Source organism: Emydura macquarii, unplaced genomic scaffold, assembly GCF_026122565.2.
Source record: "Emydura macquarii macquarii isolate MOO-44397 ecotype Brisbane River unplaced genomic scaffold, CSIRO-AGI_Emac_v2 contig_1348, whole genome shotgun sequence".
Lineage (NCBI taxonomy): Eukaryota > Metazoa > Chordata > Testudines > Chelidae > Emydura > Emydura macquarii.
The window spans coordinates 11,481,661-11,542,164 of NW_027131485.1; the positions used below are offsets into that span (position 1 = coordinate 11,481,661).

Genomic DNA, 60,504 nt, shown 5'->3' on the forward strand with positions numbered 1-60,504 from the left:
ATAGCTGCGTATAAGGGCAGCGGCCTGGCGGAAAGGCTCTTGGATTATATTAGCGAAAGAGGCTGTTTCCAGCATGAGGTGCAAACTCCTACTGCAGTTAGTTTTCGCAGCGAAATGAGCGTGAATGGAACATGCCTTCAACAGTTAATTCTTCACAGCAGAGCCCAAGGACGGCCGAGGGGGAAGGAGGCCCTGTTAAGGCAGCCCAGGCCTCCAGGCTAGGCTTGTGAAGTGCTCTTTAAAATGTCAGTGGTAGCTGTGTTTGGTCAATTTCACCAGCTCCAGACGCAGTGCGCCTGGGCTGTAGATGGTCAAACTTACCCCTGCCAGGGCGCTGGGCTTTATGAGTAACTCAAGGAACTAGAACAGAGCAGAAACCTCAGCCTAAGCTTTCTCCCCAGGCCTGGCAGTTCCTAGGGCTCCCTGCAGGACCTCCCTGTCTCTGTCCCGAGTTCCCTTTCACTAGCTGGCCACCCCACCACTCTGAGCGTCTGGTGAAGTTCAAAACCGGCACATGCTGTTGTGAAGCAGCAATTCATGCAGGGCTCTGACCCCTGCCAACAGGGTGGGTCAAGAGAAGGGCCCTAGCCCCTGCCATCCGGCTATAGTCCCCTGTGGTGCCACACACCCAGACCAAACGGCCGTGCGTGACTGAATGAGAGCTAGACAGTTAAACTGGAGAGAAGCAGCAACGGTGCCTTTTCCCTGGCCCAAGCGATTCCTTGGCCGTTGCCCCAAACAGCTGCAATAAGCTACCTGCCCCAGTATGACAGGTACCCACTCCATCCGGTGTGGCCGCAGGAAGCCATGGGAGTGTGTCGGGCGGGGAGTGTGAAGGCTCTGTGTGCGCGGGCGGTTTAGATCAGGGGCCACCACAATAACGTGTGTGTGGTTCTGAAGCTGGCTAGAGCGGTGCTGCGTGGCTGCTGTCTCCCTCGTGAACACAAGGCCTGTCTGTCAAGCGGTTGGGATCCAGCAACATTTCAAATAAAGAAGGAAACTCTCAAATGGGTCTGTGTGTAAAGAGCAACCTGCCCAAGGAAACACAGCAAACATGGGGGGCAAGCAGGTGAGATTTTTAAGATTATTGCAGCTGGAAAGGGACAGCACCAGCTTGACATGATGTTGGAAGCCTTTCAGGTCCGGCCCCTGCTACCTGAGGGCATTTTACAGCCACATATTTTCCATTTGAAAAGAAAATTGTTTTCTCCTCTTGCTGGATGAAAATCTCCCCCAGGCAGTTCAGGAAACTGACTGTGTGTAACTGTGAAATTGACGGTGTAAATAGACTGGAGAAACAGAGAAACACCTCATTTCCGGCTAATCTCTTTCCATTACGATAACGTTAGGTGCCCCTTCTAGCAAGTAGATAAAACATTCAAGAGAAAAGTGATGTTTTTAAGTGGCACGTGTCCCTTTAATCATCTAAGGCAGGGGTAGTCAATAGGCAGACCTCAGGCTAAATCCGGACCACCAGGTGCTTTTGAAGGGACCCCAAAACCTTTTTATTTACTTATTATTATCATTATTGTTTTGTTTTTCTTATTGTTTTGTCTGGAGTGGACCTTGACTATACTTTGACCAAGAAATTTGGACCTTGACAAAAAATAATTGACCGTCCCTGAAAAGTGTGGTTAATAACATACACAAGGAGCGTGATCTATTTTTACATTGACCAGGTCCCTTTAAATCATGTTTACAAGCTTGAGAGGTATTTCATCCCTAAAATCAAAGAGCCAGACAGAGACACATTCCAACCCCAAGTACTCATGGCCAAAAGCTCCGTCCTGCAAGGTGCTGGGTGCCTTTAACTGCCAGGGATGTCAGTGGGACGTGAAGGCAGCTGGCACCTCTAGGAATTGCTCAGCACCTTGCAGAATCAAACCCTATGTCCTGTCACTGGCGGGTGCTTATCAGGTGCCCCGAGTGGCCCATCAGTGACATGATTCATTGATGTGTCAGAAACAGGGGAAGATCATCCGGATGGAAACAACAGTGACTGGGAATGAACCAAAAGACTCGGGGCCGTTAGTCATTCTCACTCCTGCTTTGCCGCTGCTTTTCTCCCCTTTATTGCTCTTCTCTCCTCAGTGGTACTAGCTGGGCTCCCGGAACAGTTATTCTGCTCTGCTGCCCACATGCTGCTGTGACCTGGAAGCTGCCTGTACCCCTTCTCCGACACTTGTATTAAACAATCTGCTTTCTCCGTTCCCCCCCATTGAATTGGTATTGCTGCTGAAAGGCAGGGCGTGGCAGTGCGGTGGGCTGTGGCCCCTGGGAGTCTCCCGTCTATTTCTCTCACCTCGCCAGCCTCTGCCCAGTTCAGGGCCTCCTGCGTGTTTAAATGCAGCGCTGAGTTACACTGATGATCTGAACGACTCGCTGGCGCCGCAGCCAGTGTTTATCACTGTGGGAAAGTGACCCCTCCTCAGGCGCTGTTACCGGCACGGCGTCCGTGCGACCATGCCCAGAACTGCTCTGTGGATTTGCCAGCCTGCCACATCCTAGTTGTCTTCACGTGGCGAATCTGTGGCTCTGCTTTTCCTGGCCATGGTGGACAAGATCAGGCCGCCCTGAGTAAGGTTGGCCACTGTCATGGATCTGTGTCTGGAGGAGATGAGGCAAAGGTCTTCTCTGGACGGGCTGGGCCCTTTGCGCTCGCCGAGGGTTTAGGGCTGTCTGGGAACTTTGGGCTGCAACCTTCTTCTCCTGGCTTGTAAAAGCAAGCGGGGAAGTGTTGTGCCCGCTGCGGGCTGGACTGGTAATGCCTTCCTGTGGGAGGGGAAAGGTGGCCATTTTCTGCACAGCTCAGTGTCCTCTGGGTAGAGAGGGGAAACACATGGGAACATTCTGTATAGCAGATCCGGGGGTGTGAGGGCCCACCAGGCTGGCTAGCTCAGACTGCTCTTCCCATAACGCCCCAGTGACCCCTGTGATGAGGCATCATTGGTTTATAGGCACGAGTGAGGCTTTGGCTTCTCTGACACCGGTACAAACAGTAGAACACGCCAGGGAAAGCCAGTGCTAAGGTCTGAATCCACAGAGCATCTTGGCACCAGCACTATAGAGGGCGGTGGAGGGCATCCGAAAGGAGGGGAGACAGATACACGGGTTCTTCACAGCAACTAGAACCGGTGGGGGGAAAATTAGTTAAAATATTGGAAAACACTGGTTCAATTAACCCAAATGTCTTGTGAAATTGTTGCATTTTAGCTACATTTTGTTTTTAAAAAACGGGGAGAGGGGGGAGGGGGAGTTCCTGTTTCAACCTTTTGGGGTACGAAAAGCTTCAGTTTTTCATGTCGAAATGACTTTTTGTTTCAAAAGGGATACATAAAAATGTTAAAAGGGGTCAACATCGAGACAAAACCGATGTATCCAAGTGCAACGTTGTGACTGAGCTGAAAGGCATCGTGTCTGGAATTTCATTTTGTGAACAATTTTGACATTTTTGGATTGTCTCCCAAAGTTGGGGTTAAGTTATTTCCCCAAAATCTCAACATTTTTCGCTGGCTGGGAAAATCCACCTTCTGACCAGCTCCCTGGGTCTTGCTGAAAAACGCACTGCTGTCTGGTGGGTGAACACCCAGCTGCCTTCAGTCCCAGTCTGGATTTGAGGCTTGCTGCACAGAATCCGCACCTGATGGGGAGCTGGTGGGTGACGGGCAGGGCTCTTTGCACACACACCTCCGGGTGGACCATGGGGTACTGGATCTTTTTAACTAGAGCACTGGTATCCATCGCTTCAGATTGCCTAAAGGCAGGGGGTGGCAGGGAGGGTTTTACCCTTTGGGGTGTTTGAGCGGGGGGTGGGCACTCAGCATTAGCAGGCTCAGGTGTTTCAGCCACAGTCAGATTTCATGCCTGACCATGCTGGGACTGAGCCCAGCCTCCCTGCCACTTGGAGCAGAGCAGCTGCACCAGGGGCCAAGCTTTTGTAGTGGTGAAAAGGCTAAAGCCAGAACAGCTTATTTCAGGCAAGAGGAGCATTCCCAAACACTGCTGCGTCCCCTCCGTGTGAGCTGAGCTAGGGGCACTTGGAACGTGCCTCACTATCAAGGCGTTGTACCCCAGACCTCCCATGGAAAGTCTGACTCCATTTTTGACTGAATCTCCCTCCTCCTCCCATGTGTACAGATTGGCCTGTCCCCCAACTCAGTGCTGCCTGCTCATGTCTGTCTGTCTCTGTCTGGTGCTTTGCCCCCTCTCTTTGTGACCGTTGCGGGTCCTGCCCCAAACCCCAGCTCTCCAGACCCCCAAAAGGTGCAGAATGCTGCTGCTGCTTGGATCTGCCATCCAGAAGGGGATAACCCCATCCCCATTCGCTGCGGGATCCAATTCAAAATATTCCTGTTGGTTTTAAAAGCCCTCTGGACTGGAGACTTGCTCCAGCCAGCCTCACAGCTCTTCATTCTCCGTTGCCCACTGAATTCCCTTCCCTCCTCGATAACTCTCCTCCTCTCCCTTGCTCCTGCCACAGGGACTGGCCACTCAGGGCACAGAAGTCTGTGTAATACACTTGGTCCAGGACACATGCTCATGTCTCCTGCTAAGGGCTGGCCCCAGTGGCTGTACCAGCTGACTTCTAAGTGGCAGCTCCAGTTCTCCTTCAGTTCAAGTGCCAGGGGCCTGACCTCTTGGCGATCAAGTCCAGGGTTCGGTCTCTGCCGACGATCTCCGATGGTGGGTTGTTACTGAGCAGAGCTGGCTGGATCTTGTGGCTTTTGGGATTTGGCTTCATTCCACATTAGAACAAAACCAGATTTGTGGAAATTTCTCGGCAAATTGAGGATTTCATTTTGGAAATAGGGAAGCAGGGTGTTTCGGAAACAAAATATGCGAAACCCACACTCTTGTCAATTTCACAGCTGTTACTCACTGAATGTCAGCTTAGCTGAGCTGTTGCCAAGGTTTCCCAGGGCAGCCCTGCCATGTGGAATAGCCCAGGGCTGGAGACCTCTGGGCTTCCAGACTCCTGGCTCCAGCCTTGGGGGCAGCTGACCTGGGAGTCTGAACTCCTGGGTCTTCAGCACCACATGGTGGAGATGGCCTGGAGCCACGAACCCTGTAAGCTGATCCCAGGACTTCCAGGCTCCCAGCTCCTGGCTAGACTCGGGACTTCCAAGTTCCCTGTTCCACTTCAGGGAGCCTGCAGAGCTAGGAGCCTTACCAGCCCTGAGAGCCCTGGCTCCAACTGGGGGTCCCAGGGATGGCTTGGACCCTGCCATGGAGAAAGGAGCCCAACCAGGGCTGATAGCCCCAGGGTGCCCAGCCCTAGGGCAGTCTTTGCAGCAGGGCTGCCCCGGCTGGAGCTGTGGACTCTGGCCCCAGAGTGAAAGCAGCTTACCAGGAAACCCTCTGGAAACCTGCCTGTGTTTCAGTGAAAGATTTGTTGAGCCTATGGTGAGTTTGACAGAACTCTTTGCCCCTCAGACTGGCATTTTCTGACAAAACTATGTTTCTTCTGAAAACTTCCAGTCAGCTCTATTACCAAGTGCTAGAGGTCTTTTTGGAGCTAGAGATCCTGGTTTCTGTCTCTGCTGATCACTGAGATGTCTGGGGCCGGGTCTGTTGCAGTGTTTCTTCTGTAGCTCCTGCCATTTAGAAAATCCCCCATCTGCCTTCCTGCCTGCCCCTCTCAGTTTCTCTCCCATGGCTGTTATTTTGGTTCCTGGAACAGCGAATTATCTAACCCTGCCAAGTGTTTGGGGTCAGTGAAGATACCATGAAAAATACAGTTGTGTTAAATCATATTGCACAGATTGTGCAGAAGAAAACTGTTGGGATCATTTAAAACATTGCTGCCCATAAGAGACCTGACTTGTGCAGGAAGGCAAAGCAAAAGAGAATGCCCCAAACTCCCCTACTCCTTTCAACTCTTCCAGCCAAGATCATTTTCTTTAGTCCTAATTTTGTGTGTTCTGCAGGGCACCTGACATGTCCTGACAATTTCTTTCAGCTGGATTCACTGAAGGCCTGTTCTTGGATTGCCACTCTGTATGAAGGGATCACGCACAACCCGGGGGTGTACTGCTGTTGAAGCACCGTAGTCTTGGTTCTGGTCAGTTAAACCAGTATAAATCTGGATTAACTCCACTGAAGTCAATGAAATCACTCCAGATTTACTCTCTGCCCCCTGCCATTGGTGTTACTTTGGATTTACACCAGTGTAACTGAGATCAGAATCAGGCCCCTCCCCTTAGGATTTTCTGAAAGGTCTTGAAACTTGTTGACATACTTTCAGAAACTGAAATGGGGTTGGCTTTATTCCTGGTGCACCATAACTAACTTCACTGAAATTACATCAGGAATGAATTTGGTCCATGATTATTTTAAATAATTATAGCAGGTACACACTCAACACAAGCCACACATGAAGGGCCAAGTTCTGTGGTCCTAGGTAGGGTGGCCATATGTCCCAATTTGGCCGGGATGGTCCCTTTTTTAAGCCCTGTCCTGGCAATCCTGACTTTTTTGGCAAAACTGGCGTTTGACTTGTTTGCTCTTGTCAGCTGATCCCAGTCCCCTGCCTGGCTTGCGGGGGCCGGGAACACGGCCTATGGGCTGCAGCCGCCGGAGCCCCGGCAAAGGGAAGAACTCCAGGCGCAGGACTTTCTTTTAGACTCTCATGATTGCTACGCCGCGCTCGCGATCTCTGGCGGGGGGGGGGGAGGGAGCCGCCGGACTACAACTCCCGTGATGCAACGCGCGTGAGTTCGGCGGCCGCCGCCGTCCCTTTGTCACGTGACCGGCCGCCTGCTGCCGGGAGGGTCACATGACGTGCGCGCCCGAAAGCGAAGCAAACAGCGGGACGCGGAGCACCAAGCGGCAGCAGCTGCTCGCGCCCCGGCCGCATGGCCAACGTCGCCAAGAAGGTGTCCTGGTCCGGCCGGGACCGCGACGAGGAGGACGAGCCCTCGGCTGCCGGGGAGGCCACCCCGCTGCTGAACGGCGCGGCGGGCAGGACCCCGCCCTCCCGGCCGGTGAGCGAGCGGGGGCCGGGATCAGCGGGGACCAGGCGAGCCCAGGCCCGGAGCGGGCTCCGCTCTAGCCGGTGCCCTGCATCCAACCGGGCTGGCCTGGGCAGGGCATGTCCCGTGTCTCTGCTATTTCCAACCCTGCCTGTCCCCGCCACAGCCGGGCTCTGCTTCTGAACCTCCGGGGTCTCGTCTGACCCTGCGTGCGGCCCCAGCCCCGCTTTTTGCAGCTGCCTCGCCCCCATCCTGGGAGACCTGTGCCTCGCCCAGCCTGTCAGGCGGAGCTCTGGCCGCTTGCCGCTGGAGTTCATCCAGGGGCTGCCCCAGTCCCTGGTGTGACTGACTGGCAACTCCTGTAAATGGATGAAATTTGGCAGGGTCCTGAGAGGAACCCCGGGCTGCAGAAAGGATGGAGTATTGCAGAGAAAATGTGGATGGTGAAGTGACAAGGTGCCGGGGTGAAATAAATTATCCCGGTGGCTCATTTTGAGAACAAATGTTTGATGCAGGATCCATGCAGTCCAGAGGGTTGGCGGAGATTTACAGTATGTCCCTACTATGGGTGATTTTGTGCTGAGTTAGTTTAGGATTCAGATAATTCATATGGAGGAGGAGGAAGGGTGGGTGATTGGGTTCTGCCTAGTTTAGTTTTGTTGTTGGCTTTCACCCCTGGCTGTGTCTCTGGTCAGCTCCTTGAAACTTTCTTTGATTATTGGACACGTGTCTCCACAGTCGTCAGTGGAACTAGAGAGACTGGGAAGCAATTGGAACAAGCAGTGAGCGACCAACTGGACAGCAGCGCTCTCTGCTCTGTGACCAGAGGGAAAGTGTTATCTGTGCACAGTGGATAGGTGCCCAAGTGATTTGATAGGTAGCTGAGCGGAGGGGACTGGCTTACTGGTGGCATGCAAGGTGCCTCATTTGGGGTTTCCAGGAATCCTGTGAATGGAAGGGGATCTGAGTATTGCTTCCCAAAGGGGCTTTGGGAACAACAAAATGGCAGATGAAATTCAGTGTTGATAAATGCAAAGTAATGCATGTGGGAAAACATCATACCAACTATAAATACAAAATGATGGGGTCTAAATTAGTGGTTAGCATTCAAGAAAGATCTTGGAGTCATGGTGGGTAGTTCTCTGAAAACATCCACTCAATGTACAGCACCAGTCAAAAAAAGCCAACAGAATGTTGGGAATCATTAGGAAAGAAATAGATAATAGGGCAATACAATATTTTCTGCCTCTTTATAAATCCATGGTATGCCCACATCTTGAATACTGTGTGCAGATCTGGTCACCCCATCTTGAAAAAGATATATTGAAATGGGAAAAAGTACAGAAAAGTACCCCTAAAATGATTAGGGGTATGGAAAAGCTTCCATATGAGGAAAGATTCATCACTGGGACTTTTCAGCTTGGAAAAGAGATGATGAAGGGGGGATATGATGGAGGTCTATAAAATCAAGACTGGTGTGGAGAAAGTAAAAAAGGAAGTGTTTTTTACTCATAACACAAGAGCTAGGGGTCACCAAATGAAATGAATAGGCAGCCGGTTTAAAATGAACAAAAGGAAGTATTTCTTCACACAACACGCAGTCAGCATGGGGAGTTCCTTGCCAGAGGATGTTGTGAAGGCCAAGGCTATAATGGGGTTCAAAAAAGAACTGGATAAATTCATGGAGGATAGGTCCGTCAATGGCTATTAGCCTGGATAGGCAGGGATTGCTGTTTGCCAGAGTCTGGGAATGGATCACTTGATGATCACCTTTATTGTTAATTTCCTCTGAAGCATCTGGTAATGGCCACTGTTGGAAGACGGGACCCTGGGCTAGATGGACCATTGGTCTGACCTAGTATGGCTGTTCTTATATTCTTTGTTCCTGCCCTTGTTCTAGGGTCACTTGCTGTCGTCTTTGGGAGACTGTATTAGGCTAATTATGTAAGAGGGTGGAGAATTCCTTGCTGCCTAGGATTTTGATCCATGCTCTCGTTAGGGGTGCTCAGCCAGTGACTCCCTTTAGGCAGGGTGTGGAAATCAAGCAGAAATTGTGGAAATATCATGTTAGGAGAATAGCAACTCTGCGCACACTTCCTTAGGGAAGAGAAACTTTGTGGCTTTAGTTACAACACAGGCCTGAGTGCCTATCGCTATTCACTGATCAGTCTTGGACAGGTCAGTTTTTCTTGTGCGTGAATCGGAAAAGTGGATTAAAAAGCAGAAATTTACTGGTCACCAGATAGTGAGCTGAGATTTCCTGTTTCAGAGGAATTCCAAAACAGCTATGGTCAGGCTCAGATGAACAGCATGGCAAAACACAGCATGTGGATCTGATTCATACACCATGTTTCCTAACTGTGACAAGTGTCTAGCTGATCTCTCTACCTGGTGAACACAGCTGATGAGACAAGCTACTGACCCCGCAGGAAGAGTGTTGCTATAGCATGGCCATAAGACAAATAGAGCAGGTGTAAGAGGAATACTTGCAGGTGCTACTAACCCTTTCCTAGTGTTGATCCTTATTAAATATAATGGACAAAGGAAATCTTCATTTCAATATCATGGTCTCCGATGACGGGCAGCCTGTGACTCTTTGGATGATTGAAGTGTGGCTGGTACAAAGTAGCAGGGTCTATATGCATGGAAAGCAGGACCAGCACGTTATGTAAGAACCTTTTTAATGGGCTCCTTATCCTCCCTGTTTCCAAAGGTGCCTTCAGTTTTCTGCGGCACTCACAGCTGCAGGCCAGAAGCAATGAACTAGGGCGCCTGCCCAATTCTTACTTAAAAGTGGATCTTTGTGCAGGAACAAGGGAACTAGCAGGCTGGTTCTGGGCACGTTCTCCAGTGTAAGGCAACAGCTTGAGCAGCTGAGCACAGGAAAATCTAACTCTTTAAACAGCGACGCATTTAATTTCACACTGCACGTGGTGTAACACATCAGCAATAATAGTCTCTGGAGTGTGAGATGCTACCTACCCTATGAAACCCCTCATCTGCTCACGCTAGGTTCAGGGAACAGGTTTCATGTATGAATGAAACCTATAGGAAGCATCTCTCCCACTGTAATGTTGGATTGCTGTCTGTGCACCTGTGTATATTGCTTGCTCTGAGAGTTAGCTTCTGTGCTATGCAACAGCAAACATTGGGAGTTCTGGATTGGAAGGTCCTGCCTGACTTGTGACTCGGCGGTTATGGCTGTGATCTGGTCCGGCTAAGTTAATGAGTGCTTCAGTTAGGTCCCTTGTGTGGTTTAAATGGGTGCAGGAAGGGAGGTGGATTAATGATGAAGGGATTTTTTTTGCCTTTTCCTTGAAAGCCTAATCTGAAGAAGCCACAAGATTTGGCCCTGTGTTTGAGGAAGAGCAATGCCTTGCCCAGCCCTCCTCAGCCGTTATCGTTGACATCTTGTCATGTGTAACTTAGTCTTTCCTCTTACTTGGCGTGCCTTTTGCAAGTTAGAATGCTGAACAAAATGGCTTGAGAGAAATCTAGGGCTGTTGAATTGGGGAGCTTCTAAAGATGTTGAAGAGTAAGATGAAAGAACGCTTCAGTAAGTGTGGTTATAACTGGCTAGCAATAGTATTGGCTGAATTTCAGCTGTTGCAGTGATGCAGAAGTAATAAAAGTCTGCACATTTACACACACAAGCTCTAAAGGATCGGTGCTAGAGGAATAAACTTACCATTTACAGACAAAAGGGTGAATTGAAGACTTAAAAGTGTCAGTGTATTAAAAGGTGGTTTGAAACCAGACCTATGAACTAATGGTGGTAGTCTGAAAGGTACCTCTACTCATGACTCTCAGGATTGTCAGTAAGATGACATCACAACAGGTATGGCACAGGCTGTAGAAGTGTTGCAAGCCTTGTCCATGCTGTTGTGTACCTCCCCTCTGCAGTAGAGAATAGTTCAGACTTCAGCCCTTTCTGTCCTGGTTGCATATGCTGAGCTAGAACTAACATTGCAGTATTTTGGCAAATTGGGATTCTTCTTATGCTGTGACAACAGCTGTCAGTCACCGGACGCGGCTCAATTTGCACCATTGGCATGGACGCGAAGGGCTTTGTATCCTGTTGCCAATCACCAGAGTCATCCAGCCTCATTAAAATAAAATAAATGTCAGCTATTTCTAAGCTGAGCATTGCACAGCTCAGCGAAGACCGCACTACACGTGCAGTGGCATTCAAAAAAGCAAACTATTGGATTACGTAAAGAATGGGATAGGGAATGTTAGTGCAAATATTATATTGCCATGGTACAAATGAATGGCATCCATCCGCCTTAGATAGGGTGCCTAGAGCTGAACACAGCATCTCAAAGATAAGCGGAATGAATAGGGAGGATTCAGAAATGAAAATGATTTGACTTTTGCATGGAGAGAGACCAAAAAAAATTGGGGCTGGTTGGCTTGCAGAAGACACGAATAAGGTGAGATGCAATAAGGGAATCCAAACCTGTGGTGAGTTTAGAGAAGTGCACCCCATTTACCTTATTTATCCTTTCTCCTAAAATATGCATTCAGTGGCAATGAAAGACAGCGAAAGGAAATAATTGTTTGCAGTGGCGTTGTGGCCGTCTCAGTCCCAGAATATGAGAGATGCAAGGTGGGGGAAGTAATATCTTGTATTGAACTGACTTCTGTTGGCAAAAGAGACAAGCTTTCAAGCTTACACAGAGCTCTTCTTCAGGGCCGGGAAAGGTGCTCAGAGTGTCACAGCTAAATACGAGGTGGAACAGATTGTTTGTGTTAACTCTGTACGCTATACCTTGTATTTAGCTGTTGCACTCCGAGCACCTTTCCCAGCCCTGAAGAAGAGCTCTGTGTAAGCTTGAAAGCTCGTCTCTCTCCAACAGAAGCTGATCCATATCACCCACATTGTGTTTCTAAACGGAAGTACTGTCTTTTACTCAAGACACCACTAACTGCCATAAGATATCACTGAGGCGAGGAGCTCTGCAGGATTAAAAGGGATGAACTGTTCACATGGATAAGTAGATCCCTAGTTTTAGAATTAAAATAGACATTGAATTCAAAGGAGAGAAACTTTTCTGTTTCAGAGCAAAAGCCAGTCACTGACTGACAGGGCTGGGAAGAAACTGTCTGAGCTGAGTATTCCATAACCATCTTCTATGAAGCTTCATGTGCTTTCCTGAGGACTCTGATGCTGGCCACCATCAGGAGGAGGATACTGGATGAGCTAGCCCTTGGTCTGAACTGGCATGGTGGTTCCTATGTGCTACATCTTTAAGCATGTGTACTCAAGTCAGATAATGTGAACATGCCCACAGCACTGAAACACTTGAATCTTGTGCACATCTGATCAATTTGGCGATTTCAAGGTACCTGAAAAGTACTGGAACAGTTAAGATGGTTGTGCTTAACCTCTCATACTAGGATCAGGGTTATTTAAAAAAACCAAACAAACCCCAACACTTATCTTGTTTCTCCTTTCTTGCCATTCAACTGGATCTGTTCTGATTTTTTTTCCCCCCCAAGATATCTCACAAATTGAATATTCAGACACTCTAATGCCCAGGTTCCATGTGAATTCCCAGGCAGGAAACATAACATTCTACATTTCTCGGAATATGTGTATCAAGAGCCTTCCTTCTCTCCCCCATAGATAAAAACAAACTTTATGCTGGCGATGACTTGTCATGTGCCCGCTGTGCCTTTCATTTTGTCTATTTGCTTTCCTTGAGAGTAACTTTTTGTGGGAGGGAAGAAAGGGAGGTTGGCAGATGGATTTGTCAAGCCATGTGGGGAATACTTGGTCTTGAATATTCAGCCTCCCATGCAACAGGTGTGAAATTATTGTATGAGTTTATAGGCTAATATCTGTGTATGCTTATTTTGATTCTTGTTTGGAAGCTCAGATAGCAAGATGTAAAATGCTGTAATCGGGGAATAGCACTGCTGGCTGTAATTAGAAGCATCCTGGGTGCGTCTCCTCCTGTGGGAAGGAAGAAAGATCTGTGTCTGTATTAGAGAAACCAAAAATTCCTGAGGAGTCTTGGAGTAGTTCATGCCTAGGACCATTAGGCTTTATGTTCAACAGGGCTGCCTACTCACCTGTTGGGAGTAAGTACTTAGCCTTGAGCTGACTTCCTGAGTCTGCAAACAGCTTCAGGGCTGCTGCACATAATTTCCCAAAGTGATATTAACAAGGCTCTGGTCAGTTTCACTTCAGTCTTGTAGGCAGCAGAGGCAGAACCTCTTTATGCTTCTGCTGAGGAGAGCTCTGGGGAGCAGCAGAGACAGAACCTGGAATATTGCCAGAGAGAGGGGCCCCAAAATGGAAGGAGGGGTCGAGTTTTGGATGACTGATCACTTTACCTCATGAGTGGTTACCAGGAGGGTTGTTGGATGGGGGTTAGGAAGAACATAATGGCCACACGGGCTCAGGCCAGTTGTCCGTCTAGCCCAGCATCCTTTCTCCAGCAGTTGCCAGTACCAGAACTTCATGGGGCATGTACAGAACAGGGCAGTAGTTGGAGTGATCAACGCCTGGCTTCTGACGGTCAGAGGTTAGGGTTGCCCGAGCATGGTGTTGCATCCAAGACTATCTTGGTTAATAGCTGTTGATAGACCTATCATCTGTGAAGTTATCTAGTTATATTTTGGCCATTATAACATCCCATAGCAACGAGTTCCATGGGTTAAAATTGTGTTCCGTTGTGTGGAAAAAAAAAGTTACTTCCTCTTGTTTGTATTAAAACCGCTGCCTATTAATTTCATCACCTGACCCCTGGTTTTTGTACTGTAGGGAAGGGTAAATAACACTTTCCACACCATTCATGATTTTTATAGACCTCGATTGTATCCCCTGCCTTAGTCATCTCTTTTCTGGGCTGAACAGCTGTCCACTTTTTAAAGGATGAGACCTGGCCTTCCAGCAGCCAGAGCAGGAAAGAATTTATCAGCTGTTTGATAACCAGAGGCTGGTGCCAAAGATACAGGCCCCTAGCATGGTCCAGGCGCAGCACCTTTGATAGAATCCAGGCATTGTCTTCTGTTCTCAGCAGTTGCAGATGTGTGAGACCCAGTACCGCTGCCAATGTGTTATGCGTGGAGGCTGGGGCCAGGGGCAGCTACTCTCTTCATACTGGCCTATGGGTGGTAGATTTAGCCTTCTAGGTAGGTTTCTGCTAAAGTCTCCTAGCCTTGGTATTTGCCATAAACCTGGGGGCCCATCAGAACTGTAGCTTTGTGTTTCCTGTGATAGAAGCTCGCTAACAAATGAAATATAAGTATCATTGCTCTTCCAGCTAATATTTTAGCACCAGTAAGCAGCCTTCCTGTAAAAGTTACTGACTCATAACTGCAACTTTGCAAGCTAGTTGCCATTCTGTTGCCATACGGATTCAGCATCTGAACAGCAGCGCTAACATAGCCTGTGTGGCCAGGTGCCCGTGTTTACAGCAAGGGCCCTGAGGACTGTGAATCTTTATTTTCCTCTTGTCTCGCACAGAATATGCCAGTCTGTGTGATGTCTTTGTGTGGTCTTTCAAATTGCTGTGTGGGGACAGCTTCTTTTGAATGTTGTGCGTGTGCTAGAGTCAGACTGCTGGCATGTGATGGTGCAGAGGATAAGGAAAGATAATTCGTATCCTGTGACCCTTCTCCGGAAATTAAAAACCCCTCTAATAATATTCCACAGGCAGTGGCCTAGTTTACTCATCAACAAGACAGTCAGACATTAAGTTGAGTCAAATGCTTCTTGTTTATGGTTCTTCAGAGCAAAGTTGGAAGGCCATAAAAAGTTTGCTGTGTACACAATCTTGGTGTTTGTTCTGTCAATGTTTTTGTTCTTTAGCTCTGATTGAAGTCATTTTGTTTTTCACAAGCAGGGATTGCTTCATGCCTAGTCAGCCTGTCAGGTAGAATACTGGTACGGAAACTACTATGTGTGGGGCATATTATACAGTTTGGTTGAATACAGGACAGTTACGTCTGCCTAAATCTAATCTTGTGGATTCTCATTGTTCGGGGCTGTAACCCATCTGCAGGGCACAGACCTCATTAGCTCTGCTCCAGGGTGAGTCAGTCCTTGCTGGGCAAGATGCTGCTAGTTGTCTTGGTCTCCATCCCAAGCAGTGTCACCGTGGTTCAACCATTCTGTAATGGTGGTCCCTTTGTCGTTGCTCATATGTCATCTTTAGTGTTCCACGTCTTCAGTTTTTATTTGTTTAAAAAAACCCAAAAAAACAAAACCTGGGAATTTTTGTATTTATTTTCCAGACATTAAAACCAGGATGAAATCAGGTTAAAAAGTGAAAAATCGGGGGGAAAGGAAAAACACAAAAAACCTTTTGTAATATACACATTTTACTACAGCATAATTGAAACTCTTTTTAATTTACAAAGGTATATTTCGTGTCTCTCAGCTCTAGTAGTTTTTCCAGAAATCCTGGTTTGCATACGCTTGCATAATTTTCTTCAAAGTATCCTCCCTCATGTTGAGCCTCTTGCAGACTTGGAGGTAGTCCAACTTTGAAAATATGTGCTCTGCATCAGTAGATCCAGGGAGTACACTCAAAGTTTGCCGTGCCACTTGGCTGAAATTGGGAAGTGTGTTTTGATGACTGTTCCGAAAAGCCAGCACATCCAGTTTTGCATTGTCAGGGATAGGCAAGTTCATGTAAATACAGCGTGTACGGAGGGGAGGGTGGGGGGCCAGGCCCCGGGGCGCAGGCCTGCGGGGGGATGCCGGGCTGGCCCTTCATGACATGCAGTGGACGGGGTGCCGGCCCCCGTGCATTGTGAAGGGGCGGCGCCGGGCCAGAGCAGTGGGTAAGTGTGGGGAACCGGGCCAGCCCTTCACAGCAGGCGGGGGGGGCACAGGAGGCTGAGGGGTGGCTGCTCCCACTCCTGCATACTGTGAAGGGCTGGCCTGCCCCCCTTCCCCAGGCTGGGGAGTGCGGTCGCCCCTGTCTGAGCCAGCGCTGGGCTGTGGGGCTGGAGCAGGAGAGGTGGGCGCTGCGTGGCGAGTAAGTGAGGGGAGGGTGGGGCAGCGCAGGTACAGATCCCCCCTCACCAGGGCAGCTGGGGGGGGCAGTGCCAGGCCCCTCCTGTCCTCTGTGGGGGGCCCTGAGGCAGGGGGTTCAAAAGGAGGCTTGGGCCCTGGGCGCTGGAGACCCATGGTATGCTACTGTGTAAATAGTAAATTTCCCTTTCACATTTTAAATTTCTTCTTTAGTGGCAAAAGGTTGAAATGCTCTGGCATAACGGCCGTAGTCTGCTGCAAAATTCACCTTGAGGAAGGGATGCAACACCTGGATGACATTCCCAAAAGAATCTTTTGGTGCCAGACACTTCAGGGTTCAGGTTATGGGCCACATTCACTTCCCATTTCTCTCAGAGCATTGTGTTGAAGGTTTTGGACATATTTTTTTTTGCTCTTCCGTGTCTCAGGGTGGGAAGGATTTCCAGAAACAGCTGGGTTTTCTTGCCATATGTTTCTCCTGCAGCTTTTGTGCTCAGTTCAGCTGAGATTTTGTTCCAGGTAAATGTCTGTATTGGCAAATGTGTTGGCAGTAGCTGGAGAAAACTCACTATTTTCTGTGTGTGTCACAGTGATTCCAAGTTTCAACAATGAGCATTCCTTTGGGGCACAGAACCTGGCAGTCATTTTGGTTATTTGCCAGTCTCTCCAGAGTTTCTGCTTTAGAACCAACAAACTGAGGATGCTCTAGGAGACGCGTTAGCACAGTCCCCGTGTTGTTTACATGGCAAGCAGTGAAATACAAGTTCATTCACCTGTTGTGGCACAACAGGGGTAGGTAATTGGCAGTTGGCTTTGCACTTGTCTTGCAGTGTGTAAAACAAAGCCTTCAACTTGAACCTTGAAAACGGCCCCGAATCCAATGATGAAAGACTTCACATCTTTCATTTCTTCTGCAGCAATAGCTGCTGAGAGCTCAACATTAATCAGATGAACAGGACAGGCAATACGTAGCAGCTCCCGTTTCTGATGGAGTTTAATCTCCCATGCCAACTAAGCTATGTAAGAAGCAGAATCTGTGTTAGTTGTGGCCACGTTCTCCCAAGTTAGTTGATGCATGTCCGTTATTGCTGCGTTGACAGAATGGCTGTCAGCAGAGGGGATGAATGTCACATCAGTACAAAACAATGACATTTATTTGCTTTGAAATTAAAAAAAGAAAATGAAAGGCCAAGAACTGGATGGTCGAAAGCATCAGGAGACTTGTCAAAAATCAGACTAGATCAGGGGTGTCAAACTCATTTGCTATGGCAGGCCAGATTTGAAGTAAATGTACTTCAAGTGGGCCATACATACCATAAATCGAAATACAAGGCACAACCATTTTTATGTAGTATTATATTTTATTTGCTAGATATCAGCTATATAAAACTTCAGTAAATTCACTGCTACAACTACTATTTTACGATTAAAAGAATCGATCAATGATTAAGAATTATAGTACTTTATTTACTGCTACTGCTGCTTCCTGATGCCTGACACCTCTTACTTTGGACCACTGCATCAAAGTCTGGAGCAAGGCACTGGGCTGTGGCAAGCTTCAGTATTGCATTCAGGTGTGAATCAGTAAGTTGAGAACGAAATCCTGACTTGTTGACGTTCATTACAGAAAAGAGCTGTTCACAGACATACGTTGTCCCAAACATGGACAGAATTTTTGAAGCAAAAGACTTCAGCCTGGGGTAATTTGGTCCTACATACTGATAAAATGTTCCAACATCAACACTGGAAAACTTATCCCTCAGAACAGAATCACACTGCAGTTCGATTATTTCCATCTGAAGCTCCTCTGAGAGCTCATGCGCATTGACAGAAAATGGGTTACGGAAAATTGCAAAGTCTTTCTGAAGGTATTTGAAGTCAGAAAACCTTGCCTGGAATTCATTTCTTAAGTTGGAAATTTTGCTGCTGTACTTTTTTGTGAGAGCATCACAATGAAACTTAGCTGTGTTGCGTTGAGATTTTAAAGTTGGAAAGTGTGCGGGATTATTATCTGAAAGTTGCTTTTCCCAAAGCTGAAGTTTAATCTCGAAAGCAGTAATGCTGTCAAAAACATCTGTCACCAATTTGTTGCGTCCCTGCATCTTTGTGTTGAGACAGTTCAGGTGTTCCATGATGTCCACCATAAAAGCAAGATCTTGAAGCCATTCATTATCCTGCAGTTCAGGCATAACCTTTCCTTTCTGATTCAAAAACAATTGTATTTCACCACGCAATTCGTAAAAGCGTTTCAGTACAGCCCCCCGACTTAGCCAACGAACATCAGTGTGGTATGGTAACCCATGGGGTCTCTCAGTTGCTTCCAGAAGGCAGTTGAACTGTCTGTGGTGAAGGCCTCTTGCTCGTATAAAATTAACTGTTTTTATAACCACATCCAAAACATTATCCAGTTTCAGTGTTTTACTGCACAGTGCTTCTTGGTGTAAAATGCAATGTAAATTACAAAACTGATTTTGCGGATTGAGAGCAAGCAATTTTTCCTTTAACTTTGCAGCAACTCCAGCTTTTCTACCCACCATTTGTGGTGCTCCGTCTGTAGCCAGACTCACAGCTTGCATCCAGTCTACACCTAATCTGTCCAAAGTTTCCACCAAATTATTAAAGATATCATCACCTGTTGTTGTGTCTTTCATAGGAACCAATTCTACAAACTCTTCTGTTATGCACATGTTTTTATCAACACCACGAATGAAAATTGCAAGCTGTGCCACATCACTAACATCCGTACTGTCATCAACTGCAATCGAAAATGCAACAAAGGACTTGACTCTGTCCTTTAGTTGATTGTTAAGGCTCTCTGACAAATCACTGATTCTCTCAGCCACTGTGTTTCTCGAAGGGCTTATATTTGCAAAGGCTTGCCGTTTTTCCAGACATATTAATTCTGCAGTCATTAACATACATTTCTTTATCATTTCCCCGTCTGAAAAAGGTTTTGATGACTGTGCTAGTTCATGCGCAATCATGTAGCTTGCCTTAACTGCAGCTTCGCTTACTTGATGGGCATTTGTAAATAGCGATTGCTGCTTTTTCAATAACTTCTCCAATTCAGAAACTTTGTCCTCACGCAACTTTCCAATATATTTATCATATTTCTCAGCATGCTTGGTATCATAGTGCCTCCGAACATTGTACTCTTTGGCAACAGCTACATGCTGCGTACAAATCAAACATGTTGGCTTTCCATTCAGTTCAGCAAAGAAATACAAATTTCTCCACCTCTCTTGAACCACACGATGTTCTTTCTCCAATTTTCTTTTCTTTGCTAACATAATTACAAGGCCCTACACAAGGCTGTGTATGTATGTACAAGGCCCAGCTTACACAAGGCTGTGTATGTATGTACAAGGCCCAGCTTACACAAGGTTGTGTATGCAAGATATCATTATAACAGTCTGGCATACACAGCGTTCTGTGATGCCCCAAGACCACCCTGTCCTTCTCCAGCCTTTTGGAGCGCAGTCTCCCACAGATAGCGCTCTGCGCAATGCCCCAAGACCACCCTGTCCTTCTCCAGCCTTTTGGAGCGCAGTCTCCCACAGATAGCGCTCTGCGCAATGCCCCAAGACCACCCTGTCCTTCTCCAGCCTTTGGCGCACTGCCGCCAGAGCACAATGCCACGACATCTCGCGACATCTCGCGGCGTTGTGCTCTGGCGGCTGCCGGCCCAGCACAACGCTGCGAGATATCGCGGCTGCCGGCCCAGCACAACGCTGCGAGATATCGCGGCTGCCGGCCCAGCACAACGCCGCGAGATGTCGCGGCTGCTGGCCCCAACACAACGCCGCGAGATGTCGCGGCTGCCGGCCCCAGCACAGCGACATCTCGCAAGATCTCGCAGCGTTGTGCTCTGGCGGCTGCCGGCCCAGCACAACGCCGCGAGATATCGCGGCTGCCGGCCCAGCACAACGCCGCGAGATATCGCGGCTGCCGGCCCCAGCACAACGCCGCGAGATCTCGCGGCTGCCGGCCCCAGCACAACGCCGCGAGATCTCGCGGATGCCGGCCCCAGCACAACGCCGCGAGATCTCGCGGATGCCGGCCCCAGCACAACGCCGCAACATCTCACCGCCACGCACACGGACCTCGCGGGCCAGACCAAAAAGGCTGGCGGGCCATTTCTGGCCCGCGGGCCGTATGTTTGACACCCCTGGACTAGATGCTACATTTCCATCAGTTCGTTCTATCAGTTTAGCTATTAAAGCATCTTCATTTTCTTTCAGATACTGAAGAGTGAAGTTGTCTGCATTAGAAAGGGTTTTTGCTGCTGGACAGTACTGTCGCATGAAATCACCAATGGGCCCCTCTATTAACAGTGGTTGTCTGGCGAAACAGAGCGCACACACATTCACCGACACAATCGTGCTGTGTGCTCTCTCCTGATATTGACTGTTTACCCCAAAGCTCTCTTTCTTCTTTCAGCTTCTTGTGTCACTTGCTTTCAACATGCTCCTTCATTCTCTCGGACCTCAGAGGTGCAGCACTTGCAATGCAATGCATCCTCTTCACTCCCGTTTTTACTTTTCATGAAAATTTGTAAGCGCTGATTTTTCTTGTTGGTATTCAGGCATCTTCACCCCATGTTTACCTTTTTACCTTGTCTATCTGTAACCCCTCAGGAGCTCACCTGGATTCCTGGGGCTCTGTGTGCTGGTAGGTTAGGGAGAGGCATGCCGTCCCTGGTAGGAAGCGGGAGCCAAGGGCGGATGCCAAGTCTGCTGGGCAACCCAGCGGGAGCGAGGAGAGATGCTGTGTAGAGCAGCAGGGGCCTCTGTTGATTTGGGGAAGGATCATGGGCTTGCCTGCTCAGAGGAAGGGGCAGAGTGGAATGAGTGACAAGGGAAAGCCCGGGAGGAAGAGCTAGACAGATCAGCAGGGAGCGAGATGCCCTCCCCTGCGAGCCCTGGAAGGGGGAGAAGCCATTTTGGGTAGTTTGGAGCCAGCCTCAGAAAGGACAGGCTGGCAGTGTGGGGACCCAGAAGAACCCAGGCCCGTCCATCCAAACCCGTAAGGAGATTGGCACGAAAGGAGGTAACTGGGAGGACAGGGGGCATCACGTATCTTTATCTGTGGAGGATTGATTGTTTAAATTCAGTGCCATGCTAAACGGACGCAGAGAAATAGGCAGGCAGCGTCTCCTTGTGAGCCAGTTGTAGCGTGGTGTTAATGTCGGATTTTTCCGACCTCCAACGTGTGTTCATTCTGTGTTTTACGCTGTGGAGCTGCTTCTGAGCTGCAGGATACAGTGATCGTGTAAAGCCTCAGTGTTCAACAAAAATAAGTACATGAAAAAATGCGGAGTGGATTGATAAACGAGGGTAAATCAGTAAAAACTGAGCCTCTTTAATAAAAAACCCTGGTAATTTATCAGTGCAAATCAATAAAAATTAAAAAGCCAGAAGACGAGTCATCTTCAACTGACCCTGACTGCATCTGACCTCTGCAACAGGTCCTGTGGGGATAGGAAGTGATTTTTGAGTGCTATTTACTGTATCCTAAAAGCTGTAGCCAAACTTTTCTTTCCAATTAAAGTTGTTACTCCGGGCCCTCTCAGAGCTGCTCTTGTTTTCATAGCAATCAGCAATTGGACCATATCCCAGAATGATGTGGCCTGAGTCATCTTTCTAGAACTTGCAATTAGAAATGAACTAATTGGGCCCCTGCACTAGAAACTAGCAGCACCTTCACAAAATTGGCTAACTTCAGAAGACTGAAGTACCATTGTACTTAGTTTCTGCCACAGCAATGGTACAATCTCGGCTCTTCAGAGCTGGTTAACATGTGCAATTGCTGCAGTTATAAGGAAGCACACAACACTTCCTATGCAAGTCTATTCTGTTCTTTCAGTAAAAGCACTGGAGAGAAAACATTAAAAACAATAAAGAACCTATATGCATGCTAGTAACCTTACCAGGGATCACCCCAACCCTAACAGGGGCTTTGGCAGGAGCAGTCCTTCAAACCCCCGCTGAAGAGAGATTCCCTGTAGTTACCAGTTCATCACAGCTTCAGAACAAGCCCACGATCTTCTGGGGCCTCAGTAGGCCCAGTCCTTCCAACGCTTCCCTAAGGATTGGGGCGCTCCGTGGGGCAGATGGCCTGGCCGTTTGCTGGATCAGAAAGAAGGCCCTGAGCCAGTTTAACACTAGGCTGTTTATCCAAAAGTCCTTTTTTTTGTCTTTCAGTCCCTGGAGAATCCAGTGTGAACCAGTATTTGCACCTCTCCTGGGGGTGGCTTCAAAGGGTTGGTAAGCCAGGAAATTTAGCCTCCACATCCCAACAAGAGAAGGCACATCCAGTGCCACAATAACACACACGCAACGTACCCCAAAGGTAGTAACCCTAGTTCAGTGAAGATTAAACTTTACTGAATTAAGTTATCTTAATTCCATAAAGTTTGCCCAGGGTATTACAGAATATTGTCAGTGTGTTGCAGAAACTACCAGTGGTAGCATCATACCAGCCAACTCAGCCGTATTTGCTCTCCCCCACCTCTTGCCAACATCTGCCCAGCTGATGGAAAAAGTCCAGTCTGGGTTTAGCACCACTCTAAGCATTACACTGTCACGAGGATAACCTAGAGAAGAATTCTTCTTCAGAGGCATCTTGTGGTCTCAGGGTCAGAGCCCCAAATGCTGAAGGATCTGCTCTCAGTCTTAATCTGGCAAGCAAAAGGAGGAAAGGGTGACTTTAGTGAGTGTGAGTGTGTGAAGTAAAATGGAATTTCATGAGACAAAGGAAAAGCACTTCTGTAGCCTGGGGGTTTTCTTTTTGCCAAATTTCAATTCAAAGACAGTTCCATTTATATCCTGGAAAGCAAGGACTCTGAAAAGGATTTGGGGGTGATGGTGGCCCAGCAACTCATCATGAGCTGCTATTGGGATGTAATGTCAAAAAGAGCTAATGGGGACCTTAGATGTATAACAAAATAAAGTTAAAATCTATTATTTGAATTCAGGTTGCCTTCTTGCTGACTTAAATCGTGATTACAATTGAAATCAATTGAAATTAATGAAATTTGAAATTAAAATCAATCTACTCTTGCAGGGGTATGATGAGTAGGAGCATGGAGGTGATTTTTGTGTTACCACGGTGTATGGTATTGGCCAGACCAATGCTGGAATATTGCATGCAGTCCTGGCATCTGCATTTTTAAAAAAAGGTGTTTAAAAATTGCAGAGGATGCAGAAGGAGCCACAAAAATTATTTGCGGTCTGGAGAAAATGTGTTTACCGTGAGTGATTTAGAGCCTTTCCTATTTAGTTTATCAAAAAAAAACAAACACCACCCCCCGCCCGAGAGATGGCTTGATGATGGTGTGGAAATACTTTCATTGAGAGAAAATACCACATATTGAAGGGCTTGTGCATCCATAACAAGAACTAATGGCTGGAAGCTGAAGCCAGACAAATTCAGATTGGAAATAATGCAGGCATTTTTAACAGGGTGATTAACTGTTGGAACAAACAAAGGGAAGTGGCAGATTCTCCCTCTCTTGCTGTCTTCAGGTCAACACTGGATGCCTTTCTGGAAGATGTGCTTTAGCCAAACGAGATCTTGGACTCAATGCAGGGTGTAACTGGGTGAAATTCTCTGGCCTGTGACATACAAGAGGTCAGACTGGATGATCTAATGGTTGCTTTTGGCCTTAAGCTAGTAATCAAAGGCCTCTACGAGCAATGGAGGTGAGATCTTTTGGAGAAAAAAAACCTCTTGAAGTGGAAAGGGAAGTGTTTAGGCAGCTGAAGTACAGGGTTTGCTACCGGCACCCTATAACATCCCCCTTGCTTTGGAACGCCACATTGTGTAACAGATTGAGATGACGTAGGAGGATAAGCTAAAACTGGCTAGTGTCTTCCTTCTCCCCAAATCTATTAAAATGTTTTTACTTGTGATCGGTGGTGAGGAGACGACGTCAGGCTTCTTGTTAAGGTATCAAAGGCTTAAACGAAGCTAGGCTCAATGACTGGCGTGTGTGTGTAACTATATATAATTTTTTAAATTTATCCATTTATTTATTTATTTATTTATTGCACTCTAGAGATAGACACAGCCCCAGAGAGACAAACTCGGGTCTGGAGGAGTCAGGGCCTGCAGAGTAAACTTTCCTGGTGCAGAGGGATCCCAGAAGGAATGCACTCCTGCATCAGGTTAACATTTCAGGCATGGTGCCGGTTGCAGCAGTTATTTAGCTACAGCCTTCTAAACCTCTGCATTGGTTTGGAATCCAGATGGGCGATTGCTTTGCCCTGCCTTGGCTTTAAGCGTGTTGGTGATCCTTTGGCATGTAGGATCTCGAGCAGTGCCCTTAGGTGGTGGTGGGGGAGGAGGGATAGGACGCCCTGTCCAGGTTGACAGACTCGCGCTAGCATGCGGAAAGCAATAGCGGCTCTGGCAGAGACTCGTGCTAGCTTAGCGGGTGGAGTGGCTAGCTTGAGTCTGCCGCCGTGGGCTGGGAGGGTTGCTCCCAGCTGCCTTCTAGACGTACCTTCAGTGTCTGGCAAGGCAGCTTGAATACACAGTCTTGTGGTCCTGTGGACTAGCTGATTGCATCTCAGTTCCCTGTCTGCTCGCAGAAATGATCACGCTGTTTGGAGACTGAAGAGAAAGGAGGGGTCTGCTTCTCTCTGATCTGCATGCCCATTTCGTGGCCAGAGCTCTGTCATAAATAAACCGACTTCTTCCCCCTCCCAAAGCTCGCAGGGAGGAGTGAGTTACGTGGTCTGAGAATTGGAGCAGGAAGGGGAAGCAAGAGTGGCTTTTACAGGAAAGATAAATTACAGCGGTGGCGGTGGGGACAGGTCTGGCCTGAAGTTGGGTCTGGCGAAACCAGCACCCAAAGAGCAGTTTGTGAAGTCAGGCAATGCCACTTTCCTGATGTTCTCTCAAGAGCTCTTCACACTGTGGCTATGGGCTTTCATCGTCTCATAAGGGGCAACTTGACATCTAGCTCTGTGGCATCATAGCCAAATCAATTGAATCTGGTTGGTACAAAACCAGTAGGCTGCGGGATCCAGAGACGGGGAGGGAATCAGTGTGGGTCCTCTTTGAAAGCCTTCTACATTTTGGCCCACCCACGTTTGTCTGGGTGACTCTCTCCCCTTTGAGACCCTCATTTACAAGCTACTTCGTTCCCAGACAGCCCATTTATGTACTGGGAGCATATTTTGCTCTTTAAATCTTGGCTACCATTAAAACCTACGTCACAGGTTTGTGCCAGAGCCATGCATGCCTTTCACAGGTTTCTTTAGGAATTGCTTTCCTCCTGCCAAGCACGTTGAGGGCCTCCTACGTGATAGTGAAGCAAAACGCCCACCCATTTCAGTGGAAGCAGGCCTGGGCCTTAAACATTTGTGTGGCTGGATGGTGTAAGGAGGGCATGAACTGGATGAAGGAATCTGGTGACTTCATATGCAAGCATGAAACGAGTAAAATGAAACACGGTTTTGGGTATCCTCGGTGAGCAAAATCTTAAAGGTAAGGGCTGACAGCCCTTTTCTCAATCCAGCTCAAAGATGTGACCGGCTGTATTGCACGAGAATTCAGCACCATGACGCCAGTGATACACTGGAGATCCAGTGACGGTATTTTCCTCCTCTGGACAGACTACCTAAACTCCCTCTGATTTCCACAACTTCACCCAGCAAACATTGTCCAGAACACTTCCGCACAAGCATCAACTTCCTGGACACTGTGATCAGCTTCAGCAGCAGATCCCGATAGGCCGCTATCCACAAGAAACCCATAGACCCTCTCTCTAATATTCTGGGACCAACATTGTGACCACAACACTGCAAGCTAGAACTGAGCAAATGATTCTCAACAATGGTTTCTGAAGAAAGGTTTTTTGCTTGCAAATAGAACAGATTTTCCTTTCTCCATCTCTTCTTTGTCATATTTACAGTCCTACCTGAAATAGTTAGTCTGGTTTTTCTTTTTTTTTTTTAACCCCAATGTGTCAGATGTAGTTTGAAGAGCTCTTATGCAGAGCGGATTCACCCAGTGTGGTGTTGGGTTTGCCATGTAAGGAAGGAGCTGGCGTTGGTCTTGTCCTCTGTTCATCACCGGCTCATGAAGCTAAACCCGTGCACCGGCCCTGTTTGGTGGTGGTGACAACGCCTTGTCCAAATGTTTCATCCTTTCACTTTGTGCCCCCAAGGGGCAACTGGGGGAAAGGAGATGGATAACGAGCACTCCAATAAAGCAAAGGACACTTGGAGATCGGGGAGATGAACCTTTCCCTTCAGTAATAGTTCTCTGTGTTGGCCTTGCCATGAGAACTCCCGGGATGAGGAAGAGAAACAAAGCCCTTGCGACTGAAAAGAACCGAAGGGGGAACATTTTCCTTCAGAGAGGAGCAATAGGGATGTGCAGGGGACAGGACCTGATAGAAGCTGTTGCCTCCCTGCACGAAGGGTAAATAAAGACTAGTACCAGCCCATTCCCAGTGATTGCTTCTCTTGGTGGAGCCAGAAAGGCTGAGAGAGTCCCGGCAGGCACAGGGGATGGCGGTTTCTTTGTCTTTGCTGGGCCATGCCCGTCTCCTGACTGCACGGACGGCTCCATCCTAAGCCAAGGTTCGTGTTGGGCCTCCTGGCCCTGCAGGGACGAGGCGTTCCCTGGAAAGGGGCAGATATTGGTGCTGGGAAACCCTATTTCCATTAAACGTAAATTAAAATAACTCCTGCTTCCGACTCACTAGCTCGCCACGCTCTGGCATGGCAGTGCTCCCCCTCAGCTGGGGCTGTAACGCTTCAGATGCCCGGGCAGGTGCTTTCAGGGCCAGCAAAGTGTCCAAGCCCGGCTTTGGAGCAGGAAGCCTTCCCTGGTACCGCGCGCTGGGGCTCTTTAGCACTGCAGCACCTTTGCAGGCTTGGTTATGGGCCTCGCTCTTGTTGACTGACTGGAGGAAGGGCTCTAAAACTCCTCTGTTATGCAACTCTGCTGACAGTGCTTGGTTCTGGGAACTTCCCCTGAAGGAGAAGAACCTGTCCTCCCAGATTTCTCTCTCTGCCGGAGAACACTTCGTGTTTCATCAAAGCCTGGTACGTGCCTAGGCAGCCGAGCGTGGCAAGTGCTCCCTGAATGTGGCACCCTTGGCTTCCACTGCACTCAGTCTGTGGGCTCAGAGCCATTTCTTGCCTCTGGCTTGCTTGCTTCTCTCTTGTGTTGCTGTTTTTCAAATAGCGGAGTGTCCTTCTGGGCCTGAACACACTAAAAGCTTTGGATGGGAAGGCCTGGGGAGGAGATTAAATAGGCTAACATGCTCATTTCTCCCCCTGGCCAGGAGCTGATCGGGTGGAATAGAGGGCAGAGCAAAATGCACCACAAACTGTCTGTTGTTAACTAATCCCGTGATCCAGGCCAGGAAATAACCATGTGTATATTTTGACTTCCTGATCAGGCCCAGAGGGGGTTCCCTGCAGTGTGGCTGCAGATTTTGCCCCAGTCAGGCCGATGTGTTCAGTTACTGCAATGCTGAGCTGTGCAGTGCCATTGAATTTGGGAAATCTTTTGGCCGACTGATACGTGATTGGCAGTGTCAGTGTTTGGGGGGTGAGAGGTGGAGGATGTGTTTGGGCGTGATTGGCTAGCACCCCATCTATCTGACGTAACTCAGAGCCACAAGGCGCAAGCAGATCTCACCTGGCCATGGCACTTGCTCGCTGGAGAGCCCCGGCTCTGAACCGGGCCCAGTAGAATGTCCTGTCCCCCTGCCTGCTCTCCATGGTAACCGGGGGGGAAGTGGGTTGGAGGAAAGGCCCTCGAGGCAGGGAGTTGTGCAGGATAGGGCCTCAGCTGGGATTGTGTGATGCATGGGGAGAAAAACCTCTTGCACAGCATCAGGTGAGTTGCCCAACAGAAGGTTGCAGCCAACTTGCCTAAACCAGAGCAGGTAGCAGCTGCCACGTGGTCACCTTGTGGCAAGCCTGGTGTACCAACTTCCAGCTTGACTGGCATGGCCTCTATTAGCAACTGGAGTGGGCCCTGTCAGCATCATAGAACTCTTTGGGTTGCACTGGGCCTGGTTTCTGGCCACTGCCGGCCCAGAGCGTGGGGTGCCCTGAAGCTGTTCCCATGATTCCCACATGCTGTAACAAGCACAGCAGGGCGAGTTTGCGTGAGGAGATCCAGGGCTGCAGATGCGCCACGGGTGGAGCACAGCCGCACGCTCGGTGACGGGCGCCTGACAAATGCAGGGGGTGATGTGAGCGAGAGCCCCCCAGCTGGGCTGAGTGCAGCCTGAACTCCAGGGCCAGCAGCTGTCAACCTCGCGTCCACCTCTGCCCCAGCCCCCCTTCGGTGTTACGCATTCCGGAGGGCAAGGAGCGGGTACCCGGCTGTCTCCCTTCTAGTGTCGGGGTCGCTGCGTGGAATATGTGTGCATTGACCTAGCTTTCCATTCTCTTCTCAGGCCACCCATCCATCCTTCCTACGCATCGGGCAGCTGACCAATGTGGATCTTGACGATGATGTACGTGAACTGGTGAGTGGCACAGAAAGGAATACACACGTTTCTCAGACAGTTCCCCACACGGCCATCTGGGAGCTGAGGGGCTTATCGGTAACTGAGGCAAGGCTGCGGTAGGTCCTTGCAGGGCAGCAGGAAGCAAACCCACTGCCAAGGGTCGAAGTATTTCCGTTAGAAGCCTAACTTACTGCTTCTAATCTCCTCAGCCCCACCAAAAACAGCTGCCAACTTCTGCCTGGAAACGGTCATGTGTGAGCTCCTAGAGATGCCTCTTGGGAAATGTGGGGTTAGTCAGACACTGTGTCTTGGAGAAATGAGCTCAGAGATGAGGCTGTGTCTCTTTGATTCCTCCCTCCCTTTCTGCGAGCACAGCCGCGTGGAGGGCAACTCCCAGAGCGTCACTGAGGCTGGCTCCATGGAAAACTCGCTTTGTCTCTGCCTGACCAAGATCTCAGTATTGTAGGGCTGCTGCTGGATGGGCCGCTCGCCTGCCTTGCTGTCACACCACCATATGGGCAGCCAGCTGCACTTGCCTCTCAGACATGCTGGGCTCTGCCGCCTCAGCCCTGTTCCTGCGCTCTCTTCAGGGTGTGCTTGCAGCTCTGACCCCGAACGAGAGAGACAGGTCCCTTCCATATGGGGATCCCCCCACATATTCTCTAGGTGGGGTCTGCTGGCCACTGTCCTCCATCCCTACAGACCTGTTAGTGGGGTCTGGAAACCTGGGGTCCATGTGGAGGGCATGGGGCAAGTTCTGGGTCCGGCAGGGGGCAGCTGTGCTTCTCCCCCAAGCTCTGTAGAACAATTTAACACTGTTTGGTTATTCTCTGTTATTTCTCCTATGACATTCTCCCCTTCCCGCCCTCTCTGGGGCAGAAGCCGGGGGTGCTAAGTGAGACACCAGCAGAGGCCCAGGTCTGCTGGGGAGCTGCCAAGATTGGACTGTGGGGCCCGTTGTGCTGGGGGTCTTCTATGTGACTGGATTCTCCTGGGAAATTCTTCCCCATAGTTTCGACTGTGTGAGGGGCTGATCCTGGGCCTGAGGGTGGCAATCCGGTTCGGAACGTGCCCTGCTAACAAGAAAACTGCCCTGTGGGTGCAAGAGGCACCCGGGCCCTGGCTGGGAAGCTGCATTCCACACGAGCCCTTCTGGGATCACAGCTGTCATGTCTTCTCTCAGAGCAGCGGGTGCTCGCCTGGTTTCCCTTCCCCTCTCACATCCTGTGTCTGGCTTTCTCCTCCCCTAGCTTCTGGGCTTCCCCCTCCCTTTCCATTTGGTTGCTGGCCGTCTGTGGTAACAGTGTCGCCAAACGAGGTCCGGGCTGGTTGGCACAGGCGCCGCACGAGAGTGGGCAGGCTGAGCAGGCGCAGAACGGGAGCTCTCCTTTGTGGCTGGCGTAACTCTCCGTGTGGGGAGACACCCTGCCACAAATAGCTGAATCTGGGTTTGCCAAATGGCTTCTGCTCGCTCTTTTAACACCATTCAGATCCCATGGGCCAGAGAAGCGTCCCCCATCCTCCGCCCCCTCACGAGCTGCCCCCGAGCCCCTCCTGTATGTCTCATGCCCCCAGAGGGTGGGGCTGGCCCTGGCCCTCAGGGAGATGGATCTAGACTAACCTTTCTACACCAGGAGCAAGATCTTAGGTCTGGCACCTCTGACTGGGAGCTGCCCTGAGCAGGCAAGGGGAGCAGGAGGGGGTGAGTTGTGTTCACACTGCTGCTGGAGCCTTACTGAAGTGCCTCGAGGCTTGCTGGCTTTGGGATCTGCTGAGCACAGTGGTCTGACGCTCAGACCCTGGTGCCTGTCTAGCTATAGTGGCCTGAGCTAGGACCCCCGTTCTGCCGTTGCGTGTGGCTGGCGATGCCTCAGAGCCGTTCTCTTGTCCTGTAGCAAGGCCTCACGTGCAGTCGTTGTATTGCCGCCCCCCCGCCTGACATCAGGGCCCAGTTGTGCTAGGTAAAGAGGCTGCTTCGTGGTGCCAGCTAGGACGCTGTCCTACCCATCTCTCTGCCTAACGCCACTGCCAGCCAGCAAAACCCCCTTGTCATCTCTGTGAAAGGCTGCCTGGCAGACGCTCGTGGCGCAAGCTGCATCGAAGCAGGCGCTGGGACCCGTTGATGCAGCCAGCAAGCTGCCAGTCCCTGGGAAGAGCAGGCGAGCCCTGCTGCTGTCTGTTGGGGCTGGGAGGCCTGGGTAACTGTGGCAAACAACGAGCATCTGCAGCCCTGCTTTGAGGGAATGCCGCCTTGTAAGACATCCTGGCTGGTCTGACGCCTGATCCTTGTGTCCCACAGGAAACAGAGACCCCCACCCAGTTTCCCAGTGAGATTCCTCACAACGAGAAGCTCCTCTCACTTAAGTATGAGGTACGCCCCCTGGGCAATGGATCCGTTTGCTTGGGGTTAAGCGAGTCTGGTTGGAAAGCTGGTGACATGCCAGCGAGTGAGTGTGCTGGGGTGGGAGGGAGGCAGTGGGGTTGAGGGGTTATCACCTGGTAGGTGGAAAACCTCAGCATGGAGGCTGTTCTGGTGGCGCAGGGCAGGAAAGTCCCTGCGGGATAGCAAGATGCCAGTCTCTAGAGTCATCTGTGGGGTTCCAGGTGTTGGGGGGAGGTTTAAGCGGAGAAGAGTGCAGGGAGTGGGGGGGCACGAGCAGAGTGGGGGGTAAAGTAGGTTTCGTTGGGGAGAGGCGGGAAGGAGATTCCCCTGCTGTGCCACCCCGTAAAAGCATTTCCCTCTCCCTGAATGTAGAGCCTGGACTACGACAACTGTGAAAACCAGCTGTTCCTGGAAGAGGAGAGGCGGATTAACCACACAGTGAGTCTGGCTGTGCGCACAACTCCGGGCTGCCAATCTGAGCCCTGACCCCAGCCACCCTGTAGAAACTGGTCAAATTTTCCGGCGGGACAAGGGCTAGAGACACGGTTTCTCAACAGCGTAACCAGTTACTTCTGGGCACAGCTAGTCCCAGGCCGCCGAGAGGAGAGACTCTGCTCACTTAGTTTCTGAACCAGCGCCTGTACCTCCAGCTGAGTCACTGAGTAATAGCAGTCATAGCCTAATTAATGCCAGTTTGCTTGGGGGAGCCCAGGCGTGGGGCTCTTTGTCGGCAAGGGGGATTTTAAGACAGGAAGCTGGTCAAAAGGCCCTAACGTCCAAAGTGGTGACATGAAATTCTGCAGTCACTGCATGTTGCCATCCTGGAAGGCAACTCCCCCTAATAAAAATGGAAGCAGGAAGGCAAGGGAGCCAATGCAATATGTCCAAGCGCTTCGAGAGGTTGTTGGATCCAGACCAGGTCTCCTCCGGGACGTGACCCTGAAATCACTGGGAAAGAGCATGTGCCATGACTGGTGTCGCGTGAGGAGGCCTAAGGGCACTGGAAGAACAAATAGAAAGCCTTTAAGTACTTCATCCGGGAAACCTGCCAGACTTGGGGGTCTGCTGGACCCCTGGGGGGTAACAGGAGCAAGGATACGGGCACTGCAGAAAGGCAAAACGAGTTATTTGCCGCCACCACAGAGTATGTTGAGATGTGTCAAAAGAGGATGTGCGATGGTACCGACTGATAAATAGGGTCGTTGCTGCAGAGTAGCTCCTGCCCACACTCCTAGGGAAGACATGCTCTCGACCTTTTGGCCATGTTAGAAATGGAACGGGATAGAAAACATCACGATGCTGTTACATGAGTCAATGGCACGCCCTTAGAAGCTTCCTTTGCAGCCAGGCTGCCCTAAGCCTGTCAGCAAAGAGGCTGGAGTGTTGAATCTTCAACTCAAACACCCAAGGAACGCTTGGGAGAGAAGAAGTCTTTGTTAATATTTGATTAACCATCACTGAGACCGTTTTCAGCTGTCTGAATGAAAATCCTTTCCCCTTCGAGTTTAATCCTACCAGCTGTCACTAGACTTCCAGGAAAAACAGTAGATGAGTTCAGAGCTTGTAATGTTTAAAAATAAAAATAAATCCTTCCAGATTGTAATTGCCCAGGTGGGAAGAGGGCATGTATCTGATCAGCCTTTCTCTGGGAGCTGCCATGCCCTGAGTGCTTTGTGCAGAACTAAATCGCTTTGGGAAGGGTGCTGCCGAGTGAGTCACATTTCTTGGGGAAGTGGGGGTGTGTGTTAAGGCGCATGACCCTGTCCTTTATCCTGAGGGTGCCTTTGGATCGCTAGAGCCTGCTGCCCTCAGGTCCTGCAGAGCAGGCGTCTCATACCTGTCTCTCACAGGCGTTCCGAACGGTGGAGATCAAGCGCTGGGTCATCTGTGCCATGATCGGGATTCTCACCGGCCTGGTCGCCTGCTTCATCGACATTGTGGTGGAGGTCCTGGCTGGGCTGAAGTTCAGGGTGGTGAAAGACAGTATCCTTCAGCTGTGCCGCGGCAGGGCGAGCGAGCGAGCAACGTGGGGGCAGGGGTGAACGGGGCTGTGTGGTGATCTTTGGGTGATGGAAGCACAACGCTCAGCAGGGAGCAGAGTAAATTACCCACCCGGGAACTCCAAAAGGAAATGTCTGTGCAGACTGGGGTGAGTGTGTGTGTGGGCATCAAGTGAAGGAACTCGGCGAGGACTGTCAGTCTTTCTGTGGAGTGGGCTAGATGTTTGGTTAGATCTGAGAATGTCCTGGGCCAAGAGGACTGGGTGGATTTGTGAGCCGTGTCAGGAGGGGAAGGTTATCTCACAGTGGCCATACCATCAGGAGCCCAGCATGCATCTGGTTGTGAGCCCTATCTCTCTAGTGCTCGCGGGGCAAGGTTTCCCATAGCAGACTGGCCTGCTCAGAGGCTCCCAGCCCCGAGGGGACTCCATCGGAGGTAGAGATGTGCCTGATGGAATAATGTGATATTGACCCTGTGATACTTGAGTTTCTTGACGGACCCTCCCAGACATTGACAAATTCACTGAGAAAGGGGGGCTGTCCTTCTCCCTGTTACTTTGGGCGACTCTGAATTCTAGCGTGGTGATGATTGGCTCCATCATCGTTGCTTTCATAGAGGTAAGAGTTAAGAACTGGCTGCGGGCAGATAGGTTTGCTGGCTTCCCCTGCATTGGCTCTGCAGCGAAATGTGCAGCCACAGCAACCAGTTAAATGTTCCAGTAACAATCCCTCTACATGGGGGAGTGGGAAATCACTTACCACTTTCTTTGCCTGCTCCTGCGTTTTCCTGCCCGTGCTCTGCTCCCCCTGCTGGAGCAAATGGATTCACAAAACATCTGGGCCTTAAAAGCTCTGCTGCTGGTAGTGCTCGACTGTCTGGGTGGCTGCATGGGATTACATATCTTCCGGGAAAGCTGACACACAGCTGCCATGGGCATGGCTTTGCCAATTGATGAGATTACTTTGGAGGAGGATTATGCTGGTTTGAGAGCCAATGTTTTTCAAAGAGGGGGAAGAAAGTGCAAAAATTATAAATCTCAGGATTTGTTTGGTTTTTGTTATTTCAGATGTTATAAATAACCCTAATTCCTCTGGGGATTAGCACAGGGATGGGGTTGTTTTTATTACTGTGATGCAAGGATTTCTTATTAAGTGCGTCTACCTTTGGGCAGCAGTCTTAAAGTAGGACACTCTCTTTCCAGTTTGACCCTTTATTTGCTCAGTGCACATGACCCTAAGTAAGGCGGCATCTGACATGCAAGGGAAAGGAGCATAGCAAATAGTCAAAGACAAAGAAGGCAAGGAGAGGGAGCTTTTAAGATCGCTGACGGTAACAGTAAGCTCACTGGACTGGATCCTCAGCTGGAGTAGATGGTGCAGCTCCCTTGACATCTGCTGAACTGCATCTGTTTACACTCATTCTGGACTTGGCCAGTCTCTAAATTTCCCACGTGTCCAAGGATAAAAAACTCATAGGCAGAAAAATGCACTTCTGAGACACATGCACAGCAGCCACTTTAAACTTTCACCAGTCAGGAGGGGGGCCTGGGTTTAGGGAAGTGGTCCCTGAACTTTTACCCTGTGTCCCCCTTTACCCCGTCCATGCCCCCATCACCCCTCCAGCTGGGGCTGGGAGTGGGGCCACTGCTGGGAGCGGGGCTGGGTGGTGCTCCCTCCCCACTCCCCCCACCCTCCCGTGGGAGCTCGCCCAGGCCTGGCCTTGCCCTCCCAAACTCTCCTCTGCACCCCCCCCCCATGCAGGCGCACTCCACAGTTTGGAGACCTCTGGTTTTTAGGGTAAGTTACTGCCATACGAAGGGAACAAATCACAGAAACAAGGCAAATGAGCAACCTCTCAAATGGGAAATCAAGGGAACAATACCGTACTTTAAAGCACATTGAGTCCAGTTTGGCTAGCGGGCTAAACCTGTTCTTCTCTGAGGAAATTTAAGATAAACGTCCTGCCCTATATAAAGGGGGAGGCCCTTTAGCCATGAGGCAGAATGGTCGCAGAAATAGAGGTTCACCCGGTGCTCGTAGGGCCCCAAAAGAGGTGGCCAGCTTTGTGCTTTTTCATGCCCTCTGCTTTTGGGCCTGTCCAGAGTAGCCTGGATTATAGACAGTGCTGTGGCCGTTACTCAGTACTGATAGGTGCTGGTCCATGCTCTTGGTAGCAGTCTGGCTGGTACCTGAGTACTCGTTCCCAAGTGGCACTGAGCAGCAGTATTGCTCTCTCTTTCAGCTAGGCCGTTGCTCTCCTGTCAAAGCTCCGTGCTCTGCCTATAGAGTAAAAGGATGCCACGCAAATATAAACTCTCCTGCAGTTCTGCCACTGTTCAGCCCTTCCTCCAGAGTGTCTGCTCAGTTGACCCTAGTGGCTTCAGAAGGGTCATCCTCTCCGTGGAGTTGGTTTCTGGAGTGCAGCGTGTTTCCTCATCGCTTCTGAAGAGGGAAACTGCCTCGTTTGCTAAGAATCGATTCAATCCATCCTGCTTCAGGATTCCTGCATGTCTGGCTAGTCTCAGCCCATCGGGCTTCGCTTGAGGACAGCGGAGAAGTTCACTTTAAAAGCGCCATAGGAGCAATGCCAGAGGAATAATCTCTCCCTGAGATTCAGGGGGCTAATGGCAAGTCCTTCTCCAGAGGGGGAGCTGCTGGCCAGCCAGGTCCTTGCCCCTGGAATGTGCCTGGGCTAGCTGAAGAGGCGGGAAGGGAGTATGATCAGAAAGCCAGGCTCTGACTGCTCCTCATTAGCTGCCAGGGGTTGGCTGTTACAGGGCGGGGTGGTGCTGAAATGGTCATGGCAGGGCCTCTGGCCCTTGCAGCTGCATAAGCCACTGTGTAATGGCTGCTGCTAACAGACTCTTCCTGTGCTTCTAGCCTGTAGCCGCTGGCAGTGGCATTCCCCAGATTAAGTGCTACCTCAATGGTGTGAAGATTCCCCATGTTGTCCGCCTCAAGGTAAGCTCCTGTAAGACCCCGGAGTTTTGTGTGTGTGCACTTTCTCACGCCCCAACATCCCTCCCCCCACCGGTGTGTCATGCCAGACCAGGAAGCTGGCAGTAGGCAGGAACGAGGAATTCCCTCTCTGGCATTCATCAGCACAGTGCCTCCACCGCGTACCAGTGCCCCCGTCTGCTTCCAGCTCCCCACACTCATCCTGGCCGGGCGCTTGTCTCCCAGCTCTGCCGGGATGTCCCTTGGCCTCCCATTCACAGCTGATAGTGGCGCCTTCTGAGGGAGAGGAATCTGGCCTCTCTCACCAAGTCATGACCCCAACGGTCACCATCCTGCCCTGCTTTGTGACTGGTCTTGGGCAAGTCACTTCACCTCCCGGGGCCTCTGTGTAATAAATGCACAGGGCAGGTCCCTTTGGGCTTCTCTGGGGCAAGGCGATGGGTCATAGTTTCTCAACCTGTGGTACGCAATACCCCTGGGGGTACGCGAGACACAGGCAGGGCATACCTGGGGAAAAATAGAGTGAAAGGGTGGCAGGCGGCAGCTGCTGACTTCTGGGAGAGGCAGGTGGCAGCAGCCCGCTTCCCACCCGGTTCCAGCTGGGAGGTGGGCGGCAGCCGCTACAGTCCCAGGAAGCCACGGGCTGCAGCCACCCATTTCCTGCCCGGTCCCAGCTGGGAAACAGGTGACAGCCGCTGGCTTCCCGCCCAGTTGCAGCTCCCAGCTGGGAGGCAGGCGGCAGCCTCCTGCATCTTGCAAGTTGGGCTCGCAGCTGGGTGGCAGCCACCCGTGCCCCGGCTCTGAGCCGAGGGGCAGCCTCCTGTGCCCCGGCTTGAAGATGGGCAGCAGCTGCCTGCCCACATCCCTAGGTCCCAGCCAATGCGGAAGCCTCCTCTGCCCCAGCTCGGATTGGGTGGCAGTCTCCCACCTTCCGGGCTGGCAGCCAGGCAGCAGCGACCTTGAAAACTTGTTAATTTCACTGCTCTAGCTGAGCAGTGAAATTGACAACTATGACAGCCCCAGAGTTCACCAGTTACCCTCTTTTCCTGTCTCTCTCTCACCCCTTCTTCCTCTCAAATCTATGGCAAAAAATTTGGCGCGGCGCTTTATATTCCCCAGCATTGGCATGCCACTCAAAGCCGCCTAGCTTTGGCCAATATCACCTCTAGTCCAGGTACATACTTGAGTTGTGCACCCCTGGTGTAAAGGTGGTAACTCTACCCACACTAGATTTGATATGTCATATCACGGCCTTATATACTCAGCCCTTCTTCCAACACATGGCTCACATTATTCTGTAAATATAAAATCCCGTGGAAAATTGAGTGTTGGGGTACTTATTAAAATTTTCAGAAGTTAGGGGGTACTTGCTACTTAAAAGGTTGAGAAACACTGCGCTAGGCAACTGTGCGGTGTCGCTGCCGGTACCGATGACCTTTGCGTTTGGGCGTTTTTACAGTCTCTGGGCGCTACAAAACAAACCGGGGGCTTAGCACTGGCCATGAGACCTCACACAGCAGAGCTTTCCAAAGTAAAACGGCACCCCCCGGGGGGGATCTGCTGAGGCTGATAGGCATGGGGGAGCGGGAGCTCGTGCTGTGAGCAGTTGCTGAACCTGAGATGCAGGAGGGGCAGTTACTGGGCTGCACAATCCTTTGTGACGGTCATGACTCCTGCCCTGCTGTGACCACAACGAACTGGTGCTCCGCGCTGGGAAGGGGCTGCTGCAGCGTGTCTCATCCCGTAAGTTTAGAAGTTGCAGCTGCAGCCTGGGTGGCAGCAGTGAAATAGTGATCCAAAGTCCAGAGACGACGAACTCTCTGCAGCAGCAGGAGGGTTGCCAGCTGCTAGCTTGCTAGGTTCCTGCCTCACCTCTTGCCTTTGGGATGTGATTTCCAGGGAAAGTGGCTGTAATGTCATCTTCCCCTTTGCTCTCCCCCAGGCATGTGGACTGCGGGGAGCAGCTGGGTATGAAGAGACCCCGGTGTCCAGTTTGGAGTGCTCAACATGTCCCTCCTCCCGTGTCCGTCCCCCCCCCCAGCCCAGCCCAGCCCAGCCCAGCGCTCAGAGGGACCGCCTTGTGACTGGCACTGTCTCTCCCATGCTAATCAGAGACTCTCTCCTTGTTTCCCAGACCTTGGTGATCAAAGTCTGCGGAGTCATTCTGTCGGTGGTTGGAGGCCTGGCTGTGGGGAAGGTAATTTGCCAAAGAGGAGGACCTAATTCAGTCGCCTTCACGGGAGCACCGGCGGGGTGTAGTCACCACTCTGCTGCATGCTGGCTGCAGGAAATGCTGGTGTCTTGCTAAAGCGGGGCTGATGCGTCCGTGACCATCAGTGTTTGAGAATAGCTCCCTCGGAAGCGGTTTGTTTCACGTGGATACACCTGTCCCTTTGCCCTGCTTCAATGACTTTGCCACTTTCCCCTGCACTCTGACACCTGCACCTATGGGCTGCCGTTGAGGTGCCGTGCTTTCCTCGGGTGGCAGATGTATCCCAATGACATCTGCTGACCTGATGTGACTGGGAGGAGGGCAGGGGGGTCGCAGCCCTTGTGGCTGTCTGGTTCTTCACTTTCTATATTCGAGACCATATAGAGAATGAATCCTATACGTCTGAAATGCTGCCGCTGTACTGCAAGGCGGCCTGCCAGAGTCCTGCTGGGACATCGCCAGGCAGAAGTGCAGTCACTTGTACTGTCTGTGGTTATAAATGGACCTTGGGTCTACTCTTCTGCAATCCTGAGGGGAATCCCCTCTGATTCCCTGCGTTTATAGAGAAAGGGCTCTGCCTGAATTCACATTCACGCTACCTGCTCTGGGAAACATGGGGGTTTATCTGGGCCTGCTGGGACTTACTTTTAGAATCACTTGCTAAAATTAGCAAGTATGGGGAGTAATGTGAGGTTTCCAGTTCCTGAAAAGAAACCTCCCCTACTGGAGCCGGGGTTGCTTCAGACAGAATCGCCATGTTCCCGCAACCTTCGCAGACTGTGCGGAGCCACGAGGCTGGTGCTCTGGGCCCTGACATGTGGTTAGGGAATTGAGCAGTGGGGAGCGTGGATGGCAGGGCCGAGTCCATGCTCTGAACTCTCGTGCCTTCAGAGGTAGGCTCTGAAAAGAGCAGCTGCCTTTCTCACCTACTGTTGGCTCTTCTGCCTTTAGGAAGGGCCGATGATTCATTCCGGAGCAGTCATCGCAGCCGGGATCTCGCAAGGAAGATCCACATCTTTGAAGCGAGACTTTAAGGTTGGTTGCTCACTCCCAGAGTCTGACAGGGCACGAGGGAGTGTGTGTGCGGGGGAGGGAGGGTGTGTACACCCACGTACGTGCTGGGGAAGGAGACGTGGTGACTGACTTGTGATGTCTTGGGAGGACAGTAGGCGACCTCTGGTCTCTTGGGTAGAAGTAGCACAACAAAGTGTGCCTCACCTTCCTAGTGTGGTCTAGGCCAGCCCACTGATTCAACTGAATCCAGAAGAGTCTGGCCTACTTAAAAGGCAGGTGGTGGGGGTGAGATGGGCCTGAGTGTGGTGGACTTCCACGCCTGCCTTGCATGCCAGGGGCCAGGAACCCTGCCCGAGCAGTCATCTGGGGGTGGCTTGGAAGGTGTAATACTGGCCTATCCCAAAGGGAGCTCCAGCCAGTCACCTTTGCCCTAAACCATCCCAGTTGCATTGCTTTCTGGGGACCTATCCCAGCAATGTGATGGGGACCAGCATAGCTTTGGGCAGGCGAGCAGCAGATGTTAGCCTGTGTTCTTCTCCATGCCGCCCTTCCAGGGAGCACTCTCGGGTCACCAGCACCCGCGCAGCCTGTAAAGCCACCGTCCTGTTGTTTCAGATCTTTGAGTACTTCCGCAGAGACACGGAGAAAAGGGACTTCGTCTCCGCCGGAGCAGCAGCTGGCGTTTCAGCTGCTTTTGGCGCACCTGTTGGTAAGCTGCCGTTTGGTGTCGTGTGTTCGCCTACGGACCGGACTCTGCCCCGGGTGGGATGCTCGCTCGCCCCAGCTAGTGGCAGGATCTGCCGGGGATCACCTGGACACTCCAGATTTTCCCAGCTCTCTTGTGACGGGCGGGCTTAATCGGTCACGCTCCGAGAGGAAGTGACCTGTGTGTGATAGACCACTGGAGTGGCAGCTGCCCTTGCCTACCTGCAGCTTGGCACGTGCTGCATGGTCTGCTCTCTGGCAGTGCTTGAAACTGCTGCTTTCAGAGCCAGGTTCCCATTTAGTGAGGCCAAACTGGAAGGCAGTGGCAGTTCTGTCTGCCTGCCTGCCTGCTTCTGCCAATCCCCCACATGAGCTTGGTGGCAAACCAAAAAGTCGCAGGCAGGCTGCCTGCCTCTGCCAGCACCAGCAGAGCAGAGGGTGACGTGCCCGGGTGGGCAGGGCTGAGAGCTGTTATCCCGCATTCCCTTGGTGGGGTTATATGGGAAGCCCTCCCGGGAGGGGTGTCAGTATCGGTTGCTATGGGGCAAACCCGTGGATCTTCCCTTCTCAAGCACTAGCCTAAAATCTAGCAGTGCGGTTGTGTGTTAAGGGACAAGTTAGTCCCCCAGCGGGCTGTCCCTTCCTCCCACATCCAGGGTGAAGCTGTGTCCCAGCATTGCTGCTCTACCCCACTGAGTGCCTCGAGAAGCGAGGGCATGATCGCACCAGCCTGTAGGCCGAGTGTGCCCTCCCAACGGTCCCATCACAGGCTTTCTCCCCTCGGCGAAGCCTTCCTGCTGCCACGAAGGCAGGCGTCAGAATGCCAAGCTTTTACAAAGCCACTGTGCGTCATGCTTCCCCAGCGCCCACCGGGCGTGGCCGAGGGCTGCTGGCACAGACATGCATCTGCAGCCATGACCCTCCCGGAAGCTTGGCCAGCCGCTGGACTACTTCCAGGGCTCAGGCTGATGGGGGTCCCCTGGGCAAAGGGTCATCCTCCAGTTCCTGGAGTACACAGGCAGCTTGTGTGGGTGTGAGAGGTCCTCAGCCCCGGGATGCTGCGTCCTGTGTCTCTGCACACCCATGGGGCGTGGCTCCTTACAGCCCGGGTAACTGGGAGATCACCACTTGCTCTGAAAGGCACAGCCGCGCTCAGGCTGGGGGGTGGGGGGGGGGCGGCAGTAGCTGCCTGGTCTGATCCGTTACAATGGCACCATTGCCTTGTGTATCTCTAGGGGGAGTTCTTTTCAGCTTGGAAGAAGGTGCTTCCTTCTGGAATCAGTTCCTGACCTGGAGAATCGTAAGTGTTAGAAACCTGGGGCAGAGGCTGCCCCCTCCTTCCTGGCTTGTGCAGCGCCATGCACAATTGGGCCCATGGGTGCTGGGCTGCCTGTCTGGGCACAGACTTCTGAAAAACTGCGGCGAGCTGCGAGTGCCCCGGGGTTCTGACTGGCCGTTTCCCCAGATTGTTCGGGAGAGGCAGGATTGCCTTGTCTAGTGAGAGGCCTGTGCTGGATAGAGATGCTCCCGTCTGAAGGGAACTGTTGGGCGAATCTAGGCCTTGACTTCTTGTGTAAGAGTTTGAGGCCAAGAAGGAAGATGCTGATGAAACTGCTAGTTAGTATTTGGGGTCCTGCAATTGGCCTGTGCCGGAGAGTTGGCAAGAGGGAGATGGGGGCAAAAAGGAACAACCCAGAATTCTAGGAAGAGGCGGGCAGCACGTGTGCGTAGCGCAGAATGCAAGGTGCTGTACATCCCTTCGAGGGAGATGTGGCTCCTGACTATGGAGCTCACAGTGTAACAGAAGGGCACTGGGCACTTGTGAACTAAATCCTGCACCTCCCTGCTTGTAAGAACCCTTCAGGGAATGAGTGGGGCAGAGCTAGGCCCCTGGCGGATGGAGCAGGGCTAGGAGGGGTGTGATGGCAGGTAGCTGAGGCGGCGGGCAGCGTTTCTGGTTGTCTAGCGTCCTGACACCTGTTGCTTCTTTCTGCAGTTCTTTGCCTCCATGATCTCTACGTTCACGCTGAACTCCATCCTGAGCTTTTACCATGGGAACCCCTGGGACCTCTCCAGCCCGGGTCTCATCAACTTTGGAAGATTCGATAGCGAGGTAAAATTGCTGGCCTTGTGCCAGTCACTGGGTTGGCGGTTGCCCTTTGCAGCCTGGGGAATAGTGGAAGGACCTGAGGTCAGATGGGGCTGTTCACCCCCTTTATACCTTTGCCCTGAATGTTTGACAGTGTGAGGGGCCCCAGGTGGGCCCTGTCTTTCTCCGTGGCTCTCAGTGACCTGGGGTGGAGGGGACGTGTCACGCCGGTAGGGCTCTGCAAAGGCCAGACGCACTCATAGCAACACTTCCCGCTGAGCAGGCTCTTGGCACCGACCATCGTTTGGAAGCATTTGCCCAGCTGTTGCTGTGCTCTGGTTCTGGGAGCGTGGGCTCCGGGGGGTCTGGGAGCAAGGAGCCCTGCTGCAGCTGTCACGCTCAGAGGCAGTGATGTGGCGCTGAGATCGCCACCACGCCGAAAAGTCTCCAAACCCCTTTCTCCTTGTTTGCAGAAACTGGGATACACGTTCCAGGAAATTCCGATCTTCATGTTTATGGGAGTGGTTGGTAAGATGGGTCTGCTCGTTCGATTGAGTTAAATTCTCTGGTATCTCCTTCCCCTCTGTCCTGGAAAGCTGCCTTATCCCACGTCCTGGGGAGAACGGGAAAGCCATTAAAAAGCAGAAAAGCCAAGGGGCCCTCGGTGAATCTGCTACGGTTTGATTCTCCAGATAGTCTTGATCTTCCATGGTGAAGGCAAAATCCCTGAACTTTGTGCTTCCCCATTGCTGGGTAGGGTTTGAAGTGTGGCAGAGCCTGCAGTGTCAGGGTAGCATTGGTCCCAGCTCTGTTCCCCTGAGAGGCTGGGGGAAGGGAACTGGTGTTCTAGGCAAAACCCCCTGCTTGCTACAAATCTCTGAGCCGGGTCTTTGGAACGTGAACCGTGTGAGAATTATTTTCTGCTTTGCTGCTTCTGTACAGCCCTCTCCTGCTGGGCAGGGCACAGAAGCATGCATCTAAAAATCAGTCTTTCCTCTGTACCCTGGCCTGCCTCGATCTCCATGCTCTACAAACAGGCGGCCGCTAGCAACCCTGATTCCGTGCCTCTGGCTTTAACAAAATGAACAGAAGTGCAGGGAAACACCAGGCCGGAGTCAGTTAGGAATTGCTCCTGGTATTTCTTTAAGTTGTCAGAACCTACCCTTTGGATCGGACTGGACTCTAGCCAGTATTCTGACGTCACCTGCTGCTGTCACTGCTCTGGGGGTCTGGATGGTGGTTGGATCTCCAGCCTTCCACCCCCTAATTCCCTGCCCAACAAGAATAGAAACAGGAATATTGTGGTCTCCAGTTGGCTGGCTGCCATCAGGACACAGACTGTCTCCTAAAGCCATGTTGTCTCTGAGCATTGAAACGTGCACGTTGAGAGAATGAAAACTACTGTTACCACAGCAACCCTGATGCAGCCACATTGCACATCCCAGCATGCACTGGAAAATGAGACAGTTGTAGTCTACGTGGGGCCTCTTAATAACCTGGTGCTGTGTTAAAATTCTCAATCATAATGTTGCATTAATGGCTGTGGCGCATTGTGCAGATCTATGACCTACGTGTTGTAGAAATAATACGGTGCTCAGGCATTGATTTTCCTTTAATAAAAAAACAAGATGTAAAGGAGTGGGCAAGTGTGTACATGGATCTCTCTTGGATGCATGCTACAGCTCACTATTCTCTCCTATCCAAAGCAATAGAGTCACAATTTTGACTCTTTAAATTGTGAAGTCTCCATAAACTGGAGATTTGTGCCCATGTGGAGAAATGGCAGAAGCTTGTGCCGTTTCTTCTCTGAAGTTCAGCTTGCTCTCCTTTCTCCCGTGTGGCTTGACACTGAGCGTTACAGAAGGAAGTTACTGCTTTTCCCTGGAAGCTGCTACTGTAGATGACTTAAAATATTGTGCTGTTGATAACATGTTACTGGCGAGGGCAAAAAACTGTCCAAAGGCAAAGTGATTCAGGAGAAATCTTTTTTGAAGACCTGTTTAACTCTGCAGTTATTATTGCAGGTGATAGACAATCTTGAGAGAGAGAATTATGGGTTTCTTTCAAATCCACTCAAGAGGTTTTCCACTGTTTTCCTCTCTCCTGCTTGCAGGTGGAATTCTCGGTGCAATATTCAATGCCTTGAATTACTGGTTAACTATGTTCCGAATCAGGTAAGCATCAAAGAGATGCAAAATAAAACTAAATCCCTCGGTATTAGCACTGGTTGTGTCCAGTTTGGGGCTGATTAACTGAACAAGGGTGTTGCTTTAGTGCCTGAAGCCCTGTGGCTTCAGATCTGATAAGATTTCTAAGTGACATGTTGTGTTAGCACATTCTCACTTACAAAACTCAGGTGCTTAGAAGTAAGGGACTGATAGTTCAGGATGTCATCACTTAATAGCGCACTAGAATCAACAGCTAGTATCACTAATCACAAAGAAATCCATGTTTCATCACAACTGTAACCCTGATCCAAAGTAAATATTCCTTCCATCATCTGAAAGTCTAAAGCAAAGATACCCTTCTGAAAAAGGAGTCTTAGGTTACACGTACCCATTAACAGTACACTAATCCACCTCAAATACATATTTAAATTCAATGACTGTTCCATGCTTTCCTACTGAACTGCATAACTGCTGTTTCTTGGGACGTGTTGGATTTCATTAGATTTTACTGACAACCAGGTAGTATATTAACTGGTGCTGCAACTCCCATTTAACAGGATCTACTTCTTACATTCTGAAGTCTGATGATGGACTAAAAGACTTTAGAACAAATCCATGGGTCAGAGTGGGCAACGGTGATGAAAGATGAATATTTTTGTCCTGATGTGAATGCTTACGTGGACAATACAAGATCTGATTTTCTTAACACTCAGTTCTTTGCTGTTATGTACTTGGGTTATGTGCTTTGTAAATGCAGAGAAGAGCATTTTCAAAAGTCTAGGTCCCAGTGAGCTCCTAAATCACTTAAGTGCTTTTGAAAACTTTACCTCTAGTCACTTGGCTTCAAAAATCAGTTAAAATGGCTAATCTTTCTGTGTTGGAATACCTCCCTGCCCCCCGGGGACCTGGCTTCTCATTTATCATCCAGAGCTCCTCTTTCAGAAACAGTTAGTTCAGAAAAATAACATCCTGTGTGTGTGCTGGGAGAAGTGCTTTGTAGCTTTTGCAGATGGAACAGGTGGGAATTGAGGGATTCAGAGCAGATGGTTTATTCCGTGTTCGATATTCCTGTGAACGTATTAGTGGAGCTAGAAATCTGCAGGACTTCTAAAAGCATAAAGCGCTATTTCTGTGCAACTCCTGGTTCGTACAGCCCCAGTGACGTTTCAGATGGCCTTCCAAGGGCAGAGCTGGGGAAAGGGGATTCGCCACCTTCTGTAGACAAATTGGAGAGAGTCCAGAAGAGAGCAACAAAAATGATAAAAGGAGGAAAGGTTAAAAATAATGGGCTGGGTGTGTTTTAATCCTGAGAAATGAAAACTGATGGGGGACCTGATAAGTCTTCAGATATGCAAAGGGCTGCTATAACCATCCACTTTATCACTCGTTCTCTGTGTCTATCGCAGGAAGGACAAGAAATAATGGGCTTAATCTGTAGCTAATCTGATGTTAGGGAAAATGTTCTGACTGACTGCAAGACTAGTTAAGCTCTGGAACAGGGACCACGGGAGGTTGTGGAATCCCCATCACTGGAGGATTTTAAGGACAGGTTGGACAAACAGGTTTATTTGGTCCTGCTTCAGTGTAGGCGGCTGGATTAGATGATCTGCCGAGATCCTTCCAGCACTACGTTTCTAGGATTTCTCCAGCCCCCCATTTCTTTGGGCCTGTGCAATCCTGCTGCTTGTCTGATTCCCGCCCTGGGAGGAGATGGTGGCCTTCTCTATCAGCCTGCGCCAGCCCTCCCCCCATCAACAACACCAGCAGCGGTTGGAACCCATTTGAAGAACCAGCTGAGCCCTGGCGGTGCATCTGGGAAGCAGCAGAACAGCCAGGAGGGAGCTCCCTGTTCACGTGGCTTGTGTCCGACTCCGCAGGTATATCCACCGCCCTTGCCTTCAGGTGATCGAGGCCATGCTGGTGGCGGCTGTGACAGCGTCTGTGGGGTTTGTGATGATCTACTGCTCCAGGGATTGCCAGCCCTTCCAAGGGGATGCCGTGACCTATCCACTGCAGGTAGGAGTCCCTCCACCCCCACAGTGAAAGTGTGTCTGTTCCTGACTGCCCCCTAGAGCTGGATCGGCTCACCGAACAGCAAGCTGCTCAGAGCTCAGGGGTTTTCACGAGTGACCTCTGCTGCCTGGCTTGGGAGCCAGCCTGTCCTCTGTGGCTTTTCTACAAGCCAGGGGGTGTGAGCATTGAGGGAGGCGAGAATGTCTCTTTCTGGGCAGTGAATGAGGCAGGGCTGCATATATGGCACAGGAGCCCTGCCTCTTGCAGGGCCTGGGTTCCCATTATAGACAGTCCAGCTGGGACTTGATGATCCATCCTAGTGCACCAGTAAAAGTGAAGACTTTGAACATCTCGAGCCTTCACTATACCACCTTGTGAAGGCGGTCACTGTCAGGTTAAATATCGCCCGTCTCTGAAAACATATTGCCGACTGCTGTTAAGGGCCATCGAAAACTACTTGAACGGCTAGTGATCAGAGAGAAATGTCTCGTCACTTTCTGCTTTCACTGCTCCCCTTTCTGGACAGTAAGTGTACCCTGCTTGTGACAGCCTTTCAGGCAGTGAAGGGGAAGAGAGAAAATGCCCATTTGACTTCACACCACAATCCAGGACTCAAAGCTTAAATTCGCATCTAAATTTAACTAGATTTCAACTTGACCACGACCCTCTAAATCTCTGAGCCACGTAACTATGTCCAGGTGTGCTATTCGATAGCGATCAACGAGGCCCCTGTTTTTAAAGGTGTTTAAGCCTTGCTGTGCTCACCATTGCACACGGAACTGATTTTGGGGCCCAAACATTTTCAAAAGGCACTTAGAAGCCTAAATCCCATTGACAGCTGATGGGAAATAGGCTCCTAAGTGTCTAAATCCCTTTTGAAAATATTTGGGCTCCTAAATCAGTTAGGCTTGCAACGATGAGTGCAGCAATATCTAAACAGCTTTTAAAATGCTGGGCGTAAGAGGCTAACGCGCAGTGTACCGTGCTAGCGATGCCTGTGGCATGTGGCTACGTTAAACTCTGCACATTGGCTAGTTGGGTCTATTTCACCAGCTGTCCGGGAGCCCCTTTCACGCCTGCCTTCCCGCTGGTAATTCTAGCTCTCTGCTGGCTTCCGTCTCCGGGTGCCGCATGGCTCAGTGCAGTGATTGTCATGTGGATTCTGCCAGTTCTCACAAACAAACCTTTGTTTTTTCTTTCCTCCCCTAGCTGTTCTGTGCGGATGGAGAATATAACTCGATGGCCACCGCCTTCTTCAACACGCCGGAGAAGAGTGTTGTCAGCCTCTTTCACAACCCTCCAGGTCAGTTACGGCTTGGCGGATGGGACAGGGAACTGTCGGCAGAACAAGGGTGGGAGGGCTCGGGGTTAATGGCAGGGCCAGGTCAGCAGACCCCGAATTAGGAAGCAAGTCGCGTTCCTTGATTTGTGGGTGGACGTTCTCCTCATGGTAGCTCAATACACAGCGCTACCGCACTCCCTGCCCTGTGGGGTGAGCTCTGCTCAGTAATGCAGACTCCTGTAAAAAGATCTGTTGAATAGCCAGTCTCCCCAGAACCTGGGAGGTGTGCTGGCTCCGGGGCTGGCCAGTGTGTGACACGTTCATGGTGGCAGTGGTGGTGCTGTCACCCAAGGGCCTGGTGTGGACCAAGCCCCCATTGTGCTGGGTGCTGTACAAACGAAACGAGGACATTCTCAGCTGTGCAGTCACGGGGGTGAGCTAAGTGTTTACCTGGGGCAGTGCCTGCCCAGGACAGCTCCCATCGTAGGGAAGAGGAGCATCCCACAAATCAGCGTGGGCCGGGTGGTGATCGTGCACAGCCATTCACTCGCACGGTGACTTGTCCTCCGGGCCTTTTGGGAAAGCTTTACGAACAGAGGCGGCAGAAGCCTTTCATAGCACTTACAAACTACCCTGTGGAAGACGTGCTGCTAGGCCGTGCAGTGTCCTAAATCTTCCAGACTGACCTCATCAGAGAAACAGGCTCTTTGATGCCTGAGCTTGGCGTTGGTCATACTCACTAATTCATAAAATTTCAGTCGTTTCCGAGGGGTCTGCCGGGCGCTAGCGTGATCTGCTGTTGAATGTGCGTTTAAACAAACCAGTCTCTAGCCAGATGTGAATGGGACATGTCTGAGTATGAGACGGGCATAAGAAGTCTTGTGCTTGTCTGTTGCAGTCGTTCACTAATTTGAAGCTTTTAAAAGTAAAGATCTGGATTTGTATCAGCAAAGTGGTGTCAATATTTTATTGACGCTCCCACCAAAATTCCCCCTCCCTTAGCCTGTGATAAACAGCCTGTCCCGTGAGCATGTGCGCTCAGACCGGCAGGATGAGAGCCATGGTGTTTTAGATTATGGTGTAGATGGGAATTTGAAGAGGAGGCTGTAGTGTCCCATGAGCGCTCTTGTTAAATGTCAGCCAAGCATTTTCCATTCACCTTCTTTCTTCAGTCTCAATTTCAGCCTTTCTCCTTCATGTGCTCGCTCTGAAAGCTGGAGTCTGTTATAGAAATGTTCTTGGCTGCTTCCTGTTTGCTAAGGTCCCTCTCTCCTGAATGAGTTTCCCTTCTGGTTATGTTTTGAATGTGGATTGTACTTTTTGGATTGTCTAGAAATTAAATCCCCTTTCACAGTGCCCCAGAGAGTCCAGTCTCGGTTTGCATTTCCCTTGACATAAAGCCTGTAATTTTTAAGCTAAAAGGCACAAGTTCTGCCTCGACCCCCATAACGGGCTCTTGGAACAGCCACTTGAATCTCAGGCCTGTTCGTTCTCTGACAGCTGGTGCACAAAGCTGGCTGTAACTTGAATGTCCTGAACTGGCAATTCCAGTATGGGTTGCAGTCAGTGGTGGTTACTTTCCTATGGAGATATGATGGGACCCAAGGAAACGACTCTGTACTCTAGCTGAGAGGACTTCTGGTGCCCCAGACCCTTCCCCTCTCCCAGCTCAAACCTTGGGTCCAGTTCCTTGGATGACAGCTGCCTGTGGAAATGTTCAAAGGGGCGGTGTGGCAGCGCTCGCTACTTAACAGGCTTTAAACAGCTGTCGCCTGATGATGCAGATCCAGGGAGTGCTGGGATGGGAGGGGGGACTTCAGGGCATTGCATAAGGACCTCTTTATGCAGGTGATGTCCAGTGAGGCAGGTGCAGGATGGCTGGCAAGACTTCCCTGGTATGTAGCGACATGCAAGCACCAGGGGGTGCCCCGTTGATCACAGAGCAGGATTCTCCTCCTGGCACTCTGGCTGAAACCATAACAGCGAAGTGCTGCAGACCAGCTGAAGAAACACGATACGACAGGTCTAATTGTCTTGGCTTCCGCAAAGGAAAACCGCGCCTCCCTGCTGGATTAAATTCTTTGGTCTTCTCAAGAACTGGCTGATCTAGCTTCTCCGGGCTTTTAAAAGTCTCTGACCAAGTCCCTCCCAAGAGGCTACTCAGGGAAGTACATCTCCGAAGGTCAGGGTGTTGCCCTGGGTTAGAACTTCTCTGGAACGGCGAGCAACCGAAACCGTCCATTTGAGTTGTGCCCACAGGCTAACAGCAGGTCCTGGACCGGGACTGGAGCTTAGAGAAGGGGTGGAGCAGCGAGGGCAACTTATGGAGGGGACCAGTCGTTTGTGAGACGTGTAGAAGGGCCCGAGCCAGCTAGAGGGCAGGAGAAATGCTTGCAAGCCTGCAGCCCCGGGAGCAGAGGTTTGCAGTTCTCTGGTTTAGGCTGGGCAGTGATGGATGCGCAGGTGGGACTGGCAGGCGTTGGCAGCCGTCCAGCCTCTCAGAGCCGCGTCATGGCAAAAACGCGGTGCAGCTAATCAGCTGGAATTGGCCACTTAACGAGCGCTGTAGCTTGCCCTGAGAGCTGCTGGTGTCGGGTCTAGAAGTGCGTGAATCTCAGAGGTGTGGAAGGGATGAAACAAGCCTCCTGGGCCTCTCTTCTCTCCCCCCAGGCTCTTACAATCCCATGACCCTGGGGATGTTCACGCTGATGTATTTCTTCCTGGCCTGTTGGACCTACGGACTCACTGTGTCTGCGGGTGTCTTCATCCCTTCCCTGCTGATTGGGGCTGCCTGGGGGAGACTCTTTGGCATATCGTTGTCCTACATGACCAGTGGAGCGGTGAGTTACCCCCCGGGCAGGGCCAATAAACCTGGCTGTCTGTGCAATGCTGTTGGCGAGCCATGGGGGTGAAGGCCGTGGGGTGTCATGCTGGGGTCTGAGCTGGTTTAGTGAGTGGAGGAAGAAAGGCCAGTTCAGATGATGCCAAAACCCAGCTAGAAGGGGAGAGGCTCTGGCTTGCTGCCCTTCTCCTCCTCACGCAGCAGCAGCAGCTCCTGGTCGAGTGCAATGTAAGTCCTCCCAACTGGCTAAGGCTCCCTGACAAGCGTTTCTCTCCCTGTCCGGGGGGCAGAGTGCGCTGGAGCATGGCGAGGCTGTTGTCAAGGGGGACTTTGCTGCTGGATGCGCCAGCAGACGTGCAGAATATCCTAATCTTTGCAGAATGGGTGTCTGCTGCTTTTGATCCAGGTCTGTTCCCCTCCACCCCTGGGTAACTCGCTCTTCCCATGTCTCCTGTTCAGATCTGGGCTGATCCTGGGAAGTATGCTCTGATGGGGGCTGCAGCGCAGCTGGGTGAGTTGGGGTCTCCGTTGGAAAATTGCCTGCTAGGAGGCGTGCGTTCGTTCCAGGGAGACCGGGCCGTATCCTGATGTGTCTTCATGGGGAACCAAAGCCCCTGGTTGTGCATGTCAGACTTTGCAGTGAGGCTTGTCTGTTTACCACTGGAAAGTGTCCCGTGTGGAACCACAGAGCAAAGCAGCAGAGTCTCCCTCGGGGCCTCTGGCTGCCTGGGTGCGGCTCCCAGTAGGGCAGCCCGGGTATGAGTGCTGGCCGTGCTGCCCCATCCTGCGGTGGCCCATGTTGCTGCTACATTAACTCCCAGCCCCCGGTCCAGCAGCGACCCTAAAAACAGAGCTCTTCACATGGGCCTTGGAGAACCTAACAAACGTGGCATTGGGCTGGGCTGTGGGTCGCTGGGCTGGATAGGCGATGGGGCCAGCCTGCCCTCCTGCTAGCATCCTTCCCAGAGGAGCAGGGTGGCCGCACGGTGGTGGCCTTGTGGCTGAAGACACTGGACTGCAACGTAGGTGAGCTGGGTTAGTTTCCTGGCTCTGCCATGGGCTCCCTGTGTGCCCTGGGGCAGGTGGGGGCAGCTCTGTGCCTCCGTGCCCCACCCCTACACGATGCAGGCCCTTCCCCACCCCATAGACCCTGCGTGGCTCTGTCTCTCCAGCCCAAACCCCAAGACAGAGAAAACCCTGAAAATTCAGGCACATTCAGCAGTTGTGGGGACCAGCCAACGTCCCAGCACAGGGGCTCAGAGTCTTTATGGGAGGCTCCCCGGCTCTCCCTCTACCCCCTCCCTAGAGCCCCCTCAGTCATGTCCTTTCCAGAGCCCAGAATGAGCGTGCCTCTCCCATAGGTGGGATAGTGAGAATGACCCTGAGCCTGACTGTCATCATGATGGAAGCGACGGGCAACGTCACCTACGGCTTCCCCATCATGCTGGCGCTGATGACTGCCAAGATTGTGGGCGACTACTTCGTGGAGGTGAGCGGCCTGGCTGCTCTTATTCCAGGCGGGAGTGGCAGGCAAGGCAGCGGCGATGGGGTGGCGGTGCTGTCCCAAGCGGGCTGGACCTGCTGTCTGAATTGGGGCAGAACACAGGCAGGGGGCTGGCCTTGGAGCCTGCCAAATGTGCGTGGCTTGACACCGCCCCCTAGTGGCACAGCCCGGCTTGGCATGGCTGTAGAGACCCTAGATCAGTGGTTCTTAACTTTTCCAAACTACTGTACCCCTGAAGCCTGAGTCCCACCCCCACGGGGCTGAGGCATGTAACTTAGTTTCATGGCGCCCCTGTGGCTCCAGGCAATTGCCTTTCTTGCCACCCCCAATACCAGCTCTGCACTTGCGACCCCTCTAAACCCCCAGGTTAAGAAACACTGCCCTAGATTATTAGCGGGGAGGTGCCAAGCTCTGTGAGCCAGAGTGGAGCAGAGTTAACACCTCCTTCATCGGCTGCAGCTGGTCAGTGCCGCTTCAGCTGAGCACTGAGGGGCTTGACAGGGCTGCATGCATGGAGCCCTGGGGCCACACCAGGCCCAAGCTGCGTTGCTGGAGCACTTTGGAGGGCGCTTGCGACCTGTGCGCACGCTGTGCCTGGCGGCTGATTGCTTTGCCTCTCCTCCTGCGGCAGGGTCTGTACGACATGCACATCCAGCTGCAGAGCGTTCCTTTCCTGCACTGGGAGGCTCCGGTGACGTCTCACTCCCTCACAGCCAGGTAAACCAGCTGCTGCCTTCCCTGGATCCTGCCTTGAGCTCCCGTAGGGGTGTTGGACAGAACAGCCTGGGGGGCTGGGAGGGGAGACCCTGGGCCCTAGGATGCAGAACTCCCCAGGCTGGCTAGTAACAGAGCAAACCTCCCAGGAGGCAGCTGATGGTTTGAATTCCCAGTGCCGCTGGCTTGGAGAGCTTTGATCGTGTGCGCTTGCGTGATTAAAGCCCGCCCGCCAGCGGGTCTGATGGGTCTGTCCTGCCCCACCCCATGGCAGCCCGGTGTCACCAGTACAGCTGTGAACTCTCTAACCACTTCTGGGGCAGTTTGATTAGGAGGGGCTGGGGTGTCAGGGGGTCCTGGGGTGTCGGAATGAGGTCCAGGGGGCCCCTCACTGCCTGACCCAGGACCACAGAGACAGAGCTCTGGATGGTCCGATGGTGTCTGGGCTTCTGATTGTTCCTGGGGGCTGAGTGATGGCTTCACAGCCCACCAGTGCAGAGGGGTGCCTCCCTGCCCTCCCCAGCGCCCAGGCCGGACTGGCCACAGGCACACGAGTGGCGTGGGTGCAGGGCCTCTCACAGGCGGCAAGGCTGTCTGCCCATCCCCTCAGTAGCGTGGCAGTCATTGCACATGATCAGGGAGGTTCCCGTGTTTAGGAAACTCCTCTGGCGAGGTGCCAGTTCCCAGGAAGGACAGCTTGTCAGGGCTGGGAGAGAGAGTCTGTGCCATGCTCTGCACGAAATGGGCTGGAGCTGGGGTCTTGGGAACCGGTGCATTTCTGTTGCCCCAGCCGTCCCACCGGGGCCGCCACCATTGCTCGTTGGGTAGTGCCTGGTCCTCGGGGTGCCAGCTGCCCCCCAGCGACAGGCTAAGGAAAGTAGCACCTGCTACCTAGATCCGCTCTCATTCAGAGGCGTACCCACAGAGAGGGGGTCGGGCACAGCCTGCTGGGCCCCGGGGAGGCCAGATCACAGCTGTGCCACGTACAGACCCCGTTCGTGTTCCTTTGGGGGCTGTTTGTGGCTAGAGGCTGCGGTCAGATTGGCTGCGACCTTGGGGGTTTATCACCTTCCTCTGCAGTGTAGGGCACGGGGGAGCGGCTGGGATCTGGGTGGGTCCCCCAGCTGCTCTCAGCCCTGGTGGCATCTCAGCCCCTCCTGTTCTCTGCCTGTGCACCCAACAGCTTAGTCTGTGGTCTCATGAGGCTTAATGCAGGGCAACTGCGCCTGGATGGAATAAGGGACACATGATGATGTGGGGAGTGGAGCCCTGGCCAGGCCAGGCTGCGGAGGAAGAAGATTGTGACTGGTGTATTGAGTGTTGCCCTACCTACATTGGGGCTGGGCCGCACACATTCCAGCCCCCGTCACCTGGCACTTTGTCCCCTGCAGGGAGGTGATGAGCACGCCCGTGACCTGCCTCAGGCGCATAGAGAAGGTGGGAACCATCGTAGACATCCTCAGTGACGTGTCGTCCAACCACAATGGCTTTCCCGTGACGGAGAGCAGTCCGGACACAACACAGGTGGGGTGGCTTGCCAGCCAGCCGCTGGCCTTGCCCCGGGCAACTGAAATAACACCCACAAGGGGGTCAGGGCCCCTACACAGCACTTGGGGATCAGCCCGACCCGCCGCATCAGGCCAGCGCCCTGTCAGCTGCAGGGGCGTCTCCCTGACCCTTGCGTGCGCTAGGGGGCCTTTCCCGAAGCCTCCTCCCTTGTGCATGCCAGCCCGGCTCCTTGGCTCGTAGTGACGCTAGGAGCTCCGGATTCGTGGCCCAAGAGCTCCGGATTCATGGCCCTGGCGCTCAGAGGCTGGCCCAGCTGGTGACTCCTCTGCCCTGCAGCTCCCAGCATTGCTGCTGGCCACCAGTGAAACTGACCCCGTGTGAGCAGTGCTGGGGAGAGGCTGCTCTGTTCCCTGGTGCTGCTGAGCCGGCCGGGGCTTAGTGTGCGCTGCGGGGGGCGGGCGGTCACACGTTCCCCATCTCTAGCCAAGACTCCCCAGTGCCCGGGAGTGGGGGCCTCAGGAGCCGCGGGGGTAGGATGGGCGGGACCCAAAGCGCCAGCACTGTTCAGAGGTGCCCGGGTCAGAGCCAGCCGCCGGGAGACCGACCCGCTGGCCCCACAGCATGCGCCACCAAGGAGCAGTGCACGCCCCGTTGCCAAGGCGCTGGCAACATGCGGCCCTGCGTGCTGGCGTCCTTGCACTAGTTGGTGCTGGGGAGCGAACCCCCGACGCGGCATCAGAAACCAGCGCTCCCAGCTGGGCCTAGCCCCCACGTTCCCCACCTGCCCCTTGCACTTTGCACAGCCCCTAGGGACGGCGACCGGAGTCGTCGTCATTGTCCGCCACCCCGCTCGGTTGCATTGCCTCTCCCCGACCCCGAGGCTGTGCCCCCACGTGCCTTGTGCAGGCTCGAGCGCCGCAGGCCCAGGGTCTCGCTGATGGCATCTCATGCCAAGCCCGCGCCTGCCTGTCAGCCCCGCCGGGGTTCTCGGCACGGGGCTCAGCTCTGTGTTCCCACAGGCCTGCCCGCTTGTGGGGGCCTGTGTCCTGCCCGTCGGGCGGCCCGCTGACCCCTGCCCATGCCCAGCGCTCTCTCTCTTGCAGGTGGCGGGGTTGCGAGGTTTGATCCTGCGCTCCCAGCTGATTGTTCTCCTGAAGCACAAGGTAAATGACACCGGGGGACCGGGAGCCTTTCACCTCCCAGGGTGGCTGGCTGCGACTCGGCGCGGGCTGGCGCTGGGAGACGTTACCGCCTCTGACTGGCTCGGGCCTCGGGAAGGAGCTGCTGGTCTCAGTCCCGGTCCTAGCAAGCGGGTGCCTGTCTAATGAACTCCCTGCTGCTCAGAGAGGGGCCCGGGAGGGTGGGCTGGGCTCAACTTCCCTGTCACATCGCAGGGGCTAACCCGTCTCGGCTGCTCGGGTACTGCTGGGCGTGATACCCACCGCTTCCCCCAGCAGCTCCTGGCTCCCTTCCTTCGCCGCTTTCTGTCCTCGAGCCCTCGCTGTGCTGGGGACCGGCTCTCTGGCAGGAGGCTGCTGTTCGTACGGATGGTGATGGGTCCCCCTGACTCGCTGCCCGAGGGCGAGCCGGGCGCCGTCTGCTAGGAAACGCCAGTTCACACCATTCTGCAGGGGGGACCGATCCCCAGGCGAGGCAGGCTGGCAGCCTGGAGATCTGGGCTGCGATCCCAGCTCTGCCCACCCTTGGGCAAGTCCCTCTGCCCACCAGCACCGCGAGGCAGCTGCCTCCCTCACAGAGACTGTCGCCCGGAGCCCTGTCTGCCGCGCCCGGGGGTGGAAGCGCTGAGTGCTGGGATGCAGCGAAGCAGAGCTGGCCCTGTGTGATGTTGCGGGGTGAAGGACGTTGCTCGATCGCAGCCAGCTACTGCCTGGTTTTACCCCAGACTGGCTGGACCCGCGCGGTGCTGGGTTCCCTGCTGCCCATAGACATTTGCTGGCCGCGGCTAGCGAGGTGGGGAGCCTGCAGAGCAGAGCGTGCACCGTCGGGGTGGGGGACAGCTGATCTGCCAGATCAGGATTCTGGTCAGCCGAGTAGGTTAGCCACCAGCCTCCTGGCCAGCTTGGAGCCACGGCTCCTGTGACTGCGGTCTCCCCTCTCCTAGGTCTTTGTGGAAAGAGCCAACTTGAGCCTGGTTCAGAGACACCTGAAGCTGAAGGATTTCCGGGATGCCTACCCCCGCTTCCCCCCGATCCAGTCCATTCACGTCTCCCAAGACGAGCGCGAATGCATGATGGACCTGACCGAGTTCATGAACCCCTCGCCCTACACGGTGCCCCAGGTACCACTCGCTCCCCGCTGCTGGGCCGGGCGCGCTGCTGCAGATCCACCGTCGGGAACAAGCCGGCGCTGGGGGTGGGACGCCTGGAGGGCAGAGCCGGGCCTGCTCTCTCGTCTTGGCCGAGCCAGGGATCTCCTCCCGCCACTTGGGGGCCGAGTCGAGCTCGCTTCAAATGGGGAGAAAACGCCCCTCCTGCTGGTGTGAGTGGGGAGCTGGATTCCCCCCTCCCCCGCTAAAGGGGAGAGAGCCAGTTAGTGTCTGCTTGGGCCTTCCTGGGGGGCCAGTGCTCCTTGCTTGGCCCCCGTGACACGCAGCTCGCTCTGTGCGCGGCCGGCGCCTCTGGTCCTCTCTGACCTGCCCTGCCTTGCTCTGGATTGCAGGAGGCGTCTCTGCCGAGGGTCTTCAAGCTGTTCCGGGCACTGGGCCTGCGGCACTTGGTGGTGGTGGATAATCACAACGAGGTGAGCGGCTTGCGGTGCCGGGATGCCCCTTTGGGTTCCCCCGGCTCCGTCTGGGGCGAGTCTCTGCCTCACCGTGCAAAGCTGGGTGCTGACGTGAGCCGTGCGGGGGACACTCATCTTCCCTCTGCCTCCCTCCCCACAGGTGGTCGGGCTGGTGACCAGGAAGGACCTGGCGAGATACAGACTAGGCAAGGAAGGGTTAGAGGAGCTTTCCTTGGCACAGACGTGACGCCGGGGCGGCCGCTTCACTGTGGTGAGCCCCGTTTCCCTGGAGGCGACGGCAGGGAGCTGGTTCCCGCAGGCCACCATGCACACCCAGAGCATTCGGCCCGGATGCCCAGCCCTTGATTTTGCATCTTGCCTATCTCTGTGTTCCCATTTTACTGGCTGCCTCTCATCTATACCGGCCCGGCTTCTCTGCAGCCTCTTGTCCTGTCCCGCGAGGGAGCAGCTGCTCGGTAGGCTTCTGTTTTCCTCCCTCCGTCTGCTGGGATGTCAGAGCAGCTGAGCCCCGCACCTGGGGCATCACGAGAGTGCGCCGAAGCTGGGCTGCGGACACCCCACTGCTACCACCTGGCCAGCGCGGTACAAGCAGAGCTGCTTCCCCATCCCCCCCATTGCATGGGGTACGCGCTCTGTGTTTCTGGAACCAAAACCATGATTTGACCAGTCTGCAGCAGCCGCCATTGACCACGTGTCCATCCGCACCTGTGCCAAACCCTTTCTACCCAGGGTGCGGTCGTGGGAGCTGGCAAGGACCAGGCCAGGATCTCCGAGAGGTGACCTGGCATTGCAAAAGTTCACTGTGTCGCTGCAGGGCTGGTGTCTGGGGACCAGCATCTCACCACTGCTTGCAGCTGAGGTGGCTTTTCACCCTGCGTGCGAAAGGAGCCACATACCCCAATTTCACAGCATCCGCCTGACACAGCTGTGCGTGCACACAACCTCTCCCTTGGAAATGCACCAAGCAAACAGGGCGCATCCTGGGGACTGTCTGCAGCCGGCATGCCTCTCGCCATCACCGGGCCGATCTCGTCCATGGGCTACGGTCAGGCCCCGCACCTGGTCCTGTTTGAGATGCTGGGACAGCCTCTCCTTGAGCGCCCACGTGGAGACAGGCGTCTTTCCTGGCACCGTCTGGGCATGGTGGAGCCCACCGCCCCCTCGCGGCCTTTTGTCTCTGTATTGACTGTCTCACAGGGTGCGGATCAGCCTGAGCGCGGCCTGGGACCGGGGCTTGAGTTTGGATGCAGGCGATCTGTGAAGGAGTCTCCGGGGAGCGCATGTGCCAGGTGGGCATTGGCACCGCAGTTCTGGTGAGAGGAAGGAGGATACCTGGTGCCGAGTTCTGCCTAGCTGTGGGGCCGGGAGGGGTTGGCCCGTTTCCAATGGATACCGTGCGGGGGGGGGAGGTCACCCTCCCTAGGGGGTGATGGTTATCCAAGGACGTGAAGAATGAACACTGGGGCACCCACCCACATCACTGCTGGGCCCTCTCCCTCATACGCTGGGCCTGCCACGCCCGTGGCATCAGTACAGTTCGTAGCACCAGAGTGCCCACACCCATCCGGGTGCCTCTCTCAGCCCTTTCTCGGAGAGCAGCCGTCTCAGCAAAGCAGGGCTGCCGCCTTTGTCTGCTCTGTGCTGCCTTCCCCAGTCGCTGGGGTTCTCAACAGTCCCGGCCTTGCTCCTGGCTTCTCTGAGGCAGGGGGCTCCTGGGGATGGGGCAGGATATTCCTTGCGGGGGAGGGACTGAAAGGAAGAGGGATCCGGCTCATGAATTTTCCTGGGGTGAAAGGATGTCATGTGGGATGGTGAAACAGTGCTTTGGCAAACAATTCCCTGCCTGTGCCCTGCTCCAGGAGAGGGGGCTCACCTGTCACTAGCTCCTGTCCGTTCTGCACGGTCTCCACTCAGTGACGGCAGCGCGGGGGGGGCGAGTTCCCACTGCCCTGTTCATGGTGCCGCTTGTGCTCCTGGCAGGACGGGGGGAAAGGGGGTGGGACTGAAATGCGCAGCGACTGTGAGAAATAAAATCACTGGAACCAAACCGCTGCTGCCGGATCTGCTTTTCCGTCTGCGCCCCGTCCTGGCCGCACCGCTCCTGGACAGCACGGTGCACTCGACCGGGGTCAGGCCGGGGAGCGGTGTTGGGGGCTAGGTGCGGGAAGAAAGAGTTGGCTCTGAACTACTGGAGGCTGCAGAGTGAAATCAGACACGGTTCCCACCCAGCGAGGCCAGCCAGCCAGTGGCTGAGGGGACAGGGTGGGTACGGAGCCAGGCTGACAGCCTCTTGTGAAGGCTTTAAAAATCGGTGTGCGGAAGTCTGGCCTTAACTCCCGGCCGCTCCTTGGGCCAAGCAGTAAGTGAAAGAAATGCTGCTGGCGCCGGTTCCTGGGGGGCGGGGAATGCGACCGAGCTGAAATCTCCGGGGCGCCAGCTTGGGGCGCTGCCGGCGGCGAGGCGTGTCGGAGACAGTGGGCAGCCAGATGCCATCCCCGCTGGTGTGGGGGGGAAGGCGCTGCCTGCTTCAGCTCAGCCATTGCTCTGGCCTGCAGGTTCCTGGGGCAGCCTTGGGACTCTGGGCAATGTAAGTCTTGTTCCTGCGTCCCCTTTCACTGGCCCCACTCCCCTGCTGGCCCAGTCCTGGGCCTAGGATTTCACCCACTGCTAGAAACAAGAGCTGGCAACCAGCCACTCGCTGGACTCCACCCCTGACCGAAGGCTGCGTGTCCCACTAATGTACAGGCTGTCCACCAGGCAGCGTCACGCCGGAGTGTGACATACCAGCCCCAATGCGCTTCCTGTTGTTCCAACACAGAGTAAGTGGGACAATTTTAGACATCAGTAGCTTGCTGGTCACTGCAAAGGGCTGTGTCGTCACTACTGGAGGGCGTTGGTGATTTTGCACACCTGTGTCTGGCAGAGGGCTGAGATCAGATTCCCCAGAGCGCTAAGACACAAGCAAGGATCTTTCCAGGAACTCGCCCTCTCCAGCCGAGTAGATTCCAGCTTCTCCCCTGAGAGTTGCTCTGAACACCAAGGGCTTGTGTTGTAGATGTAGACCTCACACAGTTAGCTAGTGCATGTAAACGTGCCCTGCTCAGGCAAGCGTGTTCCTGTCCCTCTGGGGCGGGGAGGCGTACGGGGCGCACAGGTGCTCGGATGCTGCCCTCCATCTGTGACTTGAGTGATGGGCTCAGAGCCAGCCCCCCTCTCCTCGGCTTGTCCCTCTTTGGTAACTAACCGTTTTTAAAAGGAATCATTGCAAAACCCAAGTGTCTATTTTGGAAGCCTTGAGATTTTCTATGGAGAGATGACCCCTGGGAGATATTTTTGTGTGAAATAAAGGCTGTTTATACTTTTATTCTGGTGTTGGCTGCTTTCTCTTGCCCTAAGGCATTGATCGGGGCCAAAGGGCTATTCTGGCGAGCCAGCATTTGCCGGTGTGTTATGGGGCTTGTCTGGGTCCTTGGGTGCCATGGGCTGGGGGGCAGAGAGGCAGCACTGGGGTTGGCTTCTTCCTGTTGTGATTGCTCCCAGACCGATGGGGCTGAGGGGAGCGGGTGTCTGCTGGGAGCCCCTTGGGCCAGGGGCCTCTTGACCCTGGATAAGGCAGCCTGGGATGGTCCCATCTCTGGGAAGGAGTCCAGCAGAGAGGCCTCAGAAGGGCACGGGCTGGCGAGCGTCACGGTGCCCTTGCGCCCCTTCATCCTCCAGGACTCGTCAGCGGCACTAGTGGCTGTTCCTGCCTAACAGCTGCCACATGCCCTGGGGAATTGGACATGCCCGAGTGTGCAGCGAGTTCTGGGGCTGGTGCCCTGATTGGGGTCAGTGGTGCTAGGATCAGCCCAGCCTGCCCTGGGGAACCGCTGGCCCCAGCAAGCTGCTGCGTGTGCCT

At 52.7% G+C, this 60,504-nt stretch overlaps 1 protein-coding gene across 2 annotated transcripts; it reads left to right on the plus strand.

Annotated features, from left to right (window-relative positions):
- Positions 1-6,725: 6,725 nt before the first annotated feature.
- Positions 6,726-59,970, plus strand: CLCN7 (chloride voltage-gated channel 7). Of its 2 annotated transcripts, XM_067551157.1 has the most exons (25): positions 6,726-6,983; positions 28,397-28,468; positions 30,750-30,821; positions 31,206-31,271; positions 32,684-32,816; positions 33,342-33,451; positions 35,714-35,794; positions 37,926-37,988; positions 38,955-39,038; positions 39,633-39,726; positions 40,958-41,022; positions 41,719-41,835; positions 42,285-42,339; positions 43,925-43,985; positions 45,857-45,995; positions 47,202-47,295; positions 49,945-50,114; positions 50,576-50,627; positions 51,478-51,605; positions 52,252-52,337; positions 53,726-53,858; positions 54,947-55,006; positions 55,966-56,142; positions 56,523-56,603; positions 56,746-59,970. In XM_067551157.1, exons 1-25 carry the CDS (start codon positions 6,855-6,857, stop codon positions 56,830-56,832), a joined length of 2,409 nt encoding a protein of 802 aa, XP_067407258.1. In that variant the 5' UTR covers positions 6,726-6,854; the 3' UTR covers positions 56,833-59,970. The 2 variants fall into 2 exon arrangements, with proteins under 2 accessions (XP_067407258.1, XP_067407259.1); XM_067551158.1 differs by lacking the exon at positions 56,523-56,603.
- The last annotated feature ends 534 nt before the right edge of the window (positions 59,971-60,504 follow it).

What these genes read in the sequence shown, in the direction of transcription:
- CLCN7 (XM_067551157.1), top strand. Translation starts at nt 6,855, where the DNA reads ATGGCCAACGTCGCCAAGAAGGTGTCCTGGTCCGGCCGGGACCGCGAC. An exon ending in GTTCAGGGTGGTGAAAGACA is followed by an intron (nt 32,817 to 33,341) that starts GTATCCTTCAGC and finishes GGACCCTCCCAG; the next exon opens with ACATTGACAAATTCACTGAG. An exon ending in TGGTGGATAATCACAACGAG is followed by an intron (nt 56,604 to 56,745) that starts GTGAGCGGCTTG and finishes CCCTCCCCACAG; the next exon opens with GTGGTCGGGCTGGTGACCAG.